The 72,089-nt window shown below is 33.7% G+C and overlaps 1 protein-coding gene across 1 annotated transcript; it reads right to left on the reverse strand.

The window, feature by feature from the left end:
- Positions 1-9,596: 9,596 nt before the first annotated feature.
- On the reverse strand, positions 9,597-45,564 carry LOC131044552 (putative pectate lyase 21). Its single transcript, XM_057977904.2, has 4 exons — positions 45,169-45,564; positions 11,164-11,314; positions 10,219-10,879; positions 9,597-9,969 (listed from the first exon to the last, which is right to left on the reverse strand). Exons 1-4 carry the CDS (start codon positions 45,562-45,564, stop codon positions 9,597-9,599), a joined length of 1,581 nt encoding a protein of 526 aa, XP_057833887.1.
- Between the last annotated feature and the right edge of the window lie 26,525 nt (positions 45,565-72,089).

Here is a 72,089-nt window from a genome sequence, read left to right on the forward strand (position 1 = left end):
AAAAGAGAGATCTAGAGAGATAGAATTAGTCAAAGATATGGATGGAGAGAGGCGTGAATAAGAGGAAGGCAGAGGGAAAAAAAGATAGATAGAGGGGTAGAGAGAGAGAGAGAGAGAGAGAGAGAGAGAGAGAGAGAGAGAGAGAGAGAGAGAGAGAGATTCTAAATCTATTTTAACGTCAAAATAAACAAGATTGACATTACTTTAAAGTCAAAGTAAATCCAATCAAATTTAATAAATTTTAATGTATATTATTTTGTCAATTATTCGATTTCATTATGAATTAATCAATCTAAGTTGATAAATTAATTTAAAATTAAACTATTAAAGAGGACATGAAAGGTATGTTTTCTTATGTAATCTAGCAGCCATGTAAAATCTTAATTTTTTCATGTGTATGATGAAGTTCTATTAGAATAGTAATCATTAAAGGTGAGAAATGTACAAATCTTGGACCATTTTGTATTGTGAATTTGGATATTAGATGTCATACTATTTGTTTTAACAGATTTTGACATGGTCCATCGTAATTATTATGTGAAGTGTATTACACTCACAAAATGAATCGAAGAACCTCTGTGAATAAAAACTCCATGCATTTTGAATTGACACTCTTTATATATAAATAATTTTAGTCTTTCTTTACTTTAAATTAAATTTTTAATGTTTTAATTATAAATATTTAATCAATATTTATAAAAAGGCTCTTCTCAGAAATATTTCAATCTGTTCTAAATATGGTAGTTGGGTTCAGCCTGTTCATATCCTTGATCCAAAGATAATTGATCTCCACTTTAATCTGTTACGGCATTTTAATTTTCAATGCCAAGGGTCTTCTATTGCATCAACTGAAGTATGTCTAAATCAATCTTCAGACTTTCGTAACTGCGCTTTTTTCTGTAACTCTTCGATGGTTGTTCCTTCTCCTTCTTTTGCAATGGCTAAAGCTGCTAGCTCTAGTGGCATTTCTTCTGATTTGGGGTATGTTCAAAATTTGAATATACAAGGATCTTCATCTTTAGTACCTTCACAATATAATTTTTAGTCTTACCGTTCTTAGGGCGGTAAGGATCATTTTAAATAGCTTAACATTTTATCTTCCTTTTGGGATGGACTGCTAAGGTTGGCTCATTTCTCTTCGGTCAATGTTAGTTTGTCTATGGATAATATCAAATTTTTGGTTAAGCTGGATTGCTTGTCTTCCATACCTCAGCATTCTTCTATATGCTATTCTTCCCCTATCTCACCATTCTATGTGTCTGACCAACCTAGTTTCCTTTCTCTTGTGCTTAAGTTTAGGAATTTCTTTTGTCCTCCTCCCGCTATTCCATGTGTTTCTTCTTCTACTCCTACTCATTTTAGAAAGGATTATATTCTCCTTAGCTTGATTTTTAATGATTATCCTTTTCAACCATTGGTTAAATTAGTTTCTTCCTCTCCTGTATCTGAAGGTGTGATCCAATTGTTGGCTAATGATTTTTAATTTTTGTTGCTTCAAATTTGGTGGATGAAATTGCGCTTGAAGAACTTCCTCCATGTCAATTTTCTTCTCCACACTTGCAAGCATTAGAGTCTCAAGAGGATATTTCTTCTCCTCATAAGGATCCCGTGGATTTTGATTTTTCTCATAAATTGGCCTTGGGCCAGTATCCTTCCAATCATAATTCTGTGTGTGTTGTAGAAACTCCTAAAAAAAGAGGCAAAAATTCATTGGCTGTTAAGATCAAGGAATAAATCGATGCTGGTATTCAATCCACTATTGTGGATAAGTTTACTTCTCAAGTTAAGACTAGGAGCGCATCTTGCTCTCCTATACCTTCATGAAGATATTTTCTTGGAATGTCAGGGGCTTGAATGCCCCCGACAAGAGAGGAAGAATAAAAAAATATTTGGATTCTTCTCAAGATGATATTATTTTGCTTCAAGAAATGAAGTTGTCTCAGGATGCTTATAATAAGTATTTTCAGGAATGGTCCCATTGGGAATTGGTTCATGTCCCGTCCTCAAGGGCTTCAGGTGGCCTTATAACATTGTGGAATCCTAAATCTATTAGGGGTCAACTTATACTTCATGGTTCTCATTGGAAATTTTTGAGTTTGGAATGGTTTGACTTCAAGTTTGTGCTTTTTAATGTATATGGACCTATTGCTCCCAATGATAAGCTTAATCTGTGGGCTACTCTTTCTGATTTGATTCAGCAGTATGAGGATTGTGTTATTATTTTGGGTGGGGACTTTAATGCCATAACTTCTCCTACTGAAAAGAAAGGAGGTAATCAAACTGCCCAAAGGGTTATTGATGAATTCTCTCTTTTCATTTCAGACAATGCTCTATCTGATGTTCTTCTTTCTAATGGGTCTTTTACCTAGACAAATAGGAGATCACAACTTCAAATTTCTTCTAGGCTTGATAGATTCCTTATTTCTCACGAACTTAGACTTCAAAATTTTATCATTACCTAAAAAATCCTTTCAATTGCAGAATCTGATTATTTCCCCATTTCACTCTCTTTAGAAAAAGATGTAAATGGGGTTGTTTATATTCCTTCGTTCAAATTTGAGAAGATGTGGTTTACTCATCCACATTTCCTTTCCCTTTTGTGCCAGTCGTGGGTTTCAACTCCTTTTTGCAGAGGTAATCAAATGTTTCAATTTTATAAGAAGTTGCAATTTGTTAAATCTAAAATTATAGTTTTGAATAAAGAGGTTTTTAAGAATGTCTTTCATGAGAAAGTCAAGGTTGAAAAAGAACTTGGAATCATTAATGACCATATTATTAAGTTTGGTCTAGACCCTTCTATTTTTGAAAAACAAAAATTTCTTTAGTCATATTGGGAAGTTCTCTGGTCTAGAGAGGAATTTTATTAGAGACAAAAATCTCAGGAGCTGTGGTTGAAGGATGGGGATAAAAATACAAAATATTTCCATTCTTCAGTCAAAATTAAAAGGGCTTCCTCTTCTATTTTTAGTATTAAGGCCTCCAAATTAGGTGCTTGTCTTCCTAATGCTCAACAAATTCAAAATGAGGGGGTGTCTTTCTTTAAGGATCTTTTAGCTCCTATGGGTCCTCCTGTTATAGATGATAAGAGTATAGATTTTTTATTGAATGTTGTTCTGAACCTTATTTCCCAAACTGATAATGATTATCTCATGCAACCTTTTACTATAGATGAATTACATACAATGGTTTTCTCTATGGCCCCAGACAAATCTTTGGGTCCAAATGGTTTCACTTTTCTATTCTTTCAAAAGTGTTGGGATGTGGTTAGTTTTGATCTACTTTTGACCTTAGAAGAATCTAGAAGGAAGGGTTTTGTTTTGAAGAATTTTAATGTCACTCATATTTCTCTTTATCCTAAGATAAATTATCCTCAAACCTTTGCAAACTTTAGACCCATTTCTTTATGTAATTCCATTTACAAATTTTCACCAAAACTATTTACTTAAGACTAAAGACACTGATCCCAAACATTATTTCCCAGCATGGTGGTTTTGTTCCAAGGAGGGAAACATATGATGGGTCTCTGGTAGCACATGAAGTGATGCACTCTATTGAGTCTTCTCACATTCCATCCTTCATTATAAAAATAGATATGATGAAGGCCTATGATAAGGTGAGTTGGTTGTTTCTGTTGAAAGTCCTTCATAGATTTGGTTTTTCTAAGAAATGGTGCAAATGGATTAGGAGTTGCATTTCAGGAACATCCTTCTCATTGATTATAAATGGTGCTCCTTCAGGCTTCTTTTTTGCTTCTTAGGGAATTCGACAAGGGGATCCCCTTTCTCCTTTTCTTTTTATTATTATGGCAGAAGCTCTTAGTAGGACAATACATGCTCAACACTCTTTAGGCCTTTGGAAAGGGGTACATATTCCCAATACTCATATTACTATCACTCATAATCTCTTTGTGGATGATACTTTTCTTTTTGGTTGTTCAACAATTCAGGAGGCTAAACATATTAAAAATATTCTGGATGTTTACTCTACTGGGTTGGGCCAAGTTATTAACTCACAAAAGTCCAAGATCTTTATTTTTAACACCCCTGAGATTATTGTAGAGAGAATTGTGTCCTCTTTAGTTTTCTCACTAGGATCTCTCCCTTCTTCCTATTTGGGTATTCTATTATTTATGGGCCAGGATAAGTCCTCTTACTAGAACAATGTCATCACTAGACTTAAGAGTAGAAACTTTGTTTGGAAGGCTAGATGGTTATCGTTATCTGGTAGAATTTTACTTGCTAAGACTGTTTTGGTTGCTATTTTGAATTATTATATCTCTCTCCTACAAGCTCCTAAATTTGTGATTTCTCAAATTGAAAAAATTATTAGATCCTTTTTGTGGAAAGCTAATACGTCTGAAAGAAAAAAGATCCCTTTGGTTTCTTTGGATAAATTAACTCTTAATAAGGATGTGGGTGGTGTTGGGTTGCATATCATTGCCATTAGGAATAAAGCCTTTGGTAGGAAACTTTTTTGGAACATGTATGCCAAACCTTCTGCACTATGGTGTCAGATCATGCAGGCAAAGTATTTAGATTCTGATAATCCAACTAGGATTTTCACAATTTCCAACCCTCCGGTGGGGTCAGTAATTTGGAATTTTATGATCTCATCTAGGGGAGTGGTTTCAGATTATCTATCATGGCAAGTTCATTGTGGAGGTGGTGTTCTCTTTTGGAATGACTTCTGGAATGGTCTCCCCCATCTTAAGTCTGTAGTGGCTCTTATGGATTTGATAGACATTTTCACTTCTCATTGGGGTTCTAAATTGGTTGATTATGTTGACCATGTAGATATTTTATGTCATAAAGTTTATTGGAAAGATCCGTCCTCTTTGCCACTATCTCCTCTGCAAATTAATAGTTTTAATGTAGTCCTTAGTACTAGGATTGTTTATCTTTCCCGAGATAAAAATAAATTGCTTTGGTATCCCTCTAAATCAGGTAAATACTCGGTTAAAAAAGGATATAAGGCTATTCAATAGATAAGTAATCAATGTTTGTCTCATCGAGATTTTATCTTCTATTGGAATAGTGCAATTCTTCTCAAGGCAGGTATCTTTTCATGGCTTGCTCTTCAGTATAAGATCCTTACTAGTGATAGGTTGTCTCATTTACAAATTGCTCCCCCATTTTCCTGTGTCCTTTGTGGCAAGGTTGATGAAACTGTAGATCATCTCTTCATTCATTGTGAATTTTCTTCTCAGTGCTGGTCATTTGTGATGGACAAGATTTCCATCTCTTTTCCTCTTCCTTCTTCATTATGGGACTTTTTCCAATCATGGTCTACTTTGTTCTCATCATCTCTTCTTACGTGTCTGTGGTTTATCATCCCATCTTCTGTTATTTGGTCAATTTGGTGGGAGCGTAATAAGCGTATCTTTAGAAAGATTTCCTTAGATATATTACTAGTTCTTTTGGTTATGGAAAAACACATTTCAGAACAAGTAAATTCATATGTTCAATCTCACTTTAATCCTAATGCTCAATTCTCTTGGTGGGATAGTTTTTCTCTTTCTAAATGGAAATCGGTCTCTACTCCTTTATCTCTCATTTTTCCTACAGTCAAAAAACCTGCCTAGGATAGGAAATGTGTCAAATGGCATCCTCCTAATCTCAATTTTTGCAAATTTAACTTTTGATGGATCTTCTAGGGGAAATCCGGGTGATTCTGGGATAGGAATATGCTTGCGTAACCATCTTGGTCGAGTTCTTGCTCTTAAACCTTTATCCATTCCCCCAGGTACTAATAATATGACTGAGGCCCGGGCTTTACTGGAAGGTATCATCATGGCAAAAAAGTTGAAAATTGCTAATCTCCATGTTGAAGGTGATTCTGCTCTAATTACCAATGCTTGTAAGTCCAAATTGGTTGTGAATTGGAGTATTAAATATGTTCTTGAATAGATCTGGACTATTCTTGATTCTTTTGAGAAGTTAACTATTTCGCATACTTATAGAGACGGTAATGCTTTGGCTGATTGTCTGGCCAATCTGGGTTGTTCTAAGGTGGAAACTGATTCTATGTTGGCTGAATGTGATCTGGGGAATTATCCTAATCTCTTGCATATTATTCAGGAGGAATCTGCTTAGTAATGCTTCTCTTTTCTTCCTTTATTCCTGCACATTGTTGAGTATCTATTTGGCTATATATACCAGTGTTCTGGGTTTTGTTTTGCTGCCATGGCTGCGTGCTCTTTCCTCTTGGTTGGTATGAAAGTATCAAAAGAGCTCTTGAACGAAAGTCCTTTAAGCCAGTTAAATTTTCTCTTCAACATTATGAATTTGGATCTTAATGCTCATTCAATCCCTTCTTCCTTTTTAGACCTTAGTTTGGGTAATGATCATTCAGATGTTGCCATGGAAGAATGAGTGGTTTTACTGTTTGGGCATTTTGATGTTATCTCGTCATTTCTTTCTTGGCAGATTTCTTGAGTCTTTGGTTGCAGGTTTTTGCCATGGTCTTCTTCCCCGAAAGCTCCTATTGGAGGTTTCATGCTTGGACGATATGGTTTATGTGGTCTTTTGGCCTTAATTCTATTGTATTTTGATGTAAATTCAATATGTAATATGTAAATTTATGAGCTGTGTGCTCCTTTTCGAGTGGGCTCCTTCTTTTTGTAACTAGCTCTTGCTAGATGGGGGTTCTTTCAAACTCTTGTTCTGTTGAATAAGGGCTATGATTAGAGTTTTTCTTCCCGGTTCTTTTCTCTGGGAGCTCTTTTGAACCAGTGTAAAAAAGAATTAAAAAATTATATATTATTAATATAAATATATTAAGTGGCAATTGCCACCTTGCTAAAAAAAAATAAAAAAAAATGAAAAAAAAAAAAATCATGTTATATTAAAAAAGTATAAGAATTATATCAATAAATATATCTTTCCAAAAAATAGATCTTTCTTTAAATATTCAACAAGTGTCGCATAGTGGCGAGTACTTGACGTTATAGTATTGTAATAAAAAATATTTGTTCTAATTTTTAATAATTAAAATTTTGAATCATTATTATGTTAAAATTATATTTATGTAATATTAACTATAACTCTTAGTTTAATAAAATAATATAAATAATTATAATATGATAAAAAATTTATACTGAAAATATATATTTCAATTAAGAGCATAATCCTAATTTAATTTAAAAAATCTATATAATTATACTTATAATAATAAAATTAATTTCTCAAATTTAATTATTAATTTGTAGTGTAATATTATATTATTTTAATTATATTAATTTAATATTAATTATAATTGGTCTTAATAAAATAACTATTAATAATTATTAAAGTGGAAATAGACATTTTTTGAATGACTTAATGAAAATTATTTAAATTTATGATTAAAAGTTTGGCACGAGATTGGGAGGGCAATATTGTAGCAATTGGAGCTATTAATGAAAGGGTGGTGGTGAGGTGATGTGACATGGATAGCACTTGGTGCTCACAATTGAGGACGGGTGGCGATTTCTTTTTAATATGGAGGTCACCTTTTCCTTAATTACGCCATGGCGACAGTTAACATTTATGGGCAAAGTCGCTAAGAAAAGAATGAAAATTCTTTTAAAATTTGATGAAGATATTTTCATTCAAATCATGGAAATCCTTCTGGGTGAAGAGTTTTTGATGACTAAAAAAAGGTACAAGACGAATATAGACATTGTGTCAATGGTGGTGGCATGGGGATTGGAGGCTGGGTGGAAATAAGATGTTGAATGGGTGTTGAAGGGTTGTGTGGAAATTTATTGGATATATGGTCTGCATTCGATGTTGGAAAGGGCAATTTTAGGCACAAATGAGGAGACTCCTCAACAACTAATGTCATTTATTCACTATGCATAGGGGGTAAACAAGAATGAGCATAGGGTAGAAGCATATATCAGTTGGGATTCATTGATTCATTACCTGTGGGCGAAGGAACGAGAGTGAGCCAAATGAAAAAGGAACGCGGGGCCGAAGGAAGAACCAAAAGCAAGATTTGAGATGATCGACTGTTATATGTTTTAAACTGCTAAATTCTATAAATGGGTATATAGGGCATAATACTAGTGGTTGGGGCTAGGGTTTTGGTTGATGTTTTGTCAGACTACGGACATTGTTTTGGAGCAAATTTTGGCAATATTTCTTTGTGATGTGGGATAAATGATACTACAACTTATGTACTTTGTTTTGAATATCAATAAAATACATATAATTGTCGATAAAAAAAAAGATTAAAAAAATTATGATTTTCAGAAAGATTTATAAAATACAATTATAAAGAATACATGTAATAATCAAGTTTTTTTTAATATAAATATTTGTATTTTATTTTTCATTTAATTTAATTTAATTTAAACCAATAAAATCTCTATAATTGGTTTTATTACCTATATTTTGAAATAAAAAAAGAACTATTAAAATTTATATATCTTTTTAGAAAAAAGCATTTTATTTACAATATTATAAATAATTAAAAATGAAAAAAAAACTATTTATAATAGACATTTCTTTTTTTAAAAGACAAAGAAATAAAAAAAAACCTAAAAAATCTCTACAATATCTTAAATTTAAAAACATAAATCTCAACTTTACAAAAGTCAAGTTTATTTTGAAAATCCAATGATAAAGTATTATGTCATTGACAAATGGATATGATCTCTCCCTAAAACAAAAATCTAATAATAAAATATTATGTTATTGACAACTTTAAAAAAGCTACTCAATAGCAAAAATGTACTTTTAGAAATAGAAATAAATATTCCAAAACTTTAATATAAAATTAGAAAAAAAAAAATATTTGAAAGATATGGTAATTTTGAATTAAATCCACAATCTACTATAAAACACAAAAATTATCAAATTCTATAGTTTGTTTTGTTATAATTTATATATAATTTTATCAATATAATATTATAAATGAGATTATTAGTAATTTTATTAAATCCTATAGTTTGTTTTGTTATAATTTATATATAATTTTATCAATATAATATTATAAATGAGATTATTAGTAATTTTATAATATTTTTTCTTTTAAAATATTTAAAATATTAGACCATGTTTTAATATTAATTTAGAAACTTATTCTTGAAATGAATATAGAAATTATTTTTTAAATTAATAGTAAATTTAAGATTTTTGTTTTGTGTGCAAGTTTTTCTATCATTTTATCATATTTATTAGAAAAATATATACTAATTTAGAATATTTAATATCAATTTAAAAATTTAATATTGAAATGATCCAATGACTAGTTACTATTGATCCTTTCAGAATTATGTTCAGAATTTGCTGCCTATTGTTTTTTAGTATAATTTTATGAAGGGCATTTTGGGAGAGTTTCAGAAACCTTTCAATAATAAGAAAACTAAAAATAATTGAAAAGATTTTAATGTTAAATAAATTCTGCAAGCAGTTTTTGAGAATGGATGCCAACTAAGATGCCAAATGCATAGAAAATAACCCACCATATCTTATTAGACTGGTTCAAACTCACAATATTTTCTTCTCCTGAGAAGAGAGATGCATGGTAAAGAGAGCCATGCATACGAGTGTTATTGAAAGCAATAAAGTCTAACTATTTGATTGGGGTTTTATTGAAACATATTCTGTTGTTTATCCATTTTTAAGGCATGTTTGAACATCGCCCTGAAGTAGAACTCCAGAGCAATCACCAACAAGACGCGGCACTCTTTCTGTGTCAGTGAGAGGAGGATATTGACCACTCTTATAAGGAGGAGCATCTACACGCCCAGTATAAAGGAATTGGTGAAATGTTGCACCATTTACAAGTTGGTCACCAGTGGATTGGATTTTTGGTGTAGTGTCCCACTTTGATTCATACCCTGGATACCATTCAGTTACTTCATGGTTTTTCCCTGGTACAAACACGTTCCTCTCTGAATAAATTCTTGCATGCACTCGTGCCCCAATTGCATAGATGCCCCAATTTCCATACAAATTGTTCACCACATGACAGTATCCCCATCTGGAAGGAAAGAAAATTATCATTAAGAAAACAATAATGAAGTAAAAATAGCTTTTAAATGCTTTTTCCTATAGATAGATAGGATCAGTTTCTCAACATTAACTCAACCAGAAGAACAAGTTCAGGTGGAGATTTGAGTGGTTCGTTCAAATTCATACTAATTTTTTCAATAAGACTCATTTATCAAAATAATTTCGAATGAATCATCTAGACAAATCAAAATTTCGAATATTTTGTTTAAACCAATACCTGCAATGAGGATTTCGTTGGTTTGAATCTTTAAACCAGTTTCTATACACTGTGACTCTCATTTGCTGATCAATTTTGTCCGAGTCTTGTGCCCCCAACAACATATTGAAGTTGGTCTCAAACAGACGACAATTTGAGATGGTGATATCAGTGGAACCATGAACAGCAGACACTAAACCCAACTTGCCACCGAAAGAAGTGAGATGATCCACCCAGACCTTCTTGGAACCTAATATATGAACTGTATCAAAGTTGCTGTCGCTGACCTGAATGTTATGAATAATAACATTCTGCACTTTGTTCAAACCAATTGCAGAACCAGTAATGATAACTCTTACTCCTCTACCATCTATAGTTGTGTGGCTGAAGACAAGTAACATTTTTTGTAAGCGAATAGTCATACCCTGTGAGAAAGTGATCCATACTCCTTTAGGGTTTGTAGAGGAGATACTGACACCATAACGCAATGTGCCTGGTGCAGGATCGTTGGGATTGTCATCAGATCGGGTCACTGTGTAAGAAAGTCCTCCTTGTCCACCTGTTACACCTCTTGCAAATCCAATGGCACAGTTTGGCAGGAGATGCCCTTCACCACAGCTGGAAAACTGGCATTTGGTCCCATCAGGTGTTCCACATGCATTCTTTATCCATGGCCTTGCACCTGCGCCACAGTCTTTCTCAATTAAAAAACAAGTTGTTCATTCCATTCCATGGACCACATTCTAATGGCTATGATATTCTAAGTTTTGATTTATTTAAGTGTTTTATCTGAAATCAAACTCTCATTTTTCAAATAGAATCTATCTATTAGTTTAATTTCTGTTGAACTACTAAAACAAATGGAAACTTCCTATAAGAAACCATCTCAATAAAAAAGAGTGTCTATATGCCAAGAAATAGAACAAAATGAAAATAATAGATTCAATCTGCTATCCCGCCACATACCCTTTTTGACTGCTAATGATTCTCCAAATGAAACAGTATTATTGTTCATGAATAGATCAGCAGCAGCTACATTGTGGTGCTGCAGTGTTGAACCAGCAATAAAGACAACAAAGAGCAGCCCTAATTTCCAAGAGTGTTTGAAGTCCATACCCTGCAAGCGATCACAACAATTTTAATAAAAGGGTATATATGTTAAACTATAAGTAAAACCCAACTCTTGCCTTCTAACAATGCCAGTCAAATGGTAGATAAGAATCCTTTTCCCAATTTGTTTATAAAACTTTTTAGATTTGAGCACGCTACCTTAAAACGCTTTCAACACCCGCTGTGATACCAAAATGAGGGTAAAAGCTTCAATGATTACATTGATGTGAGCGAATGAATATATAGGCGAAATACAACATGCAGTTGTAATAACTGGACAGTAACCAACCATTTACAACCCCCAAAAAAACTAACATTTGCTAACATATCATTTGATATTAAAAGAGAGTCGTTGATTTTAATTAAAACAATTATTTGTATTTATATTCAAATTAAATAAAGATATAGTTTATTTTATCACACTCATCTTAGTGCATGTCACAAAACAGTTATTCTAAACTCTATGTATACGCATCTTCTTTCTTATTTTGTTGTTATTGTTTATGGTACAATTGTGTTTACTAAATAATACTATATTATTTGATCCATTTTATTCCACTCCATCTAAATCAAACATTGAATTTTTAGGCTAATTTATACTTAATTGTGTTAATTTACTTAAATATCTTAAGGAATCTTATTTTTCCTTTTCATTTTGGTGAACCTTATAAACATACGGAGCATTACAATCCCACTTAGATTTTAGTTTAATTACAATTTAATTTTAATATTGTATTTTTAGAGAGCTGGGTTATTATTGATCTTTATTACTTTATTTTTCATCTTTTTTGAGGATTTGCTGATTAAAAATTCTTTATTCTTATGCAAACCCATGAAATAATCTAAAGTTTATATTTATATCATATTTCTAGGCCTAATGTGTCTTTGATGTTTTGGTCCCATTCAAATCATTATTTATACCAAAGAGTACATACAGTCATTATTATGTTCCATTAAGAAGAAGATTTTTCTTAAGCTCTAGTATATCCACTTATTCCAATTACAGTGACATCTTTGGCGGTGGTTGTATTAAAATGAATAAAGGTGGTGATTACCACTTGCTAGTTTGGCTAATGTAGGGAATTTGGAGGATCTATTGTATATGATTCACATGTTGTTTGAAAATCATGAATATAAAAAATAAAAACTAGAGGTAATTTAAACATTTTTACATCATCTCTTAATGTTATTGTGGCTTTCCCACCTCTAGAATAACCTCTACATATATCATTACTTCATCCACTAATAACATTCTTCTTAGCACCATTACAAGCAATTCTTTTCCATGCCTCTTTCCTCCACCACCAATCCAATCACCTAATTCTTTATCCAAGCCACATCTACTTACAATATTTCTAAAGCCTGCAATGCACATAGAAACCTTTATTGCATCATTCCTTTGTCTCAACTCATTGGACATCATGTCCCTCTTATATCGTATTCCTATGACCATCATAATGTTAAGAAATTCCTTATTATGATCCCCTCTACAACCTTAGATTCACTATTATAAAAGATTTATGAATTGAATAATTGGATAACAAGACTAGTGGACACAATGGTTAATTAGAGACCTTAAGAAAATTCCACTTACTTTTGACCTTGTGAGATATCTATCAACTATAATATTTTGTAGCACCATAGTTTTCTATGTATGATGGAAAGGAGATCGTAAGAGATATTTGTAGATTTAATATATAAGGATATAATGTTAGCAATAATATTTTCATCAAGATTCAAATATTGCGTTATTTAATTTTTATGAATTGTCCTATTGATCTATTCATTTATTTATTGTTAGAAAAAATATTTTAAGAAATTCAAAGTAATTATAGGCCTTAGAGTAAAAATTGTTTTAGTTTATTCAAGAGTGCCTAGGGTTCAGTTGATAGGATACAACATTATGTGATGATTTTCTCTTCCATTTATTGAAAATTGATTATATAAATTTTATGATTCAAAACTTTACACTATTTTTACTAAATGTCTTATCAAACTAGTTCAAGATAATGTGTACCGTACATATAAATATTGTTATTACATCTTCATTAAGGTTCTCTCCAAAAACTAGAGGTTTTTTCATTTAACCTAATGATTACACATTTAATGATATGAGGTCTCCACAATCCGTAGTTAACAATATCCCCCCTATCCTTTGCCTACCTCTTTTTTATTAATTTAGTCTCTTATTAACCATATTTTTTTTTATTAAAGGAGAGGGAGATTTGTTTTTTCATTAGATGCAGGAGAAGGAATCACAATGTTGACAGTTGCCTGGAATAATAGTTAATAAAATTTAGAGACAAAAGTATAGGAATGTTTCAATAGATGATATAAATATTTTGGTAGAGCCAAAGGAAAAAGTAGATTTGGAAGCAGACAAAAATAAGGCTATTGTTGTTGTGACGGGTCAGGAGGAAGGAGAATGTTCTCAAGAGAAAATAGAAATGGTTAGAGAGGAAACATAGTTGTTCGAGTCTTCAATAATACCTCAAAATTTGGTGGTTATTCCTATGATTATGTGGAAAGAAGAGGAAGATGAATTATATATTATCGAACCGAGGACCATCAGCCAGGCGGTGGCAAATTCTTCTAAAGAAGCACCTCCAAAACCAAGAATGAGAAGGAAAACTAATAGTAAAAAGAGAGTAGCTAATGAAATTCTTCCTGATCAGGCTTCCATTAGAACATACCTTGTGACATCCAAGGGTGGAAAATCCTCCTTTGGAGGGCAATGAAGATTCTTACTTGGAATGTTAGGGGCTTAAATGCCTCTAATAGAAGGTGCATGATTAAGCGACAAATTGATAGCCAATTAATTGATATTATAGTATTGCAAGAAACATAATTATCAATAGAAAATGCAGAGGCCTTTGTAAAGTATGTTTATGCTTGGTTGGGATATGTACATGGGGCATTTGGTGCCTCAAGAGGTTTATGTATATTATGGAAACCCAATAAGCTATTAGTTTCGATACTGTCCTCAAATCAAAATTGGATAAAATGTGAGGTCAAAAGATTTCTTTTTGAATTAAAATTCATGCTTTATAATGTATATGGTCCGTCTAAAACATCAGAGAAATAAGGATTGTGGAGAAAATCCAAGAAATTAAGTTGGTGGATTGGGTAGAATGATGCAGACACAAATTGATTTTTATTAATTTGTCACTTTGGCTGGAGTGTCGGATATTATTCCTCCAAATGGGAAGTATATATGGACCAATAGGAGGTCGGGATTTTCAAACATAGCAGAAAGAATGGACATGTTTTTTATAATAGAAGAATGGTTGAGAAAAGCCATGATCCCAAGTACTTTGATCAAGCCAATTCCTAAATCAGATCATTTCCTAGTGGAATTGAGTAGATCATTAAAGAAGTCCGCCTAGGGAGAAGCCAATTAAAGTTTGAGAAGATGTGGTTTAGATGACCGAGATTGGCAGATATTATTGCTAGATGGTGGTTGGAGTTGAGTAATGTTAGCTAGGCATTAAGATGTTCATTTTTTGCAAGAAGTTACAAACATTTAAAGAAAATTTAAAGACTTGAAATATAACAGTTTCAAAAATGTGTTCGAAGAAAAAAAGAGAATGGAAGGAGAATTGGAGCAATTGAGTGAATATGGCATCCAAGAAGGCATGTACCAAGAGGAATTTGTAATCTAAGATAAATAATTAATGGAGTATGAAGAAATACTAGCAAGAGAATATTGATACTGGAGATCCAAATCAAGGGAGAATTGCTTAAGAAAGGAGATTGAAACACATTTTTTTTTCATAATTCCATGAAGATGAAAAGATGATGGAATAGAATCACATAGATAGAAAATAATGATAGTGGGTTTATCACTGAGGAGATAGGAATATAGGAAGAAGGGGTCAATTTTTTCAGAGGCCTTCTTGGCGGGGAAGAGAATGTGGAAACCCTTAATTGCAATTTCATAAATGAGGAACCTATACTAGTGTCAGATGATGACAATCAAATGTTGATGGTGCCTACCTACCTAGAAGAAGTCAAAGATGCTACAGTTCAACTGAATCCAGATAAGGCTCCAAGGCTAGATGGGTTTACTGCATTGTTTTTCCAAAAATGTTGGATGACTATGGGTAAAGACATTTTGGCTATGGCAGAATTGTCTAAATAATGGAGGTTGATGCTCAAAGATATGAACAACACCAAAATTACATTGATTCCTAAAAAAAAGAGGTACATGATTATCTGACTATCATCCCATTTCATTATGTAATACTATATAAAAGATAGTGGTAAAATTTATGGCTAACAGACTAAAATGAATTCTCCCAAATACAATATCCTCCAAACAAAGTGGGTTTGTTCCAAGTAGGAATATAGCAAATGGTATTGCACATGAAATTCTTCATTCAATTATGAAAGAAAATTTGAGAAGCATGATCCTAAAATTAGACATTAAGAAAGCATATATGACCACATGCAATGAAGATTCTTAATGTTATTCATACAGAAATTTGGCTTTTGCAATCATTGGGTGGAGTGGGTTTTCAGTTGTATTTCATCACCAAAGTACTCTATTCTCATTACTGGTCTTCCACGTGATTTCTTCTAGGGAGGGCAATGACTGTGTCAAGGAGATCCTCTGTCTCCATTTTTGTTTGTGATAATGGTAGACGCACTCAGTAGGAAAATAACAATATTAAAAATAGCTAAAGTTTGGTCGGGCATTAATGCGGTGCAATCGTTGCCTCTCTTTTCGCATCAGTTGTTTACATATGACACTATAATGTGTGGGAAGCCTTTATATGATGAAGTGACAGTTATCAACAAGGTGCTAGAGGAATATTTTATGGTGTCAGGGCAATAGATAAATAAGGAGAAATCTAGAATTTATTTTTCAATATGGGCAAGAATTCTCAAAGAAGGATATCTTTGATCTTGGGATATGGAGTGGAGAAACTTCTTGATACTTATTTAGGGGTGCCATTATTTGATGGGGTTGTAAAGAGTATTCTATGGAAGGAGGTGGTGGAGAAGTGTGGGAAGAAGGCTGAGAATTGGAAGGGTAGATGGCTCACTTTGGTAGGCCGGATAACAATTATCAAAGTTGTCCTAATAGTGATTCCTATATGCATGTTATCTACCTTGGAGAAAACTAACAAGTCTGATAAAGACATAAATAAACAATGTAGGAATTTTTTATGGGATGTGGAAAATGATCATCATAAAATATCACTAATGGATTGGGACTTAGTAAAGCAGACAAAATAAGAGGGGGAGAAGGCATTAGGGATTTGAGTACCCAAAATAAAGCATTGGTGGAAAAATTGGTCTGACACATGTTTAAAGAACTAGAAACACTTTGGAGTAAAGTACTAAGGTAGAAATATTTAGATGAGGATTCATAGGAGAGGATTATCATGATAGGAAATGCCCCCTGGATCTGCGAGATCTCAAATTACATGATTAAATGCAAAAGTGTAATAATAGACCATTTATTGTGTAGAATTAAAGATGGAGGTAAAGAAGATTTCTAGTTAGATTCTTGGAATGGCTATAGACCAATCATAAAACTTCCAAGTATGGAAAGAGCTCGAGTAGTTTCAACTCTGGTATGGAGAATAAAGTAAGGGCGTATATGGTTATAGAAAAAGACAATGGCCTTATATCCTTCAAATGGAAAGATATGGGTATGTTAGATGGGGAGATAAAGGCTATCTTGGAGGAGAATTAGCAAAGAAACAAATAATTTTGGAAGGTGATGATGAAAGTTTTTAGTGTGCTACAAAATTTGGAAACTACACTCCTAAATTGGGATATAGTGTCATATGGGGTGATGGGGAGCAATGTGAGTGGAATATGGGCTTGTGTTGGAATCCAAAAATTCTTCCAAAGGGCAGAGCCTTTGCGTGGTTAGCAGTGTAGAGAAGAATGTTGATAGGGGATAGAATGATGAAATTGGGGTTTGCAAGTCCATTTCTGTGTTTGATGTGTTCTAATCATGAAGAAACTATAGATCATTTGTTTGTGTAGTGTAAGGTAGTGCATGAATGTTGGCTATATTTTATGGGTAAGTTGAAATACTCCACTCCACTGGAAATGGCATTAAAGGAGTTGTTCATGAGTTAGCCTCTTCTAAACAAAGGGGTGCTTTGAAAGGGTTGTGGCATTCCATACTGACAACTATAATATGTAATTTGTGGTAAGAGAGAAACCAACATATATTCAACGACATAGATTTGACTTTGGAGGCACTTCTCAGTAAAATGAAAATAACAATATGTGAACATATCAATGTGGTAACAAAAGCTAAAATATATAGTGAATACTCGGCAAGAGATGATAGGATAATGCATGACTAGCCTCACCTTATGTTGCAAGAGCACCTATCCATGGAGATGTATCATGAGTTTCAAATCAGAATATGATCAGCCAACAAATGCAAGGTATGGACAATCATATTGAGAGTTTGGTGTGAATCAGTTCATGACTATTTCTAACTATGTTGGAAGAGACATTGAGAGATAACCAAGTGTTCATTGGATTGAGATTTTATTGTACTCCTTGGTTGTGATCACACTTGTTCTAGGCAAGGCTTTTATAGTCTCAGAACCCATTTTTGTGATTATCCTAAGGTACATTTGTAGTCCTTTGGGTCGGATGTGTGTGTTGAACCTTATGAACAAATGAAGTTCCTATTGATATTGATGGTGATTGTCAAGTCAAGAAAATAAATTAATGTTGTTAGATAACTTATGAATCGGGTTGAAGGTCTTGTATTAGTTTTGTGTCAGTAATACCCTTGATGATTTATGATTAGTGATAGATGCTCTGCATCAATTGGTATTAGAGAAAGGAAGTAGATCTTTGAAGGAGATAATTGAAATTTGAGAGAAGAGTGAGTAAAAGGTTGAAGACAAGACACCTCCTAAGAATGTTGGTACTGCCAAAGAGTTATAAGAGTTGAGAGAGAAGAATACTAGATTGCAAGACTCCTATAATGTTGTGTTGGCAAGGCTTGAAGCCTTGGAGTCCAATCAAAGAACAAATGTTGATTTGGGAGATGTGACTGATGAAGAGGAGGAAGAAGAAGAGTTATAGGAAGAAGAACAGGAAGATCAGATAGATCCTGAAGAGCAAAGGACAATCAGATTGTTGAAGGCAATGAAAGGTGATCAATATAAGGTAAGAGTTGATTTACCTATGTATGGTGGGATCCTGAATGAGGAAGAACTATTAGATTGGATTGTAGCCATGGACACTTACTTTGAAAGTAAAGATGTACCTAATGATCAGAAAGTGAAGGTGGAAAAGACCAAATTGAAAGGACATGCACTTCTACGATGGGACTATGAGAAAGCGGAAAGGAGAAAGAAAGGCAAAGCCAAGATAATGTCTCGGGACAAGATGGTTGCAAAACGGAAAGGTAAATTCCTTCCTAGAGACTATGAAGTTCAATCGTTTAAGAGATTGCAAATTTTAAAGCAAAGGGACCTAGATGTGAAGACATACACTGATGAGCTTTATAGGTAAAGCATAAGGGTAGGAGGAGATGAAGATGAAGTTGAAAAAGTGCATAGATATCTTGGTGGCCCGAGATTTAATATTCAAGATGAATTCATTGTTGCTAACCTAATAACTGTGGAAGATACAAAACATAGGAGTTTGAATGTACTTTCTCATTGGAGTTTACCCCAAGAGGCCATCTAAAATTAAATTTTGACAGTGCCTCTCGAGAAAATACGAGACTCTTGAGAGTCAAGTTCATTGTTAGAGATGACTCTAGTCAATTCGTCTGGTTAGACTCATTTAAATTTGCTGGAGAGTAAAAAAATGACTCAGAATTCACCACCATATCGAGGGTATGTTGTTGAGAAGAGAGAAAGGATTGCAAAAGTTAGATATATAAGGAGATTCTTTGAATGTGATCCATGTTGTAATGACAAGAAAAGCTCCAAGTTGGAAGTCAAGGATGTGGGTTGAGGCTATTTGTGAGATTCTGAAAAAAAATGTGAGAAGCACATCTTAAAGCACGTATATAGAGAGGCCAACTTGGCAGCGAATTTCCTTTCTAATCTCGCCAGAGATTAGAGGGAAACATCAATCATTACCTATTTTTGAAGATAGATGTTTGAAGATGGTGAGATAAGACAGGAGTACCTATTTTTGAATTGGGATGCATGAGAAGAGACATCGAGGAAGATTAGGCACATCCTTCTTGTTTAAGGAAAGTGGTAGGAATAGATAGAATGTTTTGGTTATTCATGCCTATAAATTTATCCTAAGCGATGGATGAGCAGAAGATATCGGAGAGGAGAAGCGCTGGCCGGAGAGGTGGTTCCCGTTCAGGGAGTTGAGTGTGGTAGTGATTAGGACTTGGTGGACGAATAGATGAAGAATTTTTTTGTATTAGACAGGGATGTATCAGGAGTGGTCAAGGACATCATAGGGGAAGGACTGCTACAAGGAAGTCATGTCCACAATGCTTCCCCATCGAAACATTTCATCTATACCATTGCCAAAATAACAGGGACTCATGAAGATATGTAGAAGGCCATTAAGTGTATGGTGGATGAACAATATAGGGAGCAAGCACTAGTGGCCCTGAGAGAGCTAAATTCTATAGAATTCGCCGGTTTAATAACAAAAATGTTCAGGGTCGAGAAGATTCTTAAGAATGGACACATGTATGACACCATAATGAGTCTGAGAGAGGGATTAGGGAGGAATAATCTGGAAACATATGAATACATGATGTTTGTGAATGGGTATTTGTTTCCCCTTGAATAGATTGGGAGAGCCCAAGTTGGTATTAATCCTATCAAGACCCCGTTGTTATGTTTTTGTGACTAAGATGTATCTTTTTTTTTGAATTAATAGAAAGGTAGCTACCCCTAGGTAGCAATTTGCAAAAAAAAAAAGAAAAAAAGAAAAACCCATCTTTTGACTCCTTTACCTAGATCTATTATCTCAATGATGGATCACAGAGTGTGAAGCCAAATGTTGATTAAACAAATCATACATAAGTTAAACTAAAAACTACATTGATTACATATTTTTTAAATATGAGATAAATCATGCAATTTTCTCAAGAGATACATACCGCAACACTAATTAAGTATCTCTTTACCATGAATTAAATATTTTGGAGTTATTTGTAATACACTGAAAGTGACAGTTTTCTTTAATAGAAAAAAGGCTTGATGTGGAATAAAAGATGGCAAGGTTTTTCTAGAGCCTTTCAATAGAATTTCTACTTACTGGTTCCCTCCATCCTCACTACATCCATTCATTCAAGAGCAATTAATAATGTTTTCATTCTACAAAATTCTTGGAGTGTGCATTGACAGGTCAAAAGAATTCTCTATATGCTTTTAAAATATCTCTAGATCATTATTATGATCTAAAGTTATATTTATGAATAGCCAAATGTTAGTTTAAGCCTACTAATTGAAACTCTTTATCATAGATATTCATTTAAGCATTACAATTATGTCTCAACATAATCAAGCAACATTATTCAATGATTTATGCCCAAATTTTGGGTGAAGTGAGGTTAAAGTAAGGAAAGGAAGATGCATTTGCAAAATTGGATTAAATTCCTTCCTAGCGCTCATCATAATTTACCAACATTCTTTTCCATTGTGTAAAATTTAAGATGCAACTTATTATCCATATCATATTTCCAACTACAAATATTATACCTGCATTCTACATAAAATTTATTTTTTCATCCTCTATTAGTTCAATGAATGTTCACTTTGACATCAAAATCATCTAAAAAATCATTGAGAGATGCCATTCATATCCCTTCTTTATTTTTCTTTTTTGTTTCCCCTCAGTGCAATATCTTTCAAGTTTATTCACTCACTGAGATGGGTTTATTAATATTATCATTCCACTTACTTTAGGATTCCTTTAAAAAATCATCTAGCACTATCATACAACTCAACTTTGAACCTCTCAATCCAATATTTCGTATATCTGCCCTCCTCATGGAAAACATGTTCTTCGTATTTCCTAAATCAATTCTAAACCTCTGATTTCAAATTTTTAGTAATGAAATAGTCTGAAATCATTTTTAAAATATCAATTTTAAATAAATATAGATTTTTATAAGTTTTCAAATAAATTATCTTAAAATTTAAAAATAAAATTAAGAACAGAAGAAATTGGAAATCAAGATTACTGTGGTGAAATATACATGTCTTAATGCATTTCTAATTTAGTTCTATACTGGAAACATATGAATACATGATGTTTGAGAATGGGTATTTGTTTCCCCTTGAATATATTGAGAGACCTCAGGTTGTTATTGATGCTATTGGGACTCCGTTGTTATCTTTTTGTGACTAAGATGTATCTTTTTTTTCGAATTAATAGAAAGGTACCTACCCCTAGGTATCAATTTGCAAAACACAAGAAAAAAAAAACCTATTTTTTGACTCCTTTATCTAGATCTATTATCCCAATGATGGATCATATAGTGTGAAGCCAAATGTTGATTAAACAAATCATACAAAAGTTAAACTAAAAATTACATTGATTACATATTTTTTATGCAATTTTTTCAAGAGATACATACCACAACACTAATTATGTATCTCTTTACCATAAATTACATCTTTAGGAGTTATTTGTAATTGACTAAAAGTGATAGTTTTCTTTAATAGAAAAAAGGCTTGATGTGGAATAAAAGATGGCAAGTTGTTTCTAGAGCCTTTCAATAGAATTTCTACTTAGTGGTTCCCTCCATCCTCACTACATCCATTCATTCAAGAGTGAATAATAGTGTTTTCATTCTACAAAATTTTTGGAGTGTGCATTGATACGTCAAAAGAATCCTCTACATCCTTTTAAAATATCTCTAGAACACTATTATGATCTAAAGTTATATTTATGAATAGCCAAATGTTAGTTTAAGCCTACTAATTGGAACTCTTTATCATAGATATTCATTTAAGCATTAGAATTATGTCTCAACATAATTAAGCAACATTATTCAATGATTTATGCCCAAATTTTGGGTGGAGTAAGGTTAAAGTACGGAAAGGAAGATGCATTTGCAAAATCGGATTAAATTCCTTCTTAGAGCTCATCATAATTTACCACCATTCTTTTCCATGGTGTCAAATTTAAGATGCAGCTTATTATCCATATCATATTTCCAACTACAAATATTATACCTACATTCTACATGAAATTTTTTTTTTTCATCCTCTATTAGTTCAATGAATGGGCACTTTGACATCAAAATGATCTAAAAAATCATTGATAGATGCCGCTCATATCCCTTCTTTATTTTTCTTTTCCGTTTCCCCTCAATGCAATATCTTTTAAGTTTAATCACTCACTGAGATGGGTTTATTAATATTATCATTTCAACTACTTTAGGATTCCTTTAAAAAATCATCTAGCACTATCATACAACTCATTACAATATTCCCATAAGGTATTTCCTTGTTCATTTATAGATGATATAAATCATAACGTTGAGAACTTGATCTAATGGATCACAAACATTACCAAATTATGACATTGTGTTTCTATGTTTCAATGAACATCTTTTACCACTTTTAAGAAATTAGCTACTACTTGACATCTCTTATGGATTAGAAACTACAAAAAATAATGTAATTGTGCTTATGGTCGTGACTCAAGTTTATCAAAGACTCGACACAATAGTTTTTAATATGATCTATATTATGTAACGATGAAAGTAAATAAATAAAAAGTATCATAAAATATAGATACCTAAAACATAGGCATTTCACTACTCAATATCATCTATACCAATAAAATTAGATAGGTAAATTTAAATAAGAGTTAAATGATAAAATTGAAAAGAAAATTTAATTTGTGTTTTGCTAAGATTCTAATTCTTATAGTTGTTAATGGATCATTACACAATAGAATTCTAAGTAGCAGGTAAGCATTAGGCATAGAAGAAAAAAAAAAAGGAGTTTAAAATATGTACATGATTAATTAAAAGTTTTAATTATATCTATATAAATTTAAATTTGATCAGACCTTATAAATTGTAAAATGGTGTTGTAAAATCTCTACATGATTTTCAAATGATTGAGATCAATTTTGAGTCATTCACACCACAACTCAAATTAAATTGTGATTATCACAATAGCTATCTCTATAATTAACATGGTATTATACTTAAGTGATTCTCATTCTTTGTGATATTTTAATGATATATAAGAATATGCCTATAAATTAAAACATGCATCTAAGATTTTATGACATTTCTCTTTACAAAAGTGTAGTTTAGAACAATAGAAAATTGCTTATAATGACTCTATGCATAAGATTTACTACAATTTATCATGTATTTGATTTTAATTGAAAGAGGGGTAAAAATTTATTCAATCACAAAAAGAGATACAAAGCAAGAAGGGCCAACCCTCCAACAGAGAAAGAGAATTACACAACTCTGTCATTTTCTACTAAGTGATCCAACATATGAAACAATTTTGGAGGTAATTGTTCCCTATCCACAATATTCTAACTTTGCATTTGATCATTAGTCTATTCAGCCAAACAATCTACTACTCCATTCCATTCCCTAGGAATGTGACTAAAAGTAATATATTTCAAGGAGCCACACAACCAAAGATTATGTCTAATAACCAAAGCTAAGTGCCAACTATCATCATCTAGCCACTGCCCATTTAGTAAAGTCACCACCACTTGAACACTAGATTCACAAACAATCCTTTTCCAACGGAGAACATAACTATCCTCCATAACATACAAAATGGCAAGATCCTCCACAAAATTATTTGTATGAAGACCCTTATAAATAAGAAAAATAAACTAAACATCACCAAAGCTATCACTCCCAAGTCCACCAATACGAATATGATGAAAATTTGCCAGTGATAAACAATTCACCAATTGAAAAATGACTAGCATACTACTTCAGTGGCATGTAGATTAGTTTATTAAAAATAAACAACCATGTTGCGTACAAAGTACTCACTTTTAAAGCTTTTCCAAATGATTTTATTACAATTAAAAAGAAAAGAGCTTGAACTTTTAAAGCCAGTAACTAGAGGTATTTGACCCACCTGGTTGGGTAAGCTGTTTGCTGATTGTTTTCTATTGATCTGTTGAGAGTTTGTTGTCTACTGTTACTTTTTATTAAAAACCTTATGAACAGTGTTTTGTGAGGGTTTGGAGATCCCTTCAAGTTATACCAAAAAATTGATGTAAAATTTATTTTAAGAATGGATATTTCGAAGTGATATGCCAACTGAAAATCTTAAATGAAGTAGAAAATGACCCCACTATATCTTATTAAATTGGTGCTATTTACCATATTTTCTTCTCTTGAGAAGAGAGCCATGCATACTAATGTTTTGAAAGCAATACAATCTGTGACCATATTGTAGGAGCTAGTGTAGATACATTGTGGTCTATGCTTCCACATTTTTACATGCACCTTATACAGAGTCCACGTATCTTCTTTATGTATCCACATTTTCCAAATAGATGTGCCATGGCAGATTCCTTGCATATTGAGAATGCATATTACCTTGATAGTGAGAATCTATCGCCATTCGGCTACTTGAGCCCATGATAGAAAATTTTTCAAAGATTTCATATGTTGATTTTCCAGGTGAGGCTTTGCTTCCATGAGATGCTTTTTATTGTTTAGGGTTCAAGTATTTTCCAAGATTTTTATTTAATGAAACATAGAAAATTGTCTCTTTTTATGTAGCTTGCTGATGTTTTGCTGTTGAAAGACCTCTACTTGCAGGATTTTTTCTAGTTTTTAAGTAAGAACGGGAAGACAATTCCGGAACCACAATTGTAGAGTGCCTATAATTTAGAATTTATTGTAGGTACAACTTCCCTGCTACCGTGGAAAATAATGATCCCTGTATAAGCCTCCGCGTCTGTGAAGGAAAGAAAGATTATTTGCATTGATAGGTAAAGTGGGAGGCATGAAAAGCCCTCTACATCTACTCAAAACTCATTCATAGTTCATTCACCAAGCACACCATTGCAACATTGTACTCATGTCCATGACCATTCTACTTCGGGTTTTATTCACAAGTTAGTAATTATGATTTTGTTTATAGCCTTTTTTTATTTTTTAAATTTGGTTTCAAATTTGTTTCAAACCTAATTAGGGCAGTGGACATAGCTATTTGATTAGGGAAATTATCCAGAGACTAAAACTATATATATATATAAGCCATTTGGTGGCCATATGTAGTTACATTCATGTCCAGGTTCACATGTTCACATATGATGGGATTCTCGTGTGTGGAACTGTTTGCGGACATAGTCAACACATTTGTTTCAATTTAGACCTCTAGATAATTACGTATGTTCTGTTTAAATCCAATGCTAATTTATTTTGAAATTGTCATTTTCTTTGGTGATTTACAAAAATTCAGAAGACCATCTTCCTCTAGAAACTGTGTAAATCTAGGAATCAATTTATTTTCAAGTGATAGTCGTGTTTTCAACTAGAGGGCTGATAAACATAACCCAAAATCTCCAGAGAAAGTAGAAAAATTTGTTCCTGGATCTCTTCAAATGAACTCTGCACTTGTTGTTGGCATGGCTGGCGAGTCTGCACCCTCAAAAAAAGAGGTGTTTGCATTTTGATTTGCTGGTAAAGGTATATATTGTATCTATCTAACACTTTTCTTTAGCAAATTGACCTATAGCTGGCAGTAGATTGATCAAATACATTAATTTTGGAATTCAAATTCATTGGGAAAAATCATGTCAGCCACCCTCACATCTTTGTTTGGTGATCTTAACTTCAATTTGGGCAGTGCCATTATTTGGGCAAACTGATATGTAGCATATGCAACACTTCATCCGTAATAGTAATTTTTTTTTATTGCAAATTTATTTTACTTGAGTTTTCTGTCATATTTTCTAAATTTCTCAGTTTCTCTTGTTTCTCCTATAGAGTAAGGTTTTCACAAGGCTTTTGCACAATGCAAACACTATTCAATTGATTTTTTTGTTAGAAAACTTCTGAATTTTTTTTTCTCATTCTACTTTTTGCAATTGGAGCAAATTAAAAGTAGCGGTAGGATTCTGCAATCATGATCACACCAGAAGTGGACATTCCAGGGATAGAGGCAAAGACAACTTTGGCCTGACTAGGTGAAAAAAGAAATGTTCAAAGCGTCTTTTTGTAGCCGTGTCCCACTACATAGTATCATTAATGTACTACTATTTTTATTGGTATACCACTGCGAAAATTCTAAATAAAAATTTGATGCCTAACATAGCTAGTGATTTGTATCTTTGCAGTATGAAATTTTCAGCTTTCTTAAATTTTTTAAATTTTCCTCTATTAAATCCCAATTAATTGATAAATTAACATTTAGTTTCCCAAGTCATGAAAAAGACTTCTTCTACTATTTACCATCCACAATCAAACTTCTGTCAAGATAGAGAGAAATACAATCTTTTAAACCAAAATGGTCTCTGTTCCAAATGACAATCTGTTTACTTGGGGATGTCTTATTTTGATTATGTAATTTTAAATAAACTCTCCATAACATCTTAATTTAAGATTCCATGGACAACATTCTCTATGTGAACGCAGAAGAATTATAATGAAATTAATTTGGATTGAATTAAAGACGTGAATACTGTTATTGGATCCATTATAGTACTGATCAATAGTTTTGAGCATGACTATGAGGAACCAAATGCACATTGATTTTTCCTTCCACTAGCCTTGTAGTCGTATTGTATTGAATGTAGGAATCATTGTTGTCGTATTCTCCATCAACAGACAATGCTATGAAGAAAAAAACCAAAATAGAGGCCATTTCAGTTCCATATCAAAGACAACAGAACCATGTATGTATGATAGTCAAACACAAACAAATACTAGATAACATTTAACCTCTTACCTTTATTTTCTTGGGTGGGGTTTATCATCACATAATGAAAAAGTTGGCTGCCATGAAATTTTGATGTTACCTTTCAAACCATGGGTAATGATCCCATTACAAGTGGAGCGGGTATGTGATTAGGGTGCTGTAAACAAATACATGCCTATCCCAAACTCAACTTTTCTTAAATAATTGATAAATTTGAACAAAAATCCTCTATCCTGAAAGCATATCAATGTTCAATAGCTAGGAGTTATCTAATAGAAGGCGAGAAAAAATATACACTTGATGAAACAAACTTTTGGTTGAGCTATAGTGCTCCATGAAATGGGTGATAAAAATCCAAGACCAGAGTCTCGAAAGCCAATGAAAAATTTATCCATTCCACTAAAAAAATCTAGCATCCTCTAATTGAAACATACAATCTGAGACATACAAAGAGCATCATGCCAATATCCGTCCTGCCAACATTTGGCAGCTGAAAGGAACTATGCTGTAGTGCATCTCTTATTATAGAAAGAGTACCATGGAGATTTGGAGATAATTACATATAAATACAGAGGTGGGTGTGAAACTTTGATCCAACTGCCCTTAACCCCGAGGAAAAACCATTATAGGTGCGTTTGTATAATCATCCTTTTGAATTATACAGTGAAGGAAGATTGCTTGAGGAAGATTGGGAATAGAATAGGAAAAAATTTAGAGATAGATATGGGCAATAGTGATCGGATTCATCATGCTCGAATAAAAATTTTGATAATAACTTCAGTTCTAAAGGAAATGAAATTCTTGACCTCCGCTGGGTGTTGCATACAAAAGATTGAAAAGGAGAGGGAGATTTTATTTTTGCATTAGATGTAGGAGAAGGAATCACAATGTTGATAGTTGCAGAATACTAGTTAATAAAATTTGGAGAAAAAAGTATAGGAATATTTCAATAGATGATATAAACATTCTGGTAGAGCCAAAGGAAAAAGTAGATTTAGAAGCGGACAAAAATAAGGCTATTGTTGTTGGGACGAGTCAGGAGGAAGGAGAATGTTCCCAAGAGAATATAGAAATGGTTTGAGAGGAAACATAGTTGTATGAGTCTTCAATAATGCCTCAAAATTTGGTGGATATTCCTATGATTATGTGGAAAGAAGAGGAAGATGAATTATATATTATCGAACCAAGGACCATCAGCCAGGCGGTGGCAAATTCTTCTAAAGAAGCACCTCCAAACTCAAGAATGAGAAGGAAAAATAATACCATTAGAACATACCTTGTGAGATCCAAGGGTGGCAAATCCTCCTTTGGAGGGTAATGAATATTCTTACTTGGAATGTTAGGGGCTTAAATGCTTCTAATAGAAGGTGCATGATTAAGCAACAAATTGATAGTCAATTAATTGATATTATAGTATTGTAAGAAACATAATTATCAACAAAAAATGAAGAGGACTTTGTAAAGTATATTTATGGTTGGTTGGCATATGTACATGGGGCACTTGGCGTCTCAAGATGTTTATGTATATTATGGAAACCCAATAACCTATCAGTTTCGATACTGTCCTGAAATAAAAATTGGATAAAATGTGAGGTCAAAAGCTTTTTTTTTTAATTAAAATTCATCCTTTATAATGTATATGGTCTGTCTAAAACAATAGGGAAACAAGAATTGTGGAGAAAATCGAAGTGATAAAGTTCGTGGATTGGGTAGAATGATGTAGACACAAATTGTTTTTTATTAATTTGTCACTTCGGCTGGACTATCAGATATTATTCTTTCAAATGGGAAGTATATATGGACCAATATGAGGTTAGGCTTTTCAAACATAGCAGAAAGACCGGACATGTTTTTTATGATAGAAGAATGGTTGAGAGAAGCCATGATCCCAAGGAATTTGATCAAGCCTATTCCTATCAGATCATTTCCTAGTGGAATTGAGTATCATTAAAGAAGTCCGCCTAGGGAGAAGCCAATTAAAGTTTGAGAAGATGTGGTTTAGATGGCTCAGATCGGCAGATATTATTTCTAGTTGGTGGTTGGAGTTGAGTAATATTAGCTAGGCATGACGATTTCATTTTTTGGAAAAAGTTACAACTATTTAAAGAAAATTTAAAGACTTGGAACATAACAGTTTTAAAAAATGTGTTCAAAGAAAAAAAGAGAATGGAAGGAGAATTGGAGCAATTGAGTGAATGTGTCATCCAAGAAGGCACGTCCCAAGAGGAATTTGTAATCTAAGAAATAATTAATGAAGGAGTATGAAGAAATACTAGCAAGAGAAGATTGAGACTACAAATCCAAATCAAGGGAGAATTGCTTAAGGAAGGAGATTGAAACACAATTTTTTTTCATAATTTCATGAAGATGAAAAGAGGATAGAATAGAATCGCATAGATAGCAAATATTGATAGTGGGTTTATCACTGAGGAGATAGGAGTATATGAAGAAGGGGTCAAGTTTTTCAGAGGCCTTCTTGGTAGGGAAGAGAATGCGGAAGCCCTTAATTGTAATCTCATAAATGAGACACCTATACTAGTGTCAGATGATGACAATCAAATGTTGATGATGCATACCTCCCTAGAAGAAGTAAAAGATGCTACAGTTCAGTTGAATCTAGACAAGGCTCCAAGGTTAGATGGGTTTACTGCATTCATTTTCCAAAGATGTCGGATGACTATGGATAAAGACATTTTGGCAATGGTAGAAGAGTTTAGAAAATGGAGGTTGATGCTCAAATAGATCTACAACACCAACATTGCATTGATTCCTAAAAAACAAGAGGTACATGATTCTTTGACTATCATCCTATTTCATTATGTAATACGATATATAAGATAGTGGTAAAAGTTGTGGCTAATAGATTAAAATAAATTCTCCCAAATACAATATCGTCCAAACAAATAGGGTTTGTTCCAAGTCGGAATATAGCAAATGGTATTGTGCATGAAATTCTTCATTCAATTAAGAAAGAAAATTTGAGAAGCATGATCCTAAAATAAGACGTTAAGAAAGAATATATGACCACATGCAATGAAGATTCTTAATGTTATTCATGAAGAAATTTGGCTTTTGCAATCACTTGGTGGAGTTGAGTTTTATTTGTATTTCATCACCAAGGTACTCTATTCTCTTTACTGGTCTTCCATGCAGTTTCTTCCAAGGAGGGAGAGGACCGTGTAAAGGAGATCCTTTGTCTCCATTTTTGTTTTTGATAATGGTAGATGCACGAGTAGTAGGAAAATAACAACATTAAAAAGAGAAAAAGTTTGGTCGGGTATTAATGCATTAGGGATGTGAGTACCCAAAATAAAGCATTGGTATAAAAATTGGTTTGACACACATTTAAAGAACTAGAAACATTTTGGAGTAAAGTACTAAGGTAGAAATATTTAGATGAGGATTCACAGGAGAGGATTCTCATGATCGGAAATAATAGACCATTTATTGTGGAGAATTAAAGATGGAGGTAAAGAATATTTCTAGTTAGATTCTTGGAATGGCTATAGAGCAATCATAAAACTTCCAAGTATGGAAAGATCCCGAGTAGTTTCAACTCTGATATGGAGAGTAAAGTAATGGAGTACATGGTTATAGAAAAAGACAATGGCCTTGTATCCTTCAAATGGAAAGATATGGGTATGTTAGATGGGGAGATAAAGGCTATTCTGGAGGAGAATTAGCAAAGAGACAAATAATTTTGGAAGGTGATGATGAAAGATTTTGGTGTGTTGGAAAATTTGGAAACTACACTCCTATATTGGGATATAGTGTCATATGGGGTTATGGGGAGGAATGTGAGTGGAATCTGGGCTTGTGTTTGAATCCAAATATTCTTCCAAAGGTCAAAGCCTTTGCATGGATAGTAGTGTAGATAAGAATATTGATAGGTGATAGAATGATGAAATTGGGGCTTGCAAGTCCATATATGTTTTCAATTATTTAAGAGATTGCAAAGTTTAAAGCAAAAGGACTTAGATGTGAGGATATACACTGATGAGTTTTATAAGTTAAGCATAAGGGTAGGAAGAGATGAAGATGAAGTTGAAAAAGTGGCTAGATATCTTGGTGGCTTGAGATTTACTATTCAAGATGAATTCATTGTTGCTAACCTAAGAACTATGGGTGAACTCACAATATTGGTTCCCACGTTTTGACACCTATAAATTTTAAACCATTAAGAATTTGAAGATGATGTAAACTAGTGATTTGTAACATATTGTTTGTAGATTCTAGATCTATTTTTTTCAAATTTTTTTGAATAATTATTTAAAATTTTTTTTCCATCTCCCTCAAAAAGTAGTGTTTACAACAAACAACATTTTTTAAGAGTGATGTGCATCCCAAAATGCTTAAATTTTTTTCTATAAATGATTAAAACTTAATTCTTTTGAATTTGGGTTTTTAACATCAATACACAGGGTATGTAGTTGGTTTGATAGTGATATGTTAAATATTTTTCATTTTAGTAAGTTTTGAAGTTCGACTGATTATAATTTAGATATAGGTGTATGTTTGAACACATAACTTGTTCTATATATATATCAAAATTCAATTTTATTTTTTTTGTTAGAAAGAAGAATACCTAGTGCATAAATATTTTTCATAATTTTTTTGAATTAGTTTACAATTTTTCCCAATGCATTGAACAAAGAAGTTCACGTTCGATGAAAAACCTACATTCATAAGAAATAAAATAAAAATATATTAAAAATTATACTATTTGGAAAGCTTATAATAAGGAATAAATAATTTAAAAAAATCAATTCTAAATGAATTCATTTGACTCTCCAAAAGCTAATGTAAAATTGGATTTTTATCAGCATTTGATGGATGCAAAGGAGACTCCATTGCAAGTATGATTTAGAAGTAAAGAGTTTCTATGCAAGAAATTTTGATCTAAGAGCCTTTAATCTAACTCTCTTCAATTAATTACTTCAAATGGGACCTCTTAAAGCTTAAATCATTATATTTCTAAAAAATGTATGATTTCAGCAAAAATCAAGATGTCTGAAAAATTGGCAACCAACATTATGAGCTCACCCCTGTGAAAGATACAAAACATAGGAGTTTGAATGTATGTTCTCATTGGAGTTTACCCCCAAGAGGCCATCTAAAATTAAATTTTGACAGTGCCTCTTGCGAAAATACGAGACTCTCGAGAGTCAAGTTCATTGTTACAGACGACTCTGGTCAATTGGTATGGGTAGGGTCAATCAAATTTGTTAGAGTGTACAACCAATGACTCAAAATTCACCACTATATCGAGGGGAATGTTGTTGAGCAGAGAGAAAATTTTGAAAAAGTTGGATATAGAAGGAGTTCTTTGAATGTGATCCATGCTATAATGACAAGAAAAGCTCCAAGTTGGAAGTCAAGGATGTGGGTTGAGGCTATTTGTGAGATTCTAAAAAATTGTGAGGAGTATATCTTAAAACACACATATAGAGAGGCCAAATTGGTAGCGAATTTCCTTTCTAATCACACCATAGATTAGAGGGAAATAGCAATCATTACCAATGATTCTTGGAATTGGTAACTATTAGATAGATGTTTGAAGATGGTGAGATAAGATATGAGTACCTATTTTTGAATTGGGATGCATGACAATTGACATCGGGGAAGATAAGGCACATCCTTCTTATTTTGGGAAATTCATAGGAATAGATAGAATGTTTTGGTTATTCATGCCTATAAAGTTATTCTAAGAGATGAATTAGAAGAAGATATCGAAGAGGAGAAGCGATGGTGGGAGAGGTGGTTCTCGTTTAGGGAGTTGAGTGTCATAGTGATTAGGACTTGGTGGACGAATAGATGAAGAAATTTTTTCTATTAGATGGAGATATAGTAGGAGTGGTCAAGGAAATCATAGGGGAATGAGTGCTACAAGGAAGTCATGTCCACAAGTCTTCCCCATTGGAATGTTTCATCTATACCATTGGCAAAAAAATGGGGACTCATGGAGATATGGAGAAGGCCATTAAGTGTATGGTGGATGAACAATATAGGGAGCAAGCACTAGTGGCCTTGGGAGAGCTGAATTCTATAGAATTCACCATTTTAATCACAAAAATGTTTTGAGTCAAGGAGATTCTTAAGAATGGACACATGTATGACACCATAATGAGTCTGAGAGAGGGATTAGGGAGGAATAATCTGGAAACATATGAATACATGATGTTTGCGAATGGGTATTTGTTTCCCCTTGAATAGATTGGGAGAGCCCAAGTTGGTATTAATCCTATCAAGACCCCGTTGTTAAGTTTTTGTGACTAAGATGTATCTTTTTTTTTGAATTAATAGAAAGGTAGCTACCCCTAGGTAGCAATTTGCAAAAAAAAAAAGAAAAAAAGAAAAACCCATCTTTTGACTCCTTTACCTAGATCTATTATCCCAATGATGGATCACAGAGTGTGAAGCCAAATGTTGATTAAACAAATCATACATAAGTTAAACTAAAAACTACATTGATTACATATTTTTTAAATATGAGATAAATCATGCAATTTTCTCAAGAGATACATACCGCAACACTAATTATGTATCTCTTTACAATGAATTAAATATTTTGGAGTTATTTGTAATAGACTGAAAGTGACAGTTTTCTTTAATAGAAAAAAGGCTTGATGTGGAATAAAAGATGGCAAGGTTTTTCTAGAGCCTTTCAATAGAATTTCTACTTACTGGTTCCCTCCATCCTCACTACATCCATTCATTCAAGAGCAATTAATAATGTTTTCATTCTACAAAATTCTTGGAGTGTGCATTGATAGGTCAAAAGAATCCTCTATATGCTTTTAAAATATCTCTAGATCACTATTATGATCTAAAGTTATATTTATGAATAGCCAAATGTTAGTTTAAGCCTACTAATTGAAACTCTTTATCATAGATATTCATTTAAGCATTACAATTATGTCTCAACATAATCAAGCAACATTATTCAATGATTTATGCCCAAATTTTGGGTGAAGTGAGGTTAAAGTAAGGAAAGGAAGATGCATTTGCAAAATTGGATTAAATTCCTTCCTAGGGCTCATCATAATTTACCAACATTCTTTTCCATTGTGTAAAATTTAAGATGCAACTTATTATCCATATCATATTTCCAACTACAAATATTATACCTACATTCTACATAAAATTTATTTTTTCATCCTCTATTAGTTCAATGAATGTTCACTTTGACATCAAAATCATCTAAAAAATCATTGATAGATGCCATTCATATCCCTTCTTTATTTTTCTTTTCTGTTTCCCCTCAGTGCAATATCTTTCAAGTTTATTCACTCACTGAGATGGGTTTATTAATATTATCATTCCACTTACTTTAGGATTCCTTTAAAAAATCATCTAGCACTATCATACAACTCAACTTTGAACCTCTCAATCCAATATTTCGTATATCTACCGTCCTCACGGAAAACATGTTCTTCGTATTTCCTAAATCAATTCTAAACCTCTGATTTCAAATTTTTAGTAATGAAATAGTCTGAAATCATTTATAAACTATCAATTTTAAATAAATATAGATTTTTATAAGTTTTCAAATAAATTATCTTAAAATTTAAAAATAAAATTAAGAACAAAAGAAATTGGAAATCAAGATTACTGTGGTGAAATATACATGTCTTAATGCATTTCTAATTTAGTTCTATCTTTAATTGAGGGCAATATCTTAATATATTTATATAATTCCAAATGGGGTAGCAAGATAAGTGGGTTTAACCTTGGGGAAACACCATGGTTCAGCACATTTGAGTTGGAGATTTGTTGGCTCCTAGTGTTGTGTCATTTGATGTTTTTACAAGGAAAATACTTAATTAGAATATTGTAGATCTTACTAAGAGATGGAATAAAAATAACTGTAAAATTCCATTCTAAATTCGATTCATAGATTTTGTGGTTCTAAAATATATAGTGGAAATATTGGGTGGATTGGTATTTCATATTCCTCCAACATTTCTCTATAGCAGTTGTTTAGAATTGTGGTAGGTGCTTCATTTTTCTATTTTTGTGAAACTATTGGACATGCCAATGTGATATAACTTATTCTAAATTTTGGGTTCTTTGTAAGGATTCTCCACTTCCAACTATTAGTAGTATTGATTTTTCTAGTGTGATTTTCTCTAAGCTTAGTCCTTGGATAAATATTAATTCAAATACTACATCTAGAAGAAACATTTCTAGGGATAGAAGTAGCTTTAAAAGAAAAAATTCTGAAGATGATTCTCTATTTTGTAGTGCAAAGTATATAGGGATCAATTTTAACACCATTTATGATTAGCTATTTAGAATGGTTTTTAGTTTTTCTTAGATCATGATGTTCTTTAGAATTATTTTTAACTAAATGCATGTTGTTAGTGTATCTCCTTAACAATAATAACAATGAAAATGCAGCACACTAGTGTCCTAATGCTTATATTTAGGAAACTAGGAGCCTCTCTATTAGGTTTGAAAATGCATTAGTCAATCATGTCAAAAGAGAAGAGAACAAACATTATGATTTATTACCTAGGTATGTGTGGATATATTAGATGGTATGTTTGAAACCACATGATAATGGGAATCCTCTTACTCTATATTATTATGATTATTTCCTAAATTTAATTAGTGTTGATAAATGTGATAATTTAGCTAGAGATAAATCTTGAGAAGAGGGTAATCCCAGCGATTGTTGAAATTTACCTTGAATTGGTTTTTATTAAGATAGTAAAATAACTTTTTGAGGGGCCCTAAAATCCTTTATATTTAGTACCGAAACAAACAAATCAATGTGGAAATGTTTTTAGCACTCTGCTCCATCCCAAACAACACAAGTTTGAATCTTGATTGTACATGAAGCCAGACAAATCAGGGGACCCCTATACCCCTTCTTGATGCTTCCCTAGTACAATTTTCTATTTAATCTACCTTGGACACCCCTCGAGATCTCATGAATCATATTGAGGTTCCAAATCTCAATGATTATAAAAATGTTATTTTAGGTGATTCTCATGGTGAACACCTTATTGGTGCTACTATCCTTGAGCTTCTCATGAGTGTTGAAGGAATTTCTATTAATATTCCTAACTCTACTTTGGAAAGGATTGTCTCTTAAATGAAAATTTCCTTGGTGATTTTTTTTTCTCCTTCTATCCTACCATTGATGTGATTAGCTAATGGATAGTGGGCAAATGACACTAAAAGGAAGCATTATAGTCAACATGATGGATGGAAGTCTCTTCCTTTTTGAATTAATTGTGAAGGAAAATATCCTTTTAGTTCTCATTACTATGGATCTTTGAAAAACATAAATTTTCTCTCTATAGATGGAAGTCAAGTTTCACCCTCATAATAGACTGGAACAAAATACACCCTATTTTGGTAAGACTCCTAGGCCTCCCACTAAAGTTTTGGGATGAATAAGTCCTAATATGAATTTATAATTATTTTGAACATTTTATCTCATTTGACAATATCACAAAGGCTAAATCTATGATTTTTTTGCTCATTTTTGTTTTAATATATACATCCACGAAACCCTTCTGAATTCCATCATTCTCGATTCTAGTTTGGAAAATGGACCCAACTAATTATGTAAAAAATAGTATGGTATTTTATCAAAAAAAACTCTAGGGTGGGCCATTTAATCATTGTATGTGAAGCCCCTAAGAAATAGAACTCAAAAAATCAATGGACCTATGATTTTTTAGGTTGATAGGTTTGAAGATGGTATTTTTCCTATTATAAGTTCCCCATTTAGATCAGTGAATCCTATTGTATGTAAGAACTCTAGCCCAAAAAAGATGACTTATATAGTTCTTAAAAGGACTCCTAATACTGACAACACTAAATCTTTAATTAAGAAAACAACAGACAAACAAACAAATGTCCCTAAGGTGAGGATCTTCCCCCATTATGGAATAAAAGAAGATAATTTCACCGTTGATGCTTTGGTTGTATATATTTTACAAACTAATTGCTTACAAATAAAAACCCATAAAGGAGTTCTTCCAAACCACCAATGGTTGTGGATTTCCACTCACCACTATAATATCACTTATTCTTTTCACTTGAGACATGGACAAATAAGAGTGATACTCAAAACTCTCCTAACTAGGAGGGATGGTCTATGACCAGAAAGAAAGGAAGGAGAAAAAGGTATAGATACATTGAAGTTGACACTTAGGCTAGTCAACATTTTTAAAAAGAGATAAGACAAAGAGACTTAGCTAGATAAATAGCTAATGAATGGAAAAAATACCATAGAGGATTTCTCCAGAAAGCTTAGTAAATGAGGATCATTTCTTGGAATACTGGAGGAATTAATAGTGCTTGAAAACTATTTTCTCTTAAGAATTGTATTATTAAAAATAAAATAAAAATCACTCTCCTTTAGGAAGTTAAAATGATAGTGAATACTTTTCAAGTTATTTATAAATTTATATGGCCAAATGTTGAGTTTTACATTGTTAAGGCTCTTGAGGCATCTAGTGGTATTGTCATAATATAGAACTCGAAAAAGTTTTTTGAAGATTATATCTCACATGTTGTAAAAGTATCTTTGAAGTGAGGTTCTTGTATCATACTAGATCTCAGAACCTTATTAATATATATTCCCTTAATATGATAAACACAAGAAAAGAGGTGTGGGATGATGTGGTTTCTCATATAATCATGAATAAGAATGGTTTATGGATGGTGGTAGGGGACTTTAATTTGTCCCTTTTTCCCTTTGAGAAACCCAAGGGATTAATTGATTACATTGATAACATATCTAATCTTATAAATTTTCTAAATTCTATTGGGCTATATTGGATGTTTGGTAAGATTTATGCAAATATGTGGTTTAATGATATCTAAGGGATATGTTGTCATTTCAATGTCAACATATTTCTCTATCTATGACAGTGTTGTAGTGAAGGTTAGTAAGTTGATTTTTTCAACATGTTGATTATTAGAGTTTGCAGATTAAAGGGTTTGTAGAGGATTGTGTTTAGATGTTTCAGTGCAATTTTTAATGGTCCACATGAAGATTTGAGTGAGTTATGGCTATCTATGTTTTTGCTAGGTTTTTCAATTATTTAGAGTGTCATTAATTTGATTTGCATTTCTCTACATTTTAATATATTGATTTGCGGATTTGGAGGAATGTTTTGGGACGTTGATATATGTCTTCAATTCAGATGGTTCGTTGTTTAGTGCTCCACAAGTAATTTTTTCTAGGTTGATAGACGTTGGAGTTAGTGTTCTTGAAGTTTAGTATAATGGTGATGTGATTCTTGTAATTTGAGTTGTTGTGGATGTTGTGGTGGTAATTCATGATGCTTGTGGATGTTTCTAGATCATGTTCCTTTTGTGTTGGTGGTCTACATTGATCGTTGTGTGCGTTTGATTATTTTCTTCGATGTGTTGGTGTTCTTCATTATTTTGGCCGACCAAATGCTTGTAACGTGTTGTGGATGTTTGATGCATAATTCTTGGAAGTGTTTTGTATTTGAGGAGTGTGATATGGGTCTGTGCTATGTCTTAGTTGACATTGCTTGGTTTGCATATGATTTTGTAGCGTGTGTGATTATATTTTTTAATTAGGTGATGTGTGTTTTTGATTAAGGTAAAAGTAGGTTTTGAAGGGGCCCCGAAATCCTTAACAAGCAGAACTTAAACAACAAAAGTGGCGAGATACAAAAAGGAACAGTCCAGAGAAAAGCCAACAGAAAACCAAAGAAAACCAGAAAAAGCCCCACAAAGCCAGTAGGCCATCCAAAATCCAGAAGAGATACTAGTTGATTTTTTCTGGGGCATTTGTCAGGGTGTTGCTAATTTCATGTAGCTCTTTGATGTTATCCCTAAGATTAGGGAGATCCTTTGTAGAAGCAACCACAACTTTCTTGACACTAGCCCTGGTCCTCTTCGTAGTGCCACCCACCGGAGTAGCATCACGGCTACTAGTCTGGATAGTCTCTTCATCCAAGTCAAGTTCCACAACCAATTTTGGAGAGCAGGTATGATCAAGGACCTTAGCAATATCCTCTAGGTTTTTAGTGACAACAGAAAGGATACTTGGGATAATGGTCATCAGATTTTTCATCGCATCTCTCCCATCTTGTAGCGATTTAACCTTATCCTCCATGTTCTGCTTCTAGTTTATCTGCTCTCTATTTTCATCCTCCCTCTTCTCATCCGTATTCTTCCCCTTTTTTTCCAGGTTCTTTAGGAGCTCATAGGTCTATCTTTCATAATCCATTCTCAACTCAGAGAGTTTCTTGAGGTTATCCAAGATTAACCCTTTACCCGCATTTTCCTTATCCTCGCTAACCCTGTCCTTAGTTAGGTCCTTCTCAGAATCTTTATTCATTTCCCTCTCAGAATTCGCATCAGTTTCCTCATTATCCTTGAAATCCACTTCCTCCATCGGATGGCTATTGTCCTTACCAAGGCAATCACTAAGGATAGGGCTTTCATGACCAGACTCATTATCACCACTTTCTTCCTCATTACCTAGCTCCTCATCATTCCAGCTGTCTTCACCATTGAGTCATCCATCTCCATTCCACTGCTTTCCTTTTCAATTTCCTCTATTTCCAACCCAGGGGAACTTTTCCTTTTTTCGCTAGAGGACGCCTTCTCCTTGCTGGAGTCTCCTCCTTCCATCTTTCTCTTACCTAGAGAGGCAAAAATCCTCTTATTTTCTAGCAGGGCGAGGGTTTTGCAATGCTCATAGATGAGTAGTAAAAGTCCGCAATGGAGAATCGGGCTAGAAGGGTTATTCCTGTGTTTATTGAGGGACTTGGAGAGGGACCTAAAAAGGTAGTAGGGCAGGGATACCTTTTTGTCGTGTCTGAAATGGTTAAAGAGAACAAAGTGGTAGGTGTGGGCCCTGGAGAAATGGCCTTCAACCGTGATGTATTCCATAATTGCATTTAGAACCCAGCCCCACAGTTTCTTGATATTTGTAGCTTCATAGTAGCCCCTAGTGGCTTTGCCAATTTTAACCCTCTCTTTCTCTTTTCACAGGAACATATTGACCGCGTTGTTGGAGACTTTAAGGTCTCGAAAGAAATTAAGCCCAGTGTGGGGCATGCCAGTCATAGTAGATATGAGCCCGACGTCTAGCTTAAACTTAACTCCATAAATTTTAAAGGTGCCATTAGACCAGTTTTCAGAAATCTTGGAAACGGCGAGGTTTACCCTACCTTTGTCATAGTCCATGAGCTTCTCCATGAAGCTGGTGAGATAACCCTTTTCCAGTTTCGTCCAGACTTTCGGCATCGCTTTCCAAGTCGATGTATTGTCTGGTTCCTCCCACCTTAGGTCTCCTCCCATCTTTGGATTTAGGCTATTTTGCTCTGTTTCTCTACAAACTAAGTCCTTCTTTCTCGGTGATGCTTGAGATTTTGAACCGGGTTACCCACAAAGCGTGCGGTGAATTATTAATGATTGTTGGAGATCTGTCGCTTTGCCAAGTAATGATGACCTTTCCATCAAGGCATAAATTATTCTTTTTACCTGTCATGATTGAGCTGTCCTTCTTTTCCCATATAATGGTCCTTTCTAAGGAACTCTTTAATTTTTAAATTGAGATCATCCTCGTGCCAGATTGATTGGGAGTCAGAGTTAACCCCTATATTCGCTAAACAATCTGCTACACTATTTTTCTCTCTGAAGGCATGTTGAATAATAATTTCTTTAAAACTTGCAATGATCTCCCTAGCTTTCATGATGATATTTTCAATTGACCAAGAAGGCTCTGACTCCCCCTTTAAACACTTAATGATATTAAGTGAATCTCCCTCAAGCCATAATTTATCATAATTAAGATTTTTGGCTATAATTAAGGTGTTCAGGGCAGCTGAGGCTTTGGCAAAATGGCTAGTTTGATTCCCTAGAGGACCAGCCACCGCCTTTAAACAACTTCCAGCAAAATTCCTAACAATGCCCCCATATCCAACTTTACCTAGATTCCCTTTAGAGGCCCCGTCAAACTTAGCCTTAATCCACCCCTGAGGAGGAAAAACCAGACGAGACCTTCTCTTCCTATCTCCTTACTGGTAGTAGTGGTAGAGAGGTTCCCCCTGTCTTTGAAGTCATCTTTAGCAGTAGGTCCATGATCCATGCCATAGAGGCATTCAAAAATACTCCTAAAAGTTTTATCTGCCACCACTTCAGGAATAGCCCTTTTATCCCTAAAAATCCTATTGTTACCCTCTTTCCAGATATTCTAGATAACAATAGACAGAGAAAGTCTCCATGTCTCCACAATTTTAGGATTAGAATTAGGGCATTGCCATTGCTGCCAGGAATCCCCAAGGGAATTCGGGAAGACACAACTTAGGTTCCACCTGCTTAAGATGATTTTCCAGATATCCTAACTAAAAGTGCATTGATTGAGAATATGGCAAGCCATCTCTTCTTCCCTGCAACATAGAGAACACCTATTAGGAAAAATAAAACCTCTTTTATGAAGGTTGTCCTAGGTTAAAACCTTGTTTTGGATGAAAATCCAAAAGAAGATATTGACCTTGGGAACTAACTTCTTGTTCCAGACTTTAGCCCAAATGGGAATTTCTTCCACCAGATCATTATGAATAGCCAAAGCTGAGGAAACCGAATACTTCCCATCTAGGGTTTCCCTCCATATCAATCTGTCATCTTTGTTGTCTCTAGGGATTTTAGCAAAGAGAGCAATCTGAAGGGGCTTGAGCCCCGGACACTACTGGCTAAAATCGATCCAGTTCCCATTTCTCCAATAATCTCTGTCCAGCTCACCAAACCTGCTTTTGAACCAATCTTTCCAATCTTTAAGGATTGGAATTTCCTCCAGAGGTTTATCCACAATCCATCTATCTTCCCAAAATCTTATTCTCCTCCCATCCCCAAGGTTCCAAGTTCTACCAATAGTAGCCCAACTTTTAGCAGATTGAACAACATTCCATATAGCCGAGCCTTCAACAATGAAAAATTATCAAGGAATTCTTCCTCAGAAGGTTGCATATAGAGGTATTTGTTTTTCTAGATTGAGTTCCATTCTCTTTCCTCCTCTTTCAATCTCCATATTTGTTTGGCTAATAAAGCTTTATTCATAGAACCAATGTTCCTTAAGCCCAACCCACCTGAGGCCTTAGGGGAGCAAATTTTATTGCAGGAAATAAGGGGTATTCTATTTTTGACTTCCACCCCCGACCAAAGGAACTTTTTTTGGATTCTTTCAATGGCTTCCACAAACTTTGTGGGGATTTTGAACAAGATGAGAGCATAAACAGGGAGATTTTGGAGAGTGGCTTTGAGCAGAGTAATTTTTCCCACTTGACTAAGGACAACCCCTTTCCAACTAGCAAGTTTCAAGTTAATTCTATCTATCAGCTTATTCCAGAAGGAATCCTCAGGCTTGAGACATAGAGGAAGCCCCAAATAAGTAGAGGGAAGCTCAGAAATATTGCAGCCAAGAATTCTTCCAATCCTTAGTTGCCTTTGGACCGGGGTATTGATGAAGAACAAAGAGCTTTTATCCCAGTTGATTTTTTGGCCAGAGGCAGATTCATAAGTATTCAAAATATTCTTCATATTTTTAGCTTCCAAAATGGTGGCTTCCCCCATGGTAATAGAGTCATCAACGAATTGTTCATGAGAACAAACAACATTAGAAGAAGAAGGTTTCAGACCCTTAAGATTGCCATCTTCCACATTTTTAAGAATAAATCTGCCCAGGCATTCAGCTAGAATAGTGAATAGGATAGGGGAAATGGGCTCCCCCTGTCTAAGACCTCTAGAGCTTTTGAAGAAACTGGACGGGGAACCATTGACTATAACAGCAAAGGAGGAAGTTTCCATGAGTTGAGAACATAGCTGAATACCTTTGTCACCAAAACCAAACGCTTTCATGATCCAAGGAGAAACTGCCAATTCACTATGTCAAAAGCTTTAGCCATGTCTAACTTTAGGAAGAAGCCCTACTTATTCGCCACTTTCAGGGAGTGGATATTTTGATGAACAGATATAATGGAGTCCAAAATCTATCTTCGGGGACAAAGTCATTCTACTAAACAGAGATAATCCTTGGAAGAATTTCCAACAACCTGGAAGTCAGAACCTTGGATAAAATCTTGTAAACAGAGTTACACAAGCTAATAGGTCTAAACTTGTTGAGAGAATCAACTATGGGGATTTTGGGGATAAGGACAATGAAGGTGGCATTTAGTTCCTTTAGGAGTCTTCTAGAGCCAAAGAATTCTTTAACACCATTGCAGATGTCAGCCTCCACTATGTGCCAAAAATTTTGGAAGAAAAACATTAGGAAATCGTCCGGTCTAGGGGATTTATCACCCTGAAAGGAGAACACTACCTTTTTGATTTCTAGATTAGAGGGAATATAGGATAAAAGGTTGTTATTAGCTTCAGTCAGGATAGAAGGAATAGCTTGTAAAATGGTGTTTTGATTGCTGAAATCCAAGTTATCCACATCTCCTAGCAGGGTGCTGAAATGCTCGAGAGCTTCATTCCTGATATCGCTATCCTCTGTTAGGATGCCTTTATTGCAGGATAATCTGGATATTCTATTAGCTCCCCTATGCTTAAGAGCAGTTAAGTGAAAGAACTGGGTGTTTTTATCGCCTTCCTTCAGAAAGAAGGCTCTAGATCTTTGTCTCCAGAACGTCTCTTTATTAGAAATGATGGTGTGGTATTTAGATAAAAGAGCATTTTCAGCCATCCTAAGATCTTCAGATAGCCTAGCCTCTTGGATTCTATCTTGAACTTCCTTTATTTCAATTTTGACTTGAATTTTACTCTTGAATATATCCCCAAAAATCTGTTTGTTCCAGATTTTAATTTTGGCTTTAAGGATATTGAGCTTTTTGGCAATTCTAAAAAGAGCCATACCCTCCACTTCAAAATTCCACCATTCAGCAATATGAGCTTCCAGAGAAGGATGGGAAAGCCAAGCTTTTTCAAATCTAAAAGGGAAGTTTCTCTTGGCCGAAAAAGAGTTGGCAGTAAAGGAGATGGTGTAATGGTCTGACCCAATTTTGATAACAGAAGAAAGGGAGCAACCATACTTGGAAAACCGGTCAGGAGAAATTAAAGATCTATCTAACTTAACTTGAATTAGATCAGCTCTAGTTCTTCTATTGGTCCAAGTGTAATTAATACCCTAGAGATCCACATCAATGAGAGCTTGATCATTTATGAAATCCATAAGGTCTTGTTTCCCATCAAGTTGTAAAGGGATACCTCCCATCTTCTCTTCCTCTTTGAGTGGAGTATTGAAATCTCCCATAATAATCCAGCTTTGATCAACAAACTTGAGTCTGTCGGCTGCAAGGCTTTTCCAATATTTAACTCTCCTGGTTTTGGTGTTAGGTGCATAGACATTAGATAACACCCAAACAAAGTTGTCCTTAATATGTTCAAGCTGAACAGAGTTCCTATTAAAAGAAGAGATGATTTCCTTACCTTTTATTGTTTTTTGGTTTAAAAAAATCACAGTTCCTCCCTAAAGCTCCCTCCGAGTTAGAACCTATGACCACATTTTCCTTGAAAATTCTAATCTTTTCAACTTTTTCCTTAGACATCTTGGTTTCTTGAATGAGGACCACATCTGGTTTATGATCTCTAGTGATGTTTCGTAACACATCCTTCTTATGAGGGGCGTTCAGCCCTCTGATATTCCAGGATATTATCTTCATACTTTAACTGGGGATAGAGCTGACTCAATAGAACATTGTGTTCCATCAGCACGGTTCTTCCAGCTTTCCTGTTCCCTTTGATATTTTAGGGATGGCCTTCCCTGCTTTTTGTTCTGACTTCCAACATCTGCCTTTTTCCTGTTCTTTCTTTTGGTTGAGATTCCTCAATTGAGTTCCTCCTTGTTCATTTTTCCTTCTCTCTAACCGAGAATCCAGAGATTCTCTTCCAACATATCCACACTTTGAGAGGGGGTTTTACAGAGAAGAGGCTTTGGGCTTCCATTAGTTAAAAGCAATAAGGGCTCATTGTCAGAAGGGTCTTGAGCTTCATTAAATTTTTCCTCAACCGATTTTGAGAAAGAAGAGGCTGGAATAGTTTCTTCCTTCTCCTGACTAGCTGATTCAACCTCCTGGTCCAGAATGGTTTCTTCCTTCTCCTCACTAACAGTTCCAACCTCTTGATCCTCTGAGTTATTTTTATTGTTCAACTCAATTCCTTGCTCTACTTCTTTAGAGCTCTCTAGTTGGTTGTTAGAGTAGACACAATCTTGTTTATCATTACTGCTATTCCCAGTCCTCTTGACTTCATTCACCAAATCCATTACATCCTTATTTTGGTTACACTCAGTTGATGGGTCTCCTTTATTATTTATCATTTGCCAAATCTTTTTGCTCTTGATATTGCTATTAGTCTTGCTTTCCTTGCTTTTCTTGAGCGGACATGATTTTGCCCAATGCCCCATTTTTTGCAATGGAAATAGGCAAACATAAGAGATTCATATTCAATAGCTTGGGACCATTTTCCAAGTTTTGATATGATTTCTATGGATTGCGGCATATCCATCATTTGATTAACATTTATGCAGATGCGAGCAAAGACTAACCTTGATTTTGCCATCGTCATCGAATCAACCGTCAAGAGTTCTCCAAAGGATTTCGCAATACCCTTGAAAACTTCCTCATTCCAATATTCTAGCGGGAGACCCAGGACACGCATCAAAACTGGCGCAGAAACAAAGAAGGACTCGTCAAGGGCGAGGTTCGGGGCCCATTTTTGAAGAGCCAAGGATGATTTGCCGAACATCTAGGGGCCTTCGTAGAGAGCTTTATTCATGTCTTCTTCAGAGTTAAAAGTGAAGGAAAAAAACCCTCGTGGCAGTGCTACCACATCCACTTGCCCTTTTACAAGCCATTTTCTCCTTATGAAATTCTTCACATCATCGATGTTAGGCCTAAAGCCAAAGAATCATCCCACTAAAGTCATGGATAAGCCAGCTACAGTCATATCAACCACTTTGTCCGTAACAGAGATAACAACCAGTCCAGAGGTTGAGTCTGAGATATTTGTAACTTTCGGAAGCCCAGATTTAGCCAGCGGATTCACTCCAAAGAGTGAAGACCATTTTCTACCTTTGCCTCTATCGTGTGGGTCCCTGGGTTTTGAATCTTTATCCTCTCCTAGTTTTTCTTTTTCCTTGTCCTCTTCTGACCCTTGAGATGCCCGACCTCCTGCCTATTTGCCAGTTCCAATCCCAGAAAAAATGCAATCTCCAAGAAATCCACCTTCCCTAGGAATTTCACCATTCCCCAATTTGAAATTTGGGATTCCCGCTCCTTTTCGCTCCGCCATCCTGGTTGAACTCTTTTTTCTCATTAGGTGATGTGTGTTGATCCAACCTTGTTGAAATTTTTCAATGTTGATGTCATGTAGATATATATGTAATATCTTTTATAATTGAGTGTAGTGGTATGGAGAGGTGATGTGTATGAATGAGAATCAAATGCATGAGCGAGTAATGTATTAATATTTCAGAGGCAGAGAAGATTGAAGTTGTGCTTAATCAGAACTTTAACAAGGCATTAAGAGATGTTATTCTATCAGTTCATGATCTTCTGGATGTGATCTAAATGTGTTTGTAAGATAGTGAGTCTTCCCTGGGTTGTAGCCTTTGTTGTTTTCGAGTATTGAGCTCTAGGCAGTGTGCTTCAATGCATGTGCATTTCCCATTATAATATTTTATATACTTGTAACAAAGTATTATCATATTGTGGGTAGGTTCCCATTGTGGTTTTTCCCTTGACCAAGGTTTCTACGTCAAAAATCTTGGTGTTATGTGTGTTCATGTTGTGTTGTTGATTTATACTTTCATGCTTAATAATTAGATCTGAGATTAAGTTTAATTTGTGCATGTTTGTGAGACAACTGATTCACCCTGCCCCCCTCTTAGTTGTCTACCCAGAATCAATCCTATTTTATCAGGCTAATGGATATTGATATTCGTGATTATCTTTTCACTTGTATAAATCAAAGGAAAGTTGATCACATTATCCAAGTTAAATTAGATAGTTTATATTTTATTCTAACCAGGACATAATTAGTAACTTTATTCTTTTTTCAAGTTTCTTTAAGAACTTCCTTTAATTAAAAGCCCCTACTTCTATCCTAGAAGATTACCTTGCATACTAGTCCTTAGATGTCTTCAAATACAAGATTATGTGGATGGCTAGATCCTAGTTTCAGAGATCGTATCTCCAATTGGTGGAATATACCTATTCATGAATTTGACATGTACAAGGTGGTACAAAATATTAATACTATTATTAAAAGTAGAGTTAAATGAATGGAACAATTCACATTTGGTAATTTTTTAGAACAAAAATAGGATTATTGCCTAATGCCACTAAAATATAGATGTAAATGTATGAAGGAGACACTTCATAAACTAAAGAATTTCATTATTAGATCAATAATACCTTTATTGCCTTGGTTCTTATTGATTATCGTATTAGCACGACCAGCGGCAGGAGATCCATACGCGGACACTCTCTCTTGAAAAGTGGAGGAATATGCACTCCAAGGTTCCAAAAGGCTAGGCCATAGACATGCAAGATAGATTAGTGTAAACATTTGTGATTGTAAACAAGGGGGATTGCTAGTATCCTTACTCTTCAGACTAGAAATATAGTGCCTTTACTTATAAAACCAAAAATGCTCCTATCTCTATATTTTTTATTTTTTTTTGTGTTTCTTGATTTAGATTTACAATAATAACTTAAATAACAATTCTATTCTAACACTCCTACTCTAATGTTTTATTAGAAAATAAATAGTAATAGCTAGGGAAGTTTAAAGAAACTTTTCAAAATAAATCTACTCGAAAATACGCATCAAAATATTATTTAAAAGCTTTGACAATGAAACCACATCAACTTAATCATATTTGAACAAATTAGATCAACACAATTCATACAAATATAATGCAATCTTCAAAGGAACAAAACAACAAACAAATTTTCAAGATTTATTTAAACTATAAGGCCATACCCATGCACACATATAGGATAAATTCCTTTTAAGCTCTTTAAAATATTGATGTACCCAAGTTATCCTTATTATTGAATAATATGATAATGAATACTAATAATCACTAAGATTGTTTGAATCATTAACATAAACTAGAGATATGAAATATGAATAGACTTCATTCACATTTCACAAAATTTAATAGGAGAATCCACACCAAAAATTGTATTAATATATCATGAACAAAGTATATGCTAATCATCCAACCCTTTTTACAATCAAAATGAGGGTTTATATAGACTTTACAAGTGTAGAATTGTAAAATCGAAATTAGGATTTTGGGGAAAAATTACAGCCCAAAAGTTATTAAAATCAACAAGAAAACACCCTAAAAATACTCCCAAACAAAAGATATAGCCCCCTAAACTAATTCTAAGTGGTAGAGGACTGATTTGGATGACCAAATTTGAAGAAAAGCACAACTTTCTCCACTGTTTTGAGTTGTTTTTGTAATGGTGAAAAATTAGAGTTTCCACCATTAGAGGGAGAAAAGCACTAATTTTTGCTTGGGATGACCATTACATTCAAAAGAGGGGTAATCTGGCAATAGATTCAATCACAAATCAGCAAAGATTAGGACTAAATACTGATTGGATCTATTAATTTGGGGTCCTCTTTTGTAAGTTGAATTGCTAAATTTAGATAAAGTGTTGGAAATGAATGTAAAAACATCAAACAGTAAGCTACAGATGTGAGGTTGAGATATGCACCTGGATATGAGAAATGTATGTAAACTCAGATCTTGAAGCAGTTACTGGTAAGGAGGGACCTCAAAGAGATCAATCCGGACCAGTCAACAAGAGTAAACACAATAGAAACACAAAGATATGATGGAGGCAATACAAAACAGATTGTTTTATTGCATGAAAATTGATTACATCCAATCGGTAACAACCGGGTTACAACATACCGACTCATAGGCCTAGTAGAACATACAAAATAGGTCACAACCAGAACCTTGAATCTTGAAATCTATCTTCTACACATAGTCTAGCTAATTGATTCTCTTCTTCATTACATTCTAAAGCAAAATTACAATTATATATATCGATCCAAAGGATCCAGTCGGCCCCAAAGGGACCGAAACCCAAAGAACAAGACCTGGCATGTAAAAATAAACAAGGTTGGCCTCCTCCAAGAGATTCCTTTAGAAAATCCAAAGGATGAAACATAGATTGCGGGAAAAGGTCAGCCACAAGCCAAGGAACATCATAATCAATGCCCAAGGCTCCACAAACTTCTAAAGGGTTTCGGTAGATCAACAAAATAGGTCCAGGCAACTAGTAACAAAGGACTATCAACCAGTAACAAGAAACTGTCATGGAAACTAGTAGCAATATCTTGCCGAAAAATGATCCAAATGCAATGCGGTCTGGAAGCAAGAAAGATGATCAAGTCTTCAAGTAGAATCCAACTCCATAGGATCTAGTGAGCCAAAACTGGGACACACAAAAAAGAAAACTAAAACTGCAAATAGAAAGCAAAACATAAAGGAAATTTTTTTTTGGTTGATGCAAGATTGCTATGAACCGGGGATGCTCCTGCATCAGATCTAATCCCTGAAAGAACACCTAAAATGTTGGGATGGTGGTGGTCTCCATGGTCCTACAAACTTTTCGCACATCGAAGGGGAAATGATTTGTCTTTGCAAATAATATCAATTCCGAAGATCGCAACTCCATACCTATTTCCTAAACATAGAAAGAAGGGGAAATAGGTTGGGAATAGGGGTTTTCCAAAGTGAAACCTCAGTTGAGGAATCAACCTTGAATTAAATATTGCAAATACTGAAATGAATAATGAAAAGATATACCTCAGATATGCTATGACTAATAATGATGCTTTTCTTCTTGAATGTAATCACACATGTTGTATTAAATGACATGAACATTCAACAAAACCCTAATCACACACACATGCTTGCATAGGAGAGATAAAAAGTTTCTCTACAATAGATGGATGAAGATTATGTATCTTTAAATACCTCTAAAAATGCTTGATGATGAACGCCTCAATACTTGAATGCTTGATTGCTTGGTTGCTTGTGCTCCCAATTTCACCACCTTATGAATGTATATCAAAATTATAGGGGAAAGCCTCCTTATATACTTGCCCTTTTGAAAATCATATTGATTTTCTGACATAGGTCGACATGAAGGAAGGTTTCCCACTTAAATTTGAGATGGGGTAAAGGGTTTAAAATAGTGCCCAATTAGGGTCCCACTATGGAACAATGCACCACACCCTGGTCCTACCCTAATATGGGGCTAGGATAAAGGGGGAATGGAAGGTAAAATGCAATATTAATGCCATGTTTGCATGATGCAAGAATAAATGGGTCCTAGTCAAGCATATGGATGCAAACAATAAGGTGAGGGCCCCAAACATGGTCTAAATTGTAAGGAGGTACAATTTAGGATGCTACATTTAGCCCCTACTTTAGCAGGTGTATGAGCTTACACAAATACTCATGTTAAAGTAGATGAAAGAGAGACAAAGAAGATGAGGAATGTAGAGCAAGATCGAAAGAAGTATAGGACATCACTAATTTTGAGAAACCAAGCCCCCAATATTAGGATCTTAACTCACTCAAACATATGCAAGGGCACACAAAAAGAAATACAAAAGCAAAAAGACAAACAAAGACAAAAATGGCAGACAAAGGAAAAAAGACACAGACCAAAAGCTAAAGACCAAAAACAAGACCTCAAAACTAGCCCAAGAGGCCAGTATATCCAAATGTCTCAACCATTAATATCATCCTTGAAAAAAATGCCATCTCAAGAACACAAATGATCACATAAAAGAGAAAAGAACGTACCATCCATGTGTTGGGATCCAAGAACACTAAGGGGGGGGGGGGGGGGGGGGTGAATCAGTGTTTTGCCAGTAAGATAGGATTTTATCCTTTTATACCATACACATATAAACCGGTAAACCAATAAACATATAACTTGAAGAAAATAAACCATCCACATAAATGAACACCATAACACATAATTTATACGTGGAAAATCTCAAAGAGGAAAAACCACGGTGGGATTTGTGACCCACAATATCCATTCACTGGCCATATGAAAGGATATTACATATAATGGGGGCTTGCACGTGTAGGAAGGCACACTACCTAGAGCACATTGCTCATCACTAAAGAGTATCACTAACCACAAGCTTCTTTTGAAGTAAGACAATGAAATGAACTCAAAAAATGCATCTTCTATGCCAAATAGATTTTCAGTTCTAGCTCTGCTTAGTATTGATTCATAAACCCTGAAAACTACTACTTGTACCTCTTCTCCAAACTATCTACAGATCATTGCAAGATATAAAATTTGCATACAAATGATCTACATACATATACTTCACATTATACAGTTATGCTATATTCTCCTATGTCACACATTTTTCACATATTACAAAATGACCTAGCAGACTGGCCTATATACCCATTACAAACAATATGCCTTATGTTGGCTTACAATGCATTACAAAAGATATTCAATGTCGGCCTCGACAATAATTACAAAATGTTTTTCTAAATAAATCTCCCTTCATGTCGGCTTCCTTGAAGTACTGATGCTAGTGTCAGTGCAAGTATAATCCTAGATACTCTAATGCCGGTGTCTGCCAGTATATGCCTCCTAATGCCACTATATGACTTCCATCTGATATTGTTTCCATCAATGATAACAAAATGAATCCAATGAGTGTCAATTGCCAACAATATCCCCCTTTGGCATTGAAGGCAACACTCATGTGAAAAATGAATTCCCTGTCGGTTCATTTGAAATATGCTCCTCCCGAGCAATACACTCCTTCTAATATTCTAAAGTCCTTCCCATATGTTCTTGTTTGATATTTTTCACATATATACACTCCCCCTTTGGCATCAATGCCAAAGACTGGTGAAAGAATTCAGAATAAAAGAATGAATAAATACTATTTGTTTTACCAGAGCTTGACTAACTTCAAAATTTTTAGGTAAGCCTTATCCAACAACTGTAGGTATGTATCCCAGTCGGTTTTGAAAGTATCAGATATGGATGCTATTCCACTTAGTAAGTGTGCCAGTGTTTCCTTCTCTTTAACTTCTGTCAGTGTGGGTTTAGCAAACATGTCCATACACTCTCTTTTATGTACACCCAGTGAATCCAATCTGGAACTCACCAATCCTCTAAGACTTCTTTCTCTCTGAATGACTTTATCTCTCTCTTTCTCAAAAGAAAAAAAATGGTTCTCTAAGGAAAAAATTTGTCCATCAACAGATGTTGTTAGTGCAGTTAATCCATCAAAAGAATTAGCAATGCTAGCTACCTTATCATGTAATTCCTTTAATCTACTATCTACATTTGCTTTAAGAATTTCTATGTTACAACAGACCCTATAGATATTTGTACATTGTTTCAAACAGTTCTCAATAAGAATGAGTTTAGCTTCAATTTTATTTTTCTTTGTTTCAAAGATCTTGTCAAAGGCAGCTTTCTTAGCCATAGTAAATCTTCCTAATGCATGTCGGTCTAATATCTAATACAGTGATTGAAAATTGTTAGATATGTACTCAATTAGTGCCTTAAGCTTGTCGCAAGGGCTTGCTGCATTCTCAATCTAACAATCAGGGATTAATTTATGCATCACTATAACTAATTGATCTATTATTCCCTTATCTACAGATCCATCCTTTAATAGTTTCTGAGTATCCAACATCATTAACTCACTTGGACTCATCTCAATGACTAGTTTCTTCTCAACTTGAGAAGTGTCAATTGCGAAAACCTTTGTTGGGGAATCAACATGAAGTGTCGGTGTAGACTCAATTCCCTTTACCTTATCTTCTTTAGCATCGGTAGCTTTGCCACTTGGTGCAGTGTCAATTATTATCGGTAGAGTATTATCCACAATATTCATAGTGTCCTGTACATTGCCTTGCTCAAAAATAGTTTGTGCTAGTACAAACTATATACTTTCTTTTACTAAAGGTTGTGTCTGTATATCTATAGTTACTACTGGTGTATTCAAAATTATAGCTGAACTATCCAAAATACCTTTCTCTTTTGATTTATCTGGAATGGTGGAAGTTGTTGCCTTAAAAAATTATTCACGAGATGTGAGAAAATCTGGATTCTTCTAGAAGAATTTGGTCCAACCCTTACTGGTCTCATTTATCATGTTGTTAACTCTACTAATCATTTATGTGGATTATAGTAATGGGAACCATGTGATAATGGGAATCCTCTTACTCTATATTATTAAGTTTAGTTCCTAAATTTAATTAGTATTGATAAATGTGATAATTTAGCTAGAGATAAATCTTGAGAAGAGGGTAATCCCAACGATTGTTGAAATTTACCTTGAATTGGTTTTTATTAAGATAGTAAAATAACTTTTTGAGGCGCCCTAAAATCCTTTATATTTAGTAGCGAAACAAACAAATCAATGTGGAAATGTTTTTAGCACTCTGCTCCGTCCCAACCAACACAAGTTTGAATCTTGATTGTACATGAAGCCAGACAAATCAGGGGACCCCTATACCCCTTCTTGATGCTTCCTTAGTACAATTTTCTATTTAATCTACCTTGGACACCCCTCGAGATCTCATGAATCGTATTGAGGTTCCAAATCTCAAAGATTATAAAAATGTTCTTTTAGGTGATGCTCATGGTGAACATCTTATTGTTGCTACTATCCTTGAGCTTCTCATTAGTGTTGAAGGAATTTCTATTAATATTCCTAACTCTACTTTGGAAAGGACTGTCTCTTAAATCAAAAATTACCTGATGATTTTTTTTCTCCCTCGACCCTACCATTGATGTGATTAGGTAATGGATAGTGGGAAAATGACACTAAACGGAAGCATTATAGTCAACATGATGGATGGAAATCTCTTCCTTTTTGAATTAATTGTTAAGGAAAATATCCTTTTAGTTCTCATTACTATGGATCTATGAAAAACATAATTTTTCTCTCTATAGATCTAGAAGTCAAGTTTCAATCTCTCAATAGACTTGAACAAAATACACCCTATTTGGTTAAGACTCTTAGGCCTCTCACTAGAGTTTTGGGATGAATAAGTCCTAATATGAATTTATAATTATTTTGAACATTTTATCTCAATTGACAACATAACAAAGGCTAAATCTATGATAATTTTTGCTCATTTTTTTGTTAATATAGACATCCACGAAACCCTTCCAAAATCCATCATTCTTGATTCTAGTTTGGAAAATGGACCCAACTAATAATGTACAAAATACTATGGTATTTTATCAAACCAGCTCTAGGGTGGGCCATTTAATCATTGTATGTGAAGACCCTAAGAAATAGAAATCAAAAAATCAAAGGACCTATGATTTTTTAGGTTGATGGGTTTGAAGATTACCCATTTAAAAGATGGTATTTTCCTATTATAAGTTCCCCATTTAGATCAGTGAATCCTATTGTATGTAAGAAATCTAAACCAAAAAATATGGCTTCTATAGTTCTTAAAAGGACTCCTAATAATGACAAAATTAATCTTTAATTAAGAAACCAATAGACAAACAAACAAATGTCCCTAAGGTGAGGGTGACTTAACCCATTATGGAATAAAAGAAGAGAATTTCCCTATTGATCCCTTGGTTGTATATATTTTACAGACTAAGCTCTTACAAACAAAAACCCATAAAGGAGTGCTTCCAAACTACCAATGGTTGTGGAGTTCCGCTCCCCACTATAATATCACTTATTCTTTTAACTTGAGGCATGGACAAATAAGAGTGATACTCAAAACTCCCGTAGCTAGGAGGGATGGAAAAACGTTATAGATGTTGAAGTTGACACTTAGACTAGTCAACATTTTTTAAAAGAGATAATACAAAGAGAATTAGCTAGATTAATAGCTAACAAAAGGAAAAAATACCATAGAGGATTTCTCTAGAAAGCTTAGTAAATGAGGATCCCTTCTTGGAATACTAGAGGACTTAATAGTGCTCAAAAACTATTTTCTCTTTAGGAATAAATTATTAGAAATAAAATAGATATCATTCTCCTTTAGAAAGTTAAAATGACAGCGAATACTTTTCAAGTTATTTGTAAATTTATATGGCCAAATGTCGAGTTTTGCATTGTTAAAGGTCTTCAGGCATCTAGTGGTATTGTCATAATATAGAACTCAAGAATTTTTTTTGAAGATTATATCTCGAATTATAAAAGTATCTTTGAAGTGAGGTTCTTGTATCATACTAGATCTTAGAACCTTATTAATATATATTCCCTTAATATGAGAAACACAAGAAAAGAGGTATGGGATGATGTGGTTTCTCATATATAATCGCCAATAAGAAAGGTTTATGGATGGTGGTAGGGGAATTTAAATTGTCCCTTTTTCCATTTGAGAAACCCAAGGGATTAATTGATTACATATCTAATCTTATGAATTTTATAAATTCTACTGGGCTATATCTAATCTTATTAAAATGAATAAAGGAGGCATATTACCACTTTCTAGTTTGGCTAATGTAGCGAATTTGGAGGATCTAATGTATATGATTTACATGCTGTTTGAAAATAATGAATATAAAAAATAAAAACTAAAGATAATTTAAACTTTTTTACATCATCGCTTAATGTTATTGTGGCTTTCCCACCTCTAGTATGAGCACCATTACGAGCAATTCTTTTCCATGCCTCTTTCCTCCACCACCAATACAATCACCTAATTGTTTATCCAAGCCACATCGTATTCCTATGACCATCATAATCTTAAGAAATTCCTTGTTATGATCCCCTATTCAACCTTAGATTCACTATTATAAAAGATTTATGAATTGAATAAATGGATAACAAGACTAGTGGACACAATGGTTAATTAGAGACCTTAAGAAAATTCCACTTATTTTTTACTTGGTAAGATATCTATCAACTATAATATTTTGTAGCACCATAGTTTTCTATGTATGATGGAAAGGAGATCATAAGAGATATTTGTAGATTTCACATATAAGGATATAATGTTAGCAATAATGTTTTCATAAAGTTTCAAATATTGTATTATTTAATTTTTATGAATTGTCCTATTGATCTATTCATTTATTTATTGTTAGAAAGACTATTTTAAGAAATTCAAACTGATTATAGGCCTTAGAGTAAAAATTGTTTTAGTTTATTCAAGAGTGCCTAGGGTTCAGTTGATAGGATACAACATTATGTGATGATTTTCTCTTCCATTTATTGAAAATTGATTATATAAATTTTATGATTCAAAACTTTACACTATTTTTACTAAATGTCTTATCAAACTAGTTCAAGATAATGTGTACCGTACATATAAATATTGTTATTACATCTTAATTAAGATTCTCTCCAAAAAATAGAGGTTTTTTCATTTATTCTAATGATTACATATTTAATGATATGAGATCTCCACAATCCGTACTTAACAATATTCACCCTATCCTTTGCCTACCTCTTTTTTATTAATTTAGTCTCTTATTAACCATCTTTTGACTCCATGGAGAGGCACGAGAGAGCGAGAAAGGGTAAAAAAAATAAGGGAATGTAGAAGGAAACCCTAGTATAGATGACGAGGAGGATTTAACGTGGGATTTAGATCTATTAGGGATCATGGAAAAAGATATATATTGTTATATTGCCATTTGGCCATAGCCGGCTGAATTATGGGGGTCAAAAAATCAAGAGAGGATATTCGCTGGTGGGTGAGACAAAACTGGGAGAACACTAGAGAAGTGCATTTTATGCAAAGACAATTTTTTATGGTTGAATTGGGTAGTGAAGCAGACAGGAATGAAATTATTAGTTCCTGCCAGCAGGAAACTATTGTGGAGGCTTTTCTTGCTAACTCATGATTAAACTTATAGGAAGTAGCCAATCAAAAGTTGCTCTCTTTTTATGTTTTTGTGTGTATCTATTTTAATGTTATGTTCATTCATAGAAAGATGCAAGTTTTTTAAACATAAAATTTATGTAATTTATTTTTCCTTCATTTGATTGGGCTAAAATTGACAGGAATAGATTGTCAGAGAAATAATGTGAATTACAATAAGAGAGAACGCAATTCCACAATGTCGCTGGTAGTGTATTGCAGGAGCTAGTACACGTTCCACGATGTCCCTGTGACCCTATTGTAGGAGCTAGTGTAGATACGTTGCGGTCTATGCTTCCACATTTTTACGTGCACCTTATACAGAGTCCACGTATCTTCTTTATGTATCCACGTTTTCCAAACAGATGTGCCATGGCAGATTCCTTGCATATTGAGAATGCATATTACCTTGATAGTGAGAATCTATCACCATTCGGCTGCTTGAGCCCATGATAGAGAAGTTTTCAAAGATTTCATATGCTGATTTTCTAGGTGAGGCTTTGCTTCCATGAGATGCTTTTTATTGTTTAGGGTTCAAGTATTTTCCAATTTTTTTTTTTTAATAAAACATAGAAAATTGTTGCTTTTTCTGTAGCTTGCTAATGTTTTGCTATTGAAAGACATCTACTTGCAGGATTTTTTCCATTTTTTAAGTAAGAAAGGGAAGGCAATTCTAGAATCACAATTGTAGAGTGCCTATATTTTAGAATTTACTGTAGGTACATCTTTCCTGCTACCATGGAAAATAATGAGCCCTGTATAAACCTCCACGTCTATGAAGGAAAGAAAGATTATTTGCATTGATAGGTAAAGTGGGAGGCATGAAAAGCCATCTACATCTGCTCAAAACTCATTCATAGTTCATTCACCAAGCACACCATTGCAACATTGTACTCCTGTCCATGACCCTTCTACTTTTGGTTTTATTCACAATTAGTGATTATGATTTTGTTTATAGCCTTATTTTTATTTTAAAATTTGGTTTCAAATCTGTTTCAAACATAATTAGGGCAGTGGAAATAGCTATTTGATTAGGGCAATATTCCTAACTCTACTTTGGAAAGGACTGTCTCTTAAATAAAAAATTCCTTGATGATTTTTTTTTCTCCTTCTACCCTACCATTGATGTGATTAGGTAATGGATAGTGGGAAAATGACACTAAACGGAAGCATTATAGTCAACATGATGGATGGAAGTCTCTTCCTTTTTGAATTAATTGTTAAGGAAATTATGCTTTTAGTTCTCATTACTATGGATCTATGAAAAACATAATTTTTCTCTCTGTAGATCTGGAAGTCAAGTTTCAATCTCTCAATAGACTTGAACAAAATACACCCTATTTCGGTAAGACTCTTAGGCCTCCCACTAGAGTTTTGGGATGAATAAGTCCTAATATGAATTTATAATTATTTTGAACATTTTATCTCAATTGACAACATAACAAAGGCTAAATCTATGATAATTTTTGCTCATTTTTGTGTTAATATAGACATCCACGAAACCCTTCCAAATTCCATCATTCTCGATTCTAGTTTGGAAAATGGACCCAACTAATAATGTAAAAAATACTATGGTATTTTATCAAAACAGCTCTAGGGTGGGCCATTTAATCATTGTATGTGAAGACCCTAAGAAATAGAACTCAAAAAATCAAAGGACCTATGATTTTTTAGGTTGATGGGTTTGAAGATTACCCATTTAAAAGATGGTATTTTCCTATTATAAGTTCCCCATTTAGATCAATGAATCCTATTGTATGTAAGAAATCTAAACCAAAAAATATGGCTTCTATAGTTCTTAAAAGGACTCTTAATAATGACAACAATTAATCTTTAATTAAGAAACCAATAGACAAACAAAAAATGTCCCTAAGGTGAGGGTGACTTCCCCCATTATGGAATAAAAGAAGAGAATTTCACTATTGATCCCTTGGTTGTATATATTTTACAAACTAAGCTCTTACAAACAAAAACCCATAAAGGAGTGCTTCCAACCTACGAACGGTTGTGGAGTTCCGCTCCCCACTATAATATCACTTATTCTTTTAACTTGAGGCATGGACAAATAAGAGTGATACTCAAAACTCCCCTAACTAGGAGGGATGGTCTATGACCAAAAAGAAAGGGAGGAAAAAACGTTATAGATGTTGAAGTTGACACTTAGGCTAGTCAACATTTTTGAAAAGAGATAATACAAAGAGAATTAGCTAGATAAATAGCTAATGAAAGGAAAAAATACCATAGAGGATTTCTCTAGAAAGCTTAGTAAATGAGGATCCCTTCTTGGAATACTAGAGGACTTAATAGTGCTCGAAAACTATTTTCTCTTAAGAACTGTATTATTAAAAATAAAATAGATATCAATCTCCTTTAGGAAGTTAAAATGATAGTGAATACTTTTCAAGTTATTTGTAAATTTATATGGTCAAATGTCGAGTTTTGCATTGTTAAAGCTCTTGAGGCATCTAGTGGTATTGTCATAATATAGAACTCGAGAATTTTTTTTGAAGATTATATCTCACATTATAAAAGTATCTTTGAAGTGAGGTTCTTATATCATACTAGATCTAAGAACCTTATTAATATATATTCCCTTAATATGAGAAACACAAGAAAAGAGGTATGTGATGATGTGGTTTCTCATATATAATCGCCAATAAGAAAGGTTTATGGATGGTGGTAGGGGAATTTAAATTGTCCCTTTTTCCATTTGAGAAACCCAATGGATTAATTGATTACATTGATAACATATCTAATCTTATGAATTTTCTAAATTCTACAGGGCTATATTGGATGTTCGGTAAGATTTCTGCAAATATGTTTGTGACAGTGTTGCAGTGAAGGTTAGTAAGTTGATTTGTTCAACATGTTGATGATCAGAGTTTGTGGATTAAAGGGTTTATAAAGAGTCGTGTTTAGAAATTTTAGTGCAATTTTCAGTGGTCCATGTGAAGATTTTAGTGAGTTATGGCTATCTATGTTGTGCATAGGTTTTTCATTTGTTCAGAGTGTCAGTAATTTGATTTGCATTTCTCTACATTGTAATATCTTGATTTGTAGATTTGGAGGAATGTTTTGGGATGTTGATGTGTGTCTTCCATTCAGATGGTTCGTTGTTTAGTGCTCCGCAAGTGATTTTTTTCAGGTTGTCAGTCATTGCAGTTAGTGTTCTGTTGGCATTATGAGAACCGATATGTGGACATAATGACATTGTATATTGTCATTGATGTCAATATGTTGCAAAGGTGTGAACCGCATATGAGAGATCCAGTATAACACTGTGAACCGACATTTGTGCCAAAGTGAAGTGGTGTGCTTGTTTAAAGGTGAATCGGCATATGGTTATGGAACCGAGACATGGAAGCATTGAATGACTATTGGTTTGTAGTCTCAACCTTAGGGTTTCTGGTTGAAGTGCTTCAAGCCTGTGTGGCTCAACCAGTGATTTTGTGCGATGAGTTAGCATGACAACAAGAAAGAAGATCTTGCCTATCTACCTCGGGAATATGAAAAGACTATAAAACGGTGATAATGTGTGATGGGTTATCAGCCGCCATGGAAACAGTGGAAAGAAGATCTTGTCTATCTACCTCAAGAATATGAGAAGACTGTAAAACGATGAAAAATGAACGATGGAGATTAATGCAGTATGCTCAACAGTCAGGATTGAACCGTTTGAATTCCTTAGCCCATTAGGTTTAGGGTTTAGGGTTTATGCATCATACCTAACTATTTTCTATAAGGTCAATGTTGTGACTCTTTCTAGGGTTGTTGGAAAAAGTTGTGTGCGTGTATCTAAGAGAAGAGATACGTGATTCTTGCCAGACCAGAAGAGAGAAGTTATATCTGTAGAGTGTAAGTGTAGAAGGTAAAGAGGAGCTTAAGCAGATCTACATTGGCATTGAGTGCTATTATTAGGTCAATGATATACCTATTGATCTTTAACCACTTCAACACTTGTAAAATCCCCTAACAGGGTAGCCTTAACCAGCTAGCTATAAATCCCTTAATAGGGTAACTCGAAGTTATAGAGATTTGGAAAGCTAGAGAGCTCTAGAAATCCTTTAGCTATTGATTTCTTGAAATCCCCTAACAAGGTACCCTTAACCGAGTTTAACCCTTAACTGGGTGATCACTAACAGGATTGTTTCCTAGTAGAACCTTTTGTAATGTCTTTAACCAGACAAGGCTCCTAACAGAGCGGACTTCCAAAGAGTTCAAAACAGCTTGTGGGTATTCATCCCCACTGTGGTTTTTCCCAGTTGGGTTTCCACGTGAAAAATATGTGTGTCATGTGTGATGCTTTTATCTTGTGATACTTTGTTATTGCCTGTTAAGAATTTAATGGTTAGGTGTTTTATGCCTATCAATAAAACATGTTGAACTAGCTGTAGTGAAGATATGATGATAGATTACCTGTTCATGCATAAGGGTGAAATGGTAGTGTAGTTTTGAGTTGAGTGGAAAGCTAAGTGAGTAACCGGTTTATGATTGTTTTAGTTGTTCTGGGTTTTACCGGTTCCACTCTGTTTCAAACTGGTGTCATTGTTTGCCAATCATTTCGAGTAATTATTGTTGAACCAGTTTAAGACTATATTTTGCCTGTATTGATTCACACCCCCCCCCTCTCAGTACCGGTTTGGTACTATTCGTTCATCATTGAGTTATCATGTTCTTGAAGTTTGGTATAATGATGATGTGATTCTTGTAATTTGAGTTGTTGTTGATGTTGTGGTGGTAATTCATGATGCTTGTGGATGTTTCTAGATCATGTGCCTTTTGTATTGGTGGGCCGCATTGATCATTATGCGCGTAATTGATTATTTTCTCTGATGTGTTGGTGTTCTTCATTGTTTTGGCCAACCAGATGCTTGTAATGTGTTGTGGATGTTCAATGCATAATTATTGGAGGTGTTTTATATTTGAGGCAAGCGATATGGGTCCGTGCTATCTCTTAGTTGACATTTCTTGGTTCACATATGATTTTGTAGCATGTGTGACTATATTTTTTAATTAGGTTATGTGTGTTGAGCCAACCTTGTTGATCTTTTTCAAAGTTGATGTCATGTACAAATATATTTAATATCTTTTTTAATTGAGTGTAGTGGTATGGAGAGGTGATGTGTATGGATGAGAATCAAATGCATGAGCAAATAATGTATTAATATTTTGGAGGAAAAGAAGATTGAAGTTGTGCTTAATCGGAACTATAACGAGGAATTAAAAGATGTTATTCTATCAATTCATGATCTTTCAGATGTGATCTGAATGTGTTTGTAAGATAGTAAGTCTTCCCTGGGTTGTAGCCTTTGTTGTTTTCAAGTAGTGAGCTCTAGGAAGTGTGCCTGAATGCATGTGCATTCCCCATTGTAATATTTCATATACTTCTAATAGAGTATCATTATATTGTGGGTAGGTTCCCACCATGTTTTTTCCCTTGACCGGGTTTTCCACGTTAAAAATCTTGGTGTTATGTGTGTTCATGTTGTGTTGTTGATTTATGCTTTCATGCTTAATAATCAAATCTTAGATTAAGTTTAATTTGTGTAAGCTATTATCGATCTTTATTACTTTATTTTTTATATTTTTTGAAGATTTGCTGATTAAAAATTCTTTATTCTTATGCAAACCCACAAAATAATCTAAATTTTATATTTATATCATATTTCTAGGCCTAATGCGTCTTTGATGTTTTGGTCCCATTCGAATCATTATTTATGCCAAAGAGTACATACAATCATTATTATGTTCTATTAAGAAGAAGATTTTTCTTAAGCCCTAGTATATCCACTTATTCCAATTATAGTGACATCTTTGGTGGCGGTTGTATTAAAATGAATAAAGGAGGCATATTACCACTTTCTAGTTTGGCTAATGTAGGGAATTTGGAGGATCTAATGTATATGATTCACAAGCTATTTGAAAAGCATGAATATAAAAAATAAAAACTAAAGGTAATTTAAACTTTTTTACATCATCGCTTAATGTTATTGTGGCTTTCCCACCTCTAGTATGACCTCTATATATACCATTACTTCATCCACTAATAGCGTTCTTCTTAGTACCCATTAACAACAATTATTTTCCATGCCTCTTTCCTCCACCACCAATCCAATCACCTAATTGTTTATCCAAGCCACATCTACTTATAATATTTCTAAAGCATGCAATGCACATAGAAACCTTTATTGCATCATTCCTTTGTCTTAACTCATTGGACATTATGTCCCTCTTACATCGTATTCCTATGACCATCATAATGTTAAGAAATTCCTTGTTATGATCCCCTCTTCAACCTTAGATTCACTATTATAAAAGATTTATGAATTGAATAAATGGATAACAAGACTAGTGGACACAATGGTTAATTAGAGACCTTAAGAAAATTCCACTTATTTTTTTGTTGGTAAGATATCTATCAACTATAATATTTTGTAGCACCATAGTTTTCTATGTATGATGGAAAGGAGATCCTAAGAGATATTTGTAGATTTCACATATAAGGATATAATGTTAGCAATAATATTTTCATAAAGATTGAAATATTGTATTATTTAATTTTTATGAATTGTCCTATTGATCTATTCATTTATTTTTTGTTAGAAAAACTATTTTAAGAAATTCAAATTAATTATAGGCCTTAGAGTAAAAATTGTTTTAGTTTATTCAAGAGTGCCTAGGGTTCAGTTGGTAGGATACAACATTATGTGATGATTTTCTCTTTAATTTATTGAAAATTGATTATATAAATTTTATGATTCAAAACTTTACACTATTTTTACTAAATGTCTTATCAAACTAGTTCAAGATAATGTGTACCGTACATATAAATATTGTTATTACATCTTAATTAAGATTCTTTGCAAAAACTAGAGGCTTTTTCATTTATTCTAATGATTACACATTTAATGATATGAGATCTCCACAATCCGTACTTAACAATATTCCCCCTATCCTTTGCTTACCTCTTTTTTATTAATTTAGTCGCTTATTAACCATCTTTTGACTCCATGGAGAGGTAAGGGAGAGTGAGAAAGGGTGAAAAAACCAAGGCAATGTAGAAGGAAACCCTAGTATAGATGACAAGGAGGATTTAACATGGGATTTAGATCTATTAGGGATTATGGACAAAGATATATATTGTTATATTTCCATTTGGCCATAACCGACTGAATTATGGGGGTCAGAAAATCAAGAGAGGAGATTCGCTGGTGGGTGAGACAAAACTGGGAGAACACTAGAGAAGTGTATTTTATGTGAAGATGATTTTTTATGGTTGAATTGGGTAGTGAAGTAGACAGGAATGATATTATTAGTTACTGCCACCAGGAAACTATAGTAGAGGCTTTGCTTGCTAACTCGTGATTAAACTTATAGGAAGTAGCCAGTCAAAAGTTGCTCTCTTTTTATGATTTTGTGTGTATCCATTTTAATGCTATGTTCATTCATAGAAAGATGCAAGTTTTTTAAACATAAAATTTAAGTAATTTATTTTTCCTTCATTTGATTGGGCTAAAATTGATAGGAACAGATTGTCAAAGAAATAATGTGAATTACGATAAGAGAGAATGCATATTCCATGATGCCGCTGGCAATGTATTGCAGGAGCTAGCACACGTTCCACAATGTCACTGTGACCCTATTGTAGGAGCTAGTGTAGATACATTGCAGTCTATGCATCCACATTTTTACATGCACCTTATACAGAGTCCACGTACCTTCTTTATGTATCCATGTTTTCCAAATAGATTTTCCATGGTAGATTCCTTAAATATTGAGAATGCATATTACCTTGATAGTGAGAATCTATCGCCATTCGGCTGCTTGAGCCCATGACAGAAAAGTTTTCAAAGATTTCATATGCTGATTTTCCAGGTGAGGCTTTGCTTCCATGAGATGCTTTTTACTGTTTAGGGTTCAAGTATTTTCCAATATTTATTTTTAATAAAACATAGAAAATTGTCACTTTTCTGTAGCTTGTTGATGTTTTGCTGTTGAAAGACCTCTACTTGCAGTATTTTTTCCAGTTTTTAAGTAAGAGCAGGAAGGCAATTCTAGAATCACAATTGTAGAGTGCCTATATTTTAGAATTTACTGTAGGTACATCTTCCCTGCTACTGTGGAAAATAATGTGCCCTGTATAAGCCTCCGCGTCTGTGAAGGAAAGAAAGATTATTTGCATTGAGAGGTAAAGTGGGAGGCATGAAAAGCCCTCTATATTTGCTCAAAATTCATTCATAGTTCATTCACCAAGCACACCATTGCAACATTGTACTCCTATGCATGACCCTTCTATTTTCAGTTTTATTCACAAGTTAGTGATTATGATTTTGTTTATAGCCTTTAAAAAAAAAAAAAAAATAGTTTCAAATCTGTTTCAAACCTAATTAGGGTAGTGGACATAGCTATTTGATTAGGGAAATTATCCAGAGACTAAAACTATATATATATATATATATATATATATATATATATATATATATATATATATATATATATATATATATATATATATATATATATATATATATATATATATATATATATATATATAAGCCATTTAGTGGCCATATGCAGTTCCATTCATGTCCAGGTTCACATATGGTGGGATTCTCATGTGTGGAACTATTTGCGGACATAGTCAGCACATTTTTTTCAATTTAGGCTTCTAGATAATCACGTCTGTTCCGTTTAAATCCAATACTAATTTATTTTGAAATTGTCATTTTCTTTGGTGATTTACAGAAATTTAGAAGACCATCTCCCTCTAGAAACTGTGTAAATCTAGGAATCAATTTATTTTCAAGTGATAGTCGTGTTTTCAACCAGATGGCTGATAAAAATAACCCAAAATATCCAGAGAAAGTAGAAAAAGATATTCCTGGATCTCTTCAAATGAACTTTGCACCTGCTCTTGGCATGGCTGGCGAGTCTACACCCTAAAAAAAAGAGGCGTTTGCATTTTGATTTGATGGTAAAGGTATATATTGTATATATCTAACACTTTTCTTTAGCAAATTGACCTATAGCTAGCAGTAGATTGATGAAATACATTAACTTTGGAATTCAAATTCATTGGGCGAAATCATGTCAGCCACCCTCACATCTTTGTTTGGTGATCTTAACTTCAATTTGGGTAGTTGTGTAAGAGGTTTGGGTAGTGCCATTGTTTGCGCAAACTGATATGTAGCATATGCAACACTTCATCCGTAATAGTAAATTTTTTTTTTGCAAAATAATTTTACTTGAGTTTTCTGTTAAATTTTCTAAATTTCTCAGTTTCGCTCGTTTCTCCTCTAGAGTAAGGTTTTCACAAGGCTTTTGCACAATGCAAACACTATTAAATTGATTTTTCTCTTAGAAAACTTCTGATTTTTTTTTTCTCATTCTACTGTCTGCAATTAGAGAAAATTAAAAGCAGTGGTAGGATTCTACAATCATGATCACAACAGAAGTTGACATTTTAGGGGTAGAGGCAGAGACAACTTTGGCCTGACTAGGTGAAAAAAGAAATGTTCAAAGCATCATTTTGTAGCCTTGTCCCACTACATAGTATCATTAATGTACTACTATTTTTATTGTTATACCACTGCGAAAATTTTAAATAAAAATTTGATGCCTAACATAGCTAGTGATTTGTATCTTTGTAGTGTGAAATATTCAGCATTTTTAAATTTTTAAAATTTTTCCTGGATTATATCCCTATTAATTGATAAATTAACCTTTAGTTTCCCAAGTCATGGAAAAGACATGCTACTATTTACCATCCACAATCAAACTTCTGTAAAGATAGAGAGAAATACTATCTTTCAAACCAAAATGGTCTGTGGTCCAAATGACAATCTGCTTACTTGGGGATGTCTTATTTTGATTGTGTAATTTTAAATAAACTCTCCATAACATCTTAATTTAAGATTCCATGGACAACATTCTCGATGTGAATGCATAAGAATTAAAATGAAATTAATTTGGATTGAATTAAAGACCTGAATAGTGTTATTGGATCCAATGTAGTACTGATCAACAGTTTTGAGCATGACTATGAGGAACCAAATGCACATTGATTTTTCCTTCCACTGGCCCTATAGTCGTATTGTATTGAATGTAGGAATCATTGTTGTCGTAGTCTCTGGCAGCAGACATTTCTATGAAGAAAAAAACCAAAATAGAGGCCATTTCAGTTCCATATCGAAGACAACAAAACCACGTATGTATGATAGTCAGACACAAACAAATCCTAGATAACATCTAACCTCTTATCTTTATTTTCTTGGGTGGGGTTTAGCATCAGATAATGACAAAGTTGGCTGCCATGAAATTTTGATGTTACCTTTCAAACCATGGGTAATGATCCCATTACAAGTGGAGTGGGCATGTGATCAGGGTGCTGTATACAAATACACGACTGTCCCAAACTCAACTTTTCTTAAATAATTGATAAATTTGAACAAAAACCCTCTATCCTTAAAGCATATCAATGTTCAATAGTTAGGATTTATCTAACAGAAGGCGAGAAAAAATATACACTTTATGAAACAAACTTCTGGTTGAGCTATACAAAGAGCATAATGCCAATACCCGTCTTGCCAGCATTTGGCAGCTGATAGGAACTACATTGCAGTGCAACTCTTGTTATAGAAAGAGTACCATGGAGATATGGAGATAATTACATATACATACAAAGGTGGGTGTGAAACTTTGATCCAACTGCCCTTAACCACGAGGAAAAACTATTATAGGTGTGTTTGTATAATCCTCCTTTTGAATTATACAATGAAGGAAGATTGCTTGAGGAAGATTGGGAATAGAATAGGAAAAACTTTAGAGATAGATATGGGCAATAGTGATCAGATTCATCATGCTCGAATAAACATTTTGACAATAACTTCAGTTCTAAAGGAAATGAAATTCTTGACCTCCGCTGGGTGGTGGATACAAAACATGGAAAAGGAGAGGGAGATATTATTTTTGCATTAGATGAAGGAGAAGGAATCACAATGTTGACAGTTGCAGAATACTAGTTAATAAAATTTGGAGACAAAAGTATAGGAATATTTAAATAGATGATATAAACATTCTGGTAGAGCCAAAGGAAAAAGTAGATTTGGAAGCAAACAAAAATAAGGCTATTATTGTTGGCATGAGTCAAGAGGAAGGATAATATTCCCAAGAGAATATAGAAATGGTTAGAGAGGAAACATAGTTGTATGAGTCTTCAATAATGCCTCAAAATTTGGTGGATATTCCTAGGATTATGTGGAAAGAAGAGGAAGATGAATTATATATTATCGAACTAAGGACCATTAGCCAGGCGGTGGTAAATTCTTCTAAAGAAGCACCTCCAAAACCAAGAATGAGAAGGAAAACTAATAGAAAAAAGAGAGTAGAGAATGAAATTCTTCCCAATTAGGCTTCCATTACAACATACCTTGTGAGATCCAAGGGTGGTAAATCCTCCTTTGGAGGGAAATGAAGATTCTTACTTGGAATTTTAGGGGCTTAAATGCTTCTAATAGAAGGTGCATGATTAAGAGACAAATTGATAGTCAATTAATTGACATTATAGTATTGCAAGAAACATAATTATCAACAGAAAATGCAAAGGCCTTTGTAAAGTATTTTTATGGTTGGTTGGGATATGTACATGGGGCATTTGGCGTCTCAAGATGATACTGTCCTCAAATGAAAATTGGATAAAATGTGAGGTCAAAAGCTTTCTTTTTGAATTAAAATTCATTCTTTCTAATGTATATGTTCCGTCTAAAACAATAGAGAAACGAGAATTGTGGAGAAAATCGAAGTGATAAAGTTCATGGATTGGGTAGAATGATGTAGACACAAATTGATTTTTATTAATTTGTCACTTCGACTCAACTGTCAGATATTATTCTTCCAAATTGGAAGTATATATAGACCAATAGGAGGTCAGGTTTTTCAAACATAGCAGAAAGACCAGACATGTTTTTTATAATAGAAGAATGGTTGAGAGAAGCCATGATCCCAAGGACTTTGATCAAGCCAATTCCTATATCAGATCATTTCCTAGTGGAATTGAGTATCATTAAAGAAGTCCGCCTAGGGAGAAGCCAATTAAAGTTTGAGAAGATGTGGTTTAGATGGCCCAGATTGGCAAATATTATTGCTAGTTGGTGGTTGGAGTTGAGTAATGTTAGCTAGGCATGAAGACTTCATTTTTGTGAAGAAGTTACAACTATTTAAAGAAAATTTAAAGACTTGGAACATAATAGTTTTAAAAAATGTGTTCAAAGAAAAAAAGAGAATGGAAGGAGAATTGGAGCAATTGAGTGAATGTGTCATCCAAGAAGGAACATCCCAAGAGGAATTTGTAATCTAAGAGAAATAATTAATGAAGGAGTATGAAGAAATACTTGCAAGAGAAGATTGACACTAGAGATCCAAATCAAGGGACAATTGCTTAAGGAAGGAGAATGAAACATAATTTTTTTTCATAATTCCATGAAGATGAAAAGAGGATGGAATAGAATCACATAGATGACAAAGAATTATAGTGGGTCTATCACTGAGGAGATAAGAATATAGGAAGAAGGGTTCAATTTTTTCAGAGGCCTTCTTGGCAGGGAAGAGAATGCGGAAGCCCTTAATTGTAATCTCATAAATGAGATACCTATACTAGTGTCAGATTATGACAATCAAATGTTGATGGTGCCTACCTCCCTAGAAGAAGTATAAGATGATACAGTTCAATTGAATCTAGATAAGGCTCCAAGGCTAGATGGGTTTACTGCATTGGTTTTCCAAAGATGTCGGATGACTATGGATAAAGACATTTTGGCTATGGTAGAAGAGTCTAGAAAATGGAGGTTGATGCTCAAAGAGATCTACAACACCAACATTGCATTGATTCCTAAAAAACAAGAGGTACATGATTCTTTGACTATCATCCTATTTCATTATGTAATAGGATATATAAGATAGTGGTAAAAGTTGTGGCTAATATATTAAAATGAATTCTCCCAAATACAATATCCTCCAAACAAATAGGGTTTGTTCCAATTCGGAATACGGCAAATGGTATTGCGCATGAAATTATTCATTCAATTAAGAAAGAAAATTTGAGAAGCGTGATCCTAAAATTAGACGTTAAGAAAGAATATATGACCACATGCAATGAAAATTCTTAATATTATTCATGAAGAAATTTGGCTTTTGTAATGACTGGGTGGACTTGAATTTTAGTTGTATTTCATCACCAAGGTACTCTATTCTCTTTACTGGTCTTCCATGTGGTTTCTTCCAAGGAGGGTGAGGACCGTGTCAGGGAGATCCTTTTTCTCCATTTTTGTTTTTGATAATGGTAGATGCACGAGCAGTAGGAAAATAACAACATTAAAAAGAGAAAAAGTTTGGTCGTGTATTAATGTATTAGGGATGCGAGTACCCAAAATAAAGCATTGGTATACAAATTGGTTTGACACATGTTTAAAGAACCAGAAACACTTTGGAGTAAAGTACTAAGGTAGAAATATTTAGATGAGGATTCACAAGAGAGGATTCTGATGATAGGAAACGCATCTTAGATCTACGATCTCAAATTAAATGATTAAATGCATAAGTGTAATAATAGACCATTTATTATGGAGAATTAAAGATGGAGGTAAAGAAGATTTCTAGTTAGATTCTTGGAATGGCTATAGACCTATCATAAAACTTCCAAGTATGGAAAGATCCTGAGTAGTTTCAACTCTGATATGGAGAATAAAGTAAGGGAGTACATGGTTATAGAAAAAGACAATGGGCTTATATCCTTCAAATGGAAAGATATGGGTATGTTAGATGGGGAGATAAAGGCTATTCTGGAGGAGAATTAGCAAAGAGACAAATAATTTTGGAAGGTGATGATGAAAGATTTTGGCGTGTTGCAAAATCTGGAAACTACTCTCCTATATTGGGATATAGTGTCATATGGGGTTATGGGGAGGAATGTGAGTGGAATCTAGGCTTGTGTTTGAATCCAAATATTCTTCCAAAGGTCAGAGCCTTTGCGTGGTTATTAGTGTAGAGAAGAATATTGATAGGGGATAGAATGATGAAATTGGGGCTTTCAAGTCCATTTCTGTGTTCAATTCTTTAAGAGATTGCAAAGTTTAAAGCAAAGGGACTTAGATGTGAGGACATACACTGATGAGTTTTATAAGTTAAGCATAAGGGTAGGAAGAGATGAAGATAAAGTTGAAAAAGTGGCTAGATATCTTGGTGGTCCAAGATTGAATATTCAAGATGAATTCATTGCTACTAACCCAAGAACTGTGGGTGAACTCACAATATTGGTTCCCACGTTTTGACCAACTTTGACACTTAGATGAACATTTTGAAAAAAACCTTCACTTTCCGACACCTATAACTTTTAAACCATTAAGAATTTGAAGATGATGTAAACTATTGATTTGTAACATATTGTTTGTAGATTCTAGATCTATTTTTTTCAAAAAAATTTGAAGAATTATTTTTTAAAAATTTTCCATCTCCCTCTAAAAGTATTGTTTACAACAAACAACATTTTTTAAGAATGATGTGCATCCCTAAACGCATAACTTTTTTTTCTATAAATGATTAAAACTTAATTCTTTTGAATTTGGGTTTGTAACATCAATACGCAGGGCATGTAGTTGGTTTGATAGTGATATGTTAAATATTTTTTATTTTATTATGTTTTGAAGTTCGACTGATTATAATTTAGATATAGGTGTATGTTTGAACATATAACTTGTTCTATATATATCATAATTCAATTTTAGTTTTTTTGTTAGAAAGAAGAATACCAAGTGCATAGATATTTTTCATAATTTTTTTGAATTAGTTTACAATTTTTCCCAATGCATTGAACAAAGAAGTTCATGTTTGATGAAAAACCTACATTCATAAGAAAAAAAAATATATATATTAATGAAATTAAACATATTAAAAATTATACTATTTGGAAAGCTTATAATAAGGAATAAATACTTTAAAAAAAACAATTCTAAATGAATTCATTTGACTCTCCAAAAGCTAATGTAAAATTGGAT

Source organism: Cryptomeria japonica, chromosome 9 (assembly GCF_030272615.1).
Source record: "Cryptomeria japonica chromosome 9, Sugi_1.0, whole genome shotgun sequence".
Classification (NCBI taxonomy): Eukaryota; Viridiplantae; Streptophyta; class Pinopsida; order Cupressales; family Cupressaceae; genus Cryptomeria; species Cryptomeria japonica.

What these genes read in the sequence shown, in the direction of transcription:
- LOC131044552 (XM_057977904.2), bottom strand. Translation starts at nt 45,564, where the DNA reads ATGGGGCATTGGGCAAAATCATGTCCGCTCAAGAAAAGCAAGGAAAGC. An exon ending in CCTCTTCTTTCTCAAAATCG is followed by an intron (nt 11,315 to 45,168) that starts GTTGAGGAAAAA and finishes GATCGCTTGCAG; the next exon opens with GGTATGGACTTCAAACACTC. An exon ending in ATCATTAGCAGTCAAAAAGG is followed by an intron (nt 10,880 to 11,163) that starts GTATGTGGCGGG and finishes ACTGTGGCGCAG; the next exon opens with GTGCAAGGCCATGGATAAAG.